This window comes from Dipodomys spectabilis, unplaced genomic scaffold (genome assembly GCF_019054845.1).
Source record: "Dipodomys spectabilis isolate Male_0828 unplaced genomic scaffold, ASM1905484v1 ptg000436l, whole genome shotgun sequence".
NCBI lineage: Eukaryota > Metazoa > Chordata > Mammalia > Rodentia > Heteromyidae > Dipodomys > Dipodomys spectabilis.
In genome coordinates, this window is record NW_024871113.1 from 8,013,148 (window position 1) to 8,085,236 (window position 72,089).

The 72,089-nt window shown below is 38.3% G+C and overlaps 1 protein-coding gene and 1 non-coding gene across 2 annotated transcripts; both read left to right on the top strand.

Moving 5' to 3' along the window:
- The first annotated feature begins 5,223 nt into the window (after window positions 1-5,223).
- Window positions 5,224-45,965, top strand: Tmem144 (transmembrane protein 144). Its single transcript, XM_042668471.1, has 12 exons — window positions 5,224-5,336; window positions 8,822-8,991; window positions 15,172-15,294; window positions 20,496-20,595; window positions 22,947-23,027; window positions 28,570-28,651; window positions 30,322-30,398; window positions 33,032-33,150; window positions 36,346-36,465; window positions 38,259-38,356; window positions 42,068-42,121; window positions 45,413-45,965. Exons 2-12 carry the CDS (start codon window positions 8,883-8,885, stop codon window positions 45,494-45,496), a joined length of 1,047 nt encoding a protein of 348 aa, XP_042524405.1. The 5' UTR covers window positions 5,224-5,336; window positions 8,822-8,882; the 3' UTR covers window positions 45,497-45,965.
- LOC122097877 lies at window positions 37,442-37,545 on the top strand. Its single transcript, XR_006145599.1, has one exon. It is a non-coding gene; the product is annotated as a U6 spliceosomal RNA (small nuclear RNA).
- Window positions 45,966-72,089: the final 26,124 nt, after the last annotated feature.

The following is a 72,089-nucleotide window of genomic DNA, read 5'->3' on the forward strand; positions in this document are numbered from 1 at the left end:
TCTATAGGTAAGAGTTATTCTTCTAGTTTCTTTCAATATCTTCTTGGATTTTCTGAAATTTCTATATGACAAATGTACATGGAAGTTTTGTCTTAGGGTATTCTCTGAACTTCCTGCATCTGTTGTTTGGTATCTGTCATTAATTTTAGAAGATAGCCAACCATTGTCACTTTAAATACTTTCTAATTCTTTCTCTTTTTTTCATGCTAATATCTACCATTATCTTTATTTAATCCCTTTTCTAATTGTCTCACACTTCCTGGTATCTGTGCCTTTTTAAAAGTCTGTTTTCTAGCCAGGCACTGGTGTTTTACACTGGTAATCCTAGTTACTCAAGTAGTTGAGATCTGAAGATCACAGTTTGAAGCCAGCCTGAGCAGGAAAGTCTGTGAGACTCTTATCTCCAAATAATTATGTAAAAAAGGTAGAAGTGAAGCTGTGGCTCAAGTGGTAGAGCACTGGCCTTCAACAAAAAGAGCTTAGGAACAGCACCCAGGCCCCAGAGTATAAGCCACAGGACTGGCAAAATAAAAAAAAGGAGGGAGAGAGAGATAGAGACAGAGACAGACAGACAGACAGAGACTGACAGAGACAGAGATAGAGAGACAGGAAGATCTGTTTTCTATTTATCTTTAAGTTAGAAAAGTTTCTGTTGAATCATTGTCAAGCTCATCAATGTTTTGTCAGCTGTCATGTATTCTCTTTCCTGTTGGAGGGTTTCTTCTTTCCAATACTTCCTTTTACGCTCAGAGTTTGCATTTATCTGCTTGTAATCATGCCTTTGCTTCCATGTTGTCTCATTTTGTCAATATATCTCCCAGTGTATGAGCCATAGAGATTCAATAACAAGACTGACCATCTCAATCATGGCTATGTTTATTTACATTCCTATCAATAGCATATAAGAGCCCCTTTCTTTACATCCCTGCTGGTGTTTGCTAGTCTTTTATTTTTTAGAAGGCATTCTAACTGACATAAAGGTATAATCTCATGGTTGCTTTCATCTGCATTTCTCTGAAGATTAATAATACTGAATATTTTTCATAAAAATTAACTCAAAATAGATCAAGGAGCTAAATGCGATACCTGAAATACTGAAGTTATTAGAAGAAAACATAGGGTAATACTTCAAGACATTGGTATAAAGAAAGAAATTGACAAAGAAGGATTGACAAGAAGGATTACATAACACTAAAACACTTTGGCACAGCAATAAACAAAAACAAAATCCTGACTGCAAAGACAACTTGCAGAGTCTGAGAAAATATTTATCAACTTGTCATTTGACAGAGAATTGATATTCAGACAATATATAAAAACTTATCCAGGCACCAATGACTCACACCTGTAATCATAACTACATAGGTGGCTGAGATCTGAGGATCATGGGTCAAATCCAGCCTGGGCAGGAAAACCTGTGACACTTTTATCCCCAGTTAACCACCAAAACCAACCAGAAGTGGTGCTATAGCCTTGAGCAAAAAAGCTCAGGGACAGCACCTAAGTGCTGAATTCAAGCCCCAGGATGGGCATTTAAAACAACAACAACAACAGCAGCAACAATAACAAAAAACTTCAAAAAACTTCATCACTTCATGATAAAAAAAAAAAATCTACTTGAGGTATAGGTAAATGATCTGGATAGACACTTCTGAACAGAAGCAATGTGAAGGCTGGCCCACTTTTCCATTGAATTTACCAGTTGGTAAGGTGGTTGGCAAGAAAAACCTGACTCCTAACCTGCTTCAGCTTGTAACATGCCTGTCTCACAAAGTGTTACCATTGCTAGCTTTTTATTTATTTTTATAAGAAAATTTTATTGTTAGCTAAATGTTACTCTCCTTAATTTCACTTAATTTACTCACCCTTGGTCCATATGGACATAACATAAATCATTAAATATAAAGATCATGTACACATAAAGAAGATTAATTCTTTATCCTCAATACTAGGTAAAAGGCTGAAGCCTGTTATAAATAATAAAGGAGGGAACCTAATTGAAATAGAAATTAGTCATCCACTGAAAGAAATTTATCAAAAGAGCAAGAACAAAGGAGTTGGAAACAGGGTTGGGAAGGTGGCTCAGTGGTAGAGCGCTTGCCTTGCATGCCTGAGGCCCTGGGTTCGATTTCTCAGCACCACATAAGCAAAAAGAAAAAAGCCAGAAGTGGTGCTGTGGCTCATGCTAGCATTGAGCTGAAGAGCTGAGGGACAGCGCCCAGGCCCAGAGTTCAGGCCCCACGACAGGACTCAAAAAAAAAAAAAAAAAAGGAGTTGGAAGCATGAATTGAACATATGCTCCATAAAGAGTGTAAAAAGCAAGATTTTATGTCTTTGACTTTTATGAATATAAATAGATTTTTTAAATTAATTTTTTTAAATTTTATTGTAAGGATAATACACAGAGGGATTACAGTTACATAAGTAAGGTATGAGTACATTTCTTGACAAACATTGCTACCCCCTCCCTTTTTTCTCCCACTTTCCCTCCTTCCCTTCTCTCCCCTCAAGTTGTAAAGTTCATTTCCAACATAGTGTCTTGTGAATATCACTATTGCATTGGTTTATCCTTTGTCCTTTGTCTCACCATTTTGTTATCCCCCATTCTTTCCCCAGATCAGATAAACATATATACAAGACATAGGATACCAAAATCAAAAGCAGCAACTACAGGGATAACCCAATGGGGGAGCGGAAATAGAAAAATAATGAAGGATAAAAGAAATAACTTCACACAGTACATTAAAAACAAAAAGAAAAAGAAAACAAATCTCATTTCCAAATCCTGGAGTTCATTTTGATTCATATCATTTTGTATGGTCATTATATATATACCACTGAGCTATTCTGATCCTCTGCTAGGACTATCCTAGACATATATTTTCTCTTTATTGCTTTCCCAATCCCCATCAAATCATTTGGAAATGCAAGATGCAATTAAAATTGAAAGGCTACTCTGTATAACACTTATTCTGCACCAGATTCTGGTCCAAATGGCCTGTAGCTAGCTTTTTATTTAAAGTGAGAGATATAACTTCATCCAATGTGACCATTTACCATTGTAGGAGTATTAACTATCCTAGTTCAATATTTTTGTGTGTCAAGGATTAAGGAGACCTTAGAAGAGACCAGGGTATAGCCAGTATAATAGCCTGATTGATTACGTTCCTTGTTTTGGGATACTGGTGACAGAGCACTCACTTAGTGTGTACAAGACTTTGGAGCCAATCCTTGGGTGGGGGTCCAAAAATCCCTGTCTTATGTGGTTGAAGTTCATGGTACCAAAAAGGAATCAGAAAATTACACACTGACCACCATAACAGATATGATGATAATCGAAAAGCTGGAATTTTATGAGAAATATAAGACACAAAATGAACGCATACTGTTAGAAAAATGGTACCAGTAGATTGCCACAAACATTCAGTTTGTAAAATCATCATCACTATCACCAACATCATCCTCATCTCTCCATAAAACACAATAGAGCACAGTAAACCAATATGTCTGTATATACATGTACATGTGGCCAAGGGAACTTATTTCTTCCAATTTTTTCTGGATTGCTTAATTAATCATTTCCCTTAAGTGGAAAGACATTTTTATTTCATTTTTGTTGTTACTATAAAGGTGATGTACAGAGGGGTTACAGTTGCCTAAGTCAGGTAAAGCATAAATCCACCCCTTCCCTTACTCTCTCCCAGTTTTTCCCTCCCATCACACCAACAAATTGTATGGTACATTTTCAACATAGTATCCACGGAGTGCCACTTCTGCATTTGTTCATCCATTGTCCCTCCATCTCTTGCCCTCCCAAAGATAGATAAACAAACAAGACAAAAAACAAAACAAAAACAGGACCAAAGGAAAAAAAAACCTCTTGTTTCCCCTTCCTGGAGTTCATTTTGATAAATATTATTTTATATGATCAGATGCACATAGGCACTGTGCCTTTGTGTTCCTCTAAGAGTATCTTCCTTTGATCTCACTATGTGTGGATGCCTAGAATCCTGTAGAATTTGCCATGTTGAAGAGGAATTTTTCAAAAAATTCTTAAATGAAATGATACTTTGCCTTCCCTCTACTAATGAATGTGACATTGAAATAAAGCAAAACTTCCTTCCAGAAAATCTCACCATTTAACAGTCTTTAGAGTTTTTGTTTTTGTTTCTCCCTTGTGATCTCCACAACCATTAGCAACACTGGATGGCCTTAGTTTAATGTCATTTCTTCAAGAGGCTATTCTGAACCTCATAGTAGAGGAGTACTTATATTTCCTGTTTGGGAATTTAAAGTTAATGTCTGTGTCCTCTGGTGTACTGAAACCTGGAAGGTAGGGTTTCCTCAAGTCTATTACAATGATCTCCTCTAGAGCTCTCTGCAGTGATAAAGAGGCTCTATATTTTTAACAATAGAGATGTTATTATAATAGTTGATGTGCCAGTGTTTAATTACTCTAATCCAGTAGAATTGTTAATTCCATTTTTTTCTAAGATGAATAACCACATGCTGCAAGAATCTACATATTGAAAACTAAATCTACAGTTGAAAACTAAAGAAATGTTCCTCAAACTCTGAACCAAGTAGTCGGGATCTTTTATAACCCATTCCTGAGTGATTCTTACAGGCATGGAAATCAGATGACTCCTGATCTAGAATATGATCCTCAAGCCTATTTTCACACTAGCTCTATCTTCAAGAAATTCAAAAAGAAAATAGTTCCTGAGCACCACCTCCAGATTCCACTTTAGTTGGTCGGGTATGGGTTTAGTACTTAAAAAAGAAAAAAGAAAAAAAAAAGTAGGCAGGAGGAGGGGGAGTATAAAGGAAGAGGAATGCATATTGTCAGGTGCAACCAAACCTGAGTTATATTCCCATATGTCGTTCTTTTTCTGTTAGTTCAATAGATAGATCAATGATCTGGATTTATAAAGTACTGGTGATGAAGTGAAATGGGAAAAAGTCAGTTTCGGTTCTTCGGTTACACTGTGAAATCCCTCAGCCTTCTGTTTTATCCGTAAACATCACAACTCACACTTAAAAAAGGGTTTCTAGCTTGGCTGTGCCCTTTTTGCACACATAAAGCCTGTTTCTCTGGTTGAATGACAGAACTTGATGGCTATCAGCAAGTCACCTGACAGGCCATGTGGCCCAACCTTGGGAGGAGGGCGGCCCCAGCCTGCTGGCCTGGGAGGGCCTCCCAGAGGGTGTGGAGATGACGGACCCAGCAGGAAGTAGAGGCCCGAGGCGGGGTGGATGCATCTGGATAAAGCTCAGCTCCAGCTCTGGGGTCCGGTCGGAGAGCGCGGCACTCGGGCTGCGGCGTGGAGCGCGCTGTGAGTATGACCAGGCAGGACGGTGAATAGATACGGATTCTGCGTAGAGGGTACGGACTCTGCGCAATAAGAACTTTTCGCGGGGGGCGGGAGCACCCACGGACTTTGCGCAACAAGCGAGTACAGACTCTGCGCAATAAGCGTACCCAGACTTCGCGCATTGAGGGTAAGAACTTTGCGCAGTTGACATACTGGGACTCTGCTCAAGGAGCCTGCCCCGACTTGGCGCAGCGCCTTACCAACTCGAGTAAGCTCCGCAGCCTGGAGCTGAGTTGCTTCAGATCATTCACGGAAGTGCAGCCCTGATCTCTGATTGCCACACGTAAACTGGGGCTCATAGTAAAGTGCTGCCCTGCTAACTTTGCCTGGAGTTTTGAGGAAATCAATAAACTAAAAATGCAGTCGTTGAAGTGGCAGTGATAAGTGACACACCCAGTACTAATTAAAAGGGGTGGAGGAGAGGCTTAGAATTGGTAGGAAAACAGTTAAAAGAAAGAAAAGTAGTAAAAATTTAAAAAATAAATACCTAATATCAATGACCATTTAAAAGTAAGCATTAAATAGGAAAACAATGTTCATAGCACCCTGAACGTTTGAGGAAATAGATGGATTTAAACTGATTCAAATGTGACTTAATTTATACATATCCAATATGGGACATGTTACCTGATTGTTATGTGTGTGTTTTATGTTTATATGTAGCAATTAAACTTAATTTAAAATTTTTAAAGAAAAATAATAAAGTAAAAGTTTTAAAAGTACCAGTAGTTTGAGCCTTAGGTTTGTGCTAAAAAGAAATAGGAGTAATATGCTGAAGTGATTGTCTTTCTTTTCTACAAAAATGTCATTAATTCAAAGAGAGTAGATTCTTCCTAAATGATGGTAAGCTATTGACAGTCAAAACTGCCTGCTCTGTGAAATGAAGAGTTGTGCCATAAACTTCATGTGCTTGCAGGTAGTAACCTAAGACAGCTCATTTCATCAGTCACAGTGCAAGTCCTACACTTAACCAGCACTTCAAATTATTTCCAGTCCAGGGCCCTTCTGCCCCATCTGGGACTTGCCTCAAAAAGTAGAGTACCTTCAGGTGGATGAGTTCAAACCCCAGTGGCATTCTCCATCAAGCCCAGCTTTTGCCTGGTTATTTTGGGATAAAATCTAGGTGGCCCAGCCTGGCTTCAAACCTCAGTTCTCCAGATCTCAAACTCCTGAGAAGCTAGGATTACAGATATGAGCCACCAGCTCCCAGCTGACAATCTCTTCTTTTTATTCTTTTTTTTGGGGGGGGGGGGGGGGTCCGGTCGTGGGGCCTGAACTCTGGGCCTGGGCGCTGTCCCTCAGCTCTTCAGCTCAAGGCTAGCACTCTACCCCTTGAGCCACAGCGCCACTTCTGGCTTTTTTCTTTTTGCTTATGTGGTGCTGAGGAATCGAACCCAGGGCCCTCAGGCATGCAAGGCAAGTGCTCTACCACTGAGCCATCTTCCCAGGCCCCAATCTCTTCTTTTTATGTAAAACTTTGGGGCTTTTTTCCTACTTGATCTGAATTAAAATGGAAAGTAATTTCTTAGCCAAGAGCTATTCCTGTTATTTCGTCTGATGCCCTTCCTAAATATTTCCTCCTACTCCTCCTCCTTTTCCTTCTTCTTGCTTTCTCAGTATATTATATTATATTATTGTATACATTATATTTTTCAGCTCTCCTACAATGATGGATTTTGTTTCTTTTTGTTTGCTTGTTTGTTTGAGACAGAGTCTCTGTGTAATCCAGGCAGGGCTCTTCTTATCTCAGTTTCCCCAATTTCTGTTTGGTATCTGCTCCTATCAGTTCTTCCTCTATGGGCCATGTAAGTTTAAACTTCCTTGGAGCCTACCAGAGGACTATTATGGATATTGACACTGGATTAACTTTTCAATGTCTCAGCCTCTTCCTCATCCATATCTCCATGAAAGATACTTTCTTCTCAGCAGTATGTTTTTAAGAAAGTACAGGTAATTTCAAATAGGCATTTTCTTTATGAAAGTTATTGTCCTATTTTGAATATATTCCTGTTTTTAGTTAAATTTTCCATAAAGGTATCAAGATGTTTTGTAGGTAATTGTGTATTAGTATTCCCTGCCAAAACACAACAAAACTTAAGAACAATATATTTAGCATTGCCATAAAAATAAATGATTTCATATAAATTCTAGAAACATCCACACAAACTTATCACTATGACATGAAGGTTGAAAGGGAGAAAGACTGGATTATCCTGAATTCTATTCCAGAACAGTGGTTCCAATTAGTATATAAAACATGAATCTAAAATGATGTGGTAGAAAGACTAACCAAATTATTTTGTGGATATTTTCCTCGTAGCTGATGCAATGAAAAAGGTGAGTTGTGTTTGGTGGCCATTTCCAAATGTTTTCTCATGAAAAAGATCTGACTGTGGGGTGTTGGTAGTTTGGATATTCCTAGCGAAACCAGAACTTCATCAAGTGTATACTTGTACTGGGGTGCAAGAATTTTCTGCAATGATAGACAGTTCTAGAATCTGCATTGTCCAGTACGATGGCTAAAAGACACATGGATACTAGGCATTTGAAGTGTAATTAACATGGCTGGATGTTTTTAACTTGTTTTGATTAATTTTAGTGAAAAGTTAGTTATCTCTACATGAGCCATGGTTTCTAAATTGCACAAGCCAGAGTGCTGACTAGCTCCCTTGCACTGCCCTGCAAATTGCTAGTGTTGCGCAACATACCCACTGCTGATAGTTGATTCGACAAGATTTGTGAAGCATTACTTCTATCTTCATTTGCTTATAAAGGTCAGATAGAAATTCACAAGCTATTGATTGATTGATCTGAGGGTAGAACCCCGGGTTTCACATATGGTAAATACACACTCTACCACTGAATTACACCACCTGTCCAGATGACAAGATTATGCAACTATGTAAGTGGATGTCTACTATGGATATATTCCTGATTGAAAGAAAAATGCCTTCACCTCCAGGGTATTCTTAGTTAACAGCAGTAATGCAACCTAAATGTTCCCTTAAGCTCTTGTCTGAAATTCAACCAAAGCTTTTGCTTATAAAGCACTTAATAATTCTGAAAGTCTTTTTAAGTACCTTTGAATTTGATTGACACCTCAGCCAATTGAACTCCAAACTCAAACACTTTTTCCTAATATCAGTCCAGTTTACAGGGAAATAGTTGTTATAATGTAGTAAAGATTGGATTCGGAACTTGGAAGAAGTTTTCAAGTTTTGAAGGAAACATTGAGTTTCTTTTTATTGTACATTAGTAATAAAGAATATCTGCCAGTAGAATAAATGAAAATACAGTGCAAACATAATATATAATTACATAATGTCCTGACTATTAACAAGAAAGAACTGTAGTGTACTTTTAATGAACAAACATCATATATTGAATATAATTTGTCCAGAGGTTTACAACTTCTCATGGTTTCATTTTTATTTCTTTCATTTCAGAAACTCTTGAAAAGGGCATCGAGTCTGAAGTGCACCAGCTCACTCTGGCTCTCTTAGCACCATGAACAATAATGGAACAGGCCTGGCCATTGGCTACCTCTCCTCTTCTGTGGCAATACTTTTGTTTGGCTCAAACTTTGTGCCACTTAAAAAATATGATACTGGTGATGGTAATTATTTTTACTTCATTGCTAAACTAAAATCATTTTTAAAATTTTAAATTGTTTTGCTTTTTGCTCTTTTTAAAATGATAGTTACCAAAAAAAAAAACCCTGTTTTGTTGATACTAGGAACAAATGAACAGAACTCACATATATTGTATGATAAAACCCTGTTTATCCAAGAGTTAGAAGAGTATAACCCTTCTGGCTGTGATTCATGGAAGACTAGGAAGGGATACTGTCAGGAAAAATTTTCAGCCACATCAGTAAGTTATAGTCAGTTCTACAAGCAACACATGGTTTGAAAGCACTAATTTTAAATTTTCCAACACAACTGATAAATTAGAAACAATATGAGGCTAACATGAATGTCATGCTTTCATATACATAATTTTGTGCTGCAGAAAATGAGACAAATACAGAATATTATTCCCAGTTAAATAAATATATGTAGTAATGTACAATATGTGCGCACACACACACACACACACACACACACACACACACACACAAACATATACTTCAAAACTTTCCCAACTTCCTCAGTTCTCTTTACCCTCACATGCTGTTTATCAGGCTCACCTACAGCTGGTGTCAGATTGTTCATCCAACTTCATAATAATGCAGTTATCAAGCCCCTTCTGATTCCAGTTCCACTAGCAAACTGTGAGTCTTTCTTATGTTGAAGTGCTATATTTATTACAGCATTTGTGTAGTTATAACTATTATTGTTTTTATTATATGACCCATTTTTATTATACTTCTGATGAAGCTGTTCCCCCAACATCCATAGCTTTACATGGTGCACTTTAGATAGGATCGGTAAATGGAGTGACAAGGATATTAAAAATGTTAGTGTCAGACTCAGGAATTAGAAAAGAACCAGGAAGTAAAACTGTAAAGGAAAAATTCAGAGCAGCATATTTTCCTCTGTTCACCCTTCCTTTCTCTTATTAAGCAACCAGAATAGGAGTACATAAAAGATCTGACTCACTTCTCCTTTTAGTAGGAAGCTGCCTATGTTTAAATGGGCATATCTGAAATACTGGCCTAAAAATTATACCTATTGTAGCTGTGCTTGAGTAGACTGAGGCCACTTGTCTCTGATATATTAAGTAACAATAAGATCCATCTTAGTCATATTTTAAGTAATAGGCTCACCCTAACTCTATTGCCTTCCATGCTTGAAAGCATGTGATTAGGGATTGCTAGGGGATGTGACTACAGTTCTAGATGAGAATTCAAGATGTAGTCCTCCAAGATGAATACCATAAAACAAACCACCATTTGGAATCTTTTTCTTCACTTCCATCTCTTGACTATAAAGCAGAAGATAGTTCTCCCTCCCTTCTCTGTTTCTCCCTATTTTGTCCTATTTTACTAATCCTGCTAGAAATTCCACACTGTGAGAGTTTCCTTTTTGTGAGACACTTTAAAATGCCTTTTGTCATGGATTCCATGTTTCTGTGAATTACATGGAAATGGAAAGCCAGAGGACTCCCTCTCCCCCTTATGTTTTCTTTCCTTCCTCCTATAATAGTAATGAGCAAAATTAAGTGTGAGGTAGCTTTTAGATAATGAAAAGCAAAAGGTCACTGTTTTATTCATATGCCCTCCATATGGATAACACAAGAAAGGATTAGAGATATTAAAGTGAATATCTGTTGAGAAATGACTTTCCCAGGAACTTTGTTTTATCTTCCTCATTCCTAATGTCTTCAGATAGCCTATACAATAGGATAGCAAATATTTTTTTGCTAGAACCTATCTTGTCTTTTCTTTGGAATGGAAATAGTAGAAAAACAACAGAAAAAGGCAGACGACTCAGCTTTTAGGTTTTCACAATCTGCTTTATGATCCCACACAAGCTTTTTGGATTGGTTTATTTGGTGTGTGTGTGTGTGTGTGTGTGTATTTCTGTGTGTGTGTGTGTGTGTGTGAGTGTGTGTTTGCTGACTCTTCAGGGTCTTACACATGCCACACTACCACTAAGCTACACCCAGAGCTCTGGGAAAGTCTGGTTGATGATTTTTGTTTTCAATTTTTTACTTGTAAAACAAACCTCCTTTTCATCTATCTGACACTTTTTTTTTTATTGTATAAATATTGTACAGAGGGGTTACAATTACATGAGCAAGGTAATGAGTACATTTCTTTTTTTTTTTAATTTAATTTAATTTTATTTGTGAACATACTGTACAGAGGGGCTACAATTACATGGGCAGGATAATGCATACATTTCTTACCAAGCATTGCAGCCTCCTCCTTTGGTTTACGCTTCACATCCCTTCCCAGCCTCCCCCCTCCCCCCCAATCCCAATCCTTCTCCTTCCCCCCCCCCCCCCCCCCCCCCCCCCGCACCGACGTGGTAAAGCTTGTTTTGGACATGACAACTTGTACTTCTCATTGTTGCAACAGGTCCACCTGTATCCTTAAACAACTGGTTTTTCCCCATCTCCACAAGTTATACTGACATCAAATATAGTGAAAGCAGGAGTTATACTGTGGGGGAGGGACATACAAAGCAACAAAAAGATAATCTTATAAATGCCTTAGAAACACATGCATGAAAGAAAAAAACATTAAAATACTTATCTAAGGGTTCATTTTCCTGACATCACATTATCTGACCTTTTCCGCTTGACTCATACATATACTAGATATTGCAAATAAGGGAAACCATGGGGCCTATGTTTCTTTGGGCCTGGCTTACTTCACTTAATATAATTTTTTCCAAGTTTTTCCATTTCCTAACAAATGGGGCAATGTCATTCTTTCTGATGGAGGCATAGAATTCCATTGTGTATATATACCACATTTTCTTGATCCATTCATCTACTGAGGGGCATCTGGGTTGGTTCCATATCTTAGCTATGGTAAATAATGCTGCAATAAACATTGTTGTGCTGGTAGCTTTAGTGTGGTCTTGTTTGTAAACATTTGGGTAAATGCCCAAAAGTGGGATTGCTGGGTCATAGGGGAGTTCTACGTGAAGTCTTTTGAGGAACCTCCATACTGCTTTCCAAAGTGGTTGAACAAGTTTACATTCCCACCAACAATGAAGTAAGGTTCCTTTCTGTCCACATCCCCTCCAGCATCTGTTGTTGTTAGAGTTCTTGATTTTTGCCATTCTAACTGGGGTGAGGTGATATCTCAATGTTGTTTTGATCTGCATTTCTTTTATGGCTAGGGATGTTGAACATTTCTTCATGTGTCTATTGGCCATCCTTCTTTCTTCTTCAGAGAAGTTTCTCTTTAAGTCTTTCACCCACTTATTTATTGGGCAGTTGTTTCTTTGAGGATTTGTTGTTGGGGGGTTTAATTTTTTGAGTTCCAAGTATATTTTAGATATGAGACCCTTGTCCGTTGTATGGCTAGTAAAGATCTTCTCCCAATCCGTGGGCTTTCTATTGATCTTGCTAGCTATGTCATTTGCCCTGCAGAAGCTCTGGAACTTTATGCAATCCCATTTGTCCAACCTTTCTTTGATTTGTTGTGTTTCCGGGTCTCTATTCAAAAAATTTCGGCCTGAGCCAAGGAGACCTAGGGTTTCTCCTACTCCATCCTGTAATGTTTTCAGAGTGTCTGCTTTGATTTCAAGGTCTTTGATCCATTTGGAGTTGATTCTGGTGCAGGGTGATATATAAGGATCTAGCTTTAGTTTTCTACATGTAGTTAACCAATTTTGCCAGCACCATTTACTGAAGAGGCTGTCTTTCTTCCATTCTATTGTTTTAGCTCCCTTATCGAAGATTAGATGGCTATAGGTCTGTAGGTTCATTTCTGGGTTTTCAATTCTATTCCATTGGTCCTGAGGTCTGTTCTTATGCCAATACCAAGCTGTTTTGATTACTATGGCTTTATAGTAGAGTTTGAAATTTGGTATTGATATTCCTCCAGCAGTGTTCTTTCCGTTGAGGAGCGTTTTTGCTATTCGGAATCTTTTATTGTTCCATATGAATTTTTGGATTGCCTCTTCTATTTCCTTGAAGAATGAGGTTGGAATTTTAATAGGTATTGCGTTGAATTTGTAGATAGCCTTGGGAAGTATTGCCATTTTCACGATGTTAATCTTTCCAATCCAGGAGCATGGGAGGCTTTGCCATTTTTTTAGTTCTGTGTTGATTTCCTTTTTCAAGATTTTAAAGTTTTCATCATAGAGGTCCTTCACTTCTTCAGTTAGATTAATTCCTACGTATTTTATTTTTTGTGTGGCTATTACAAATGGAGTTGCTTTCCTAATTTCAGCCACACTTTTCTCATTGTTGGCATACAGAAAAGCCATTGATTTTGGGGGGTTAATTTTATAACCTGCTACTTTGCCAAAGTTTTGAATCAGCTTGAGTAATTTGGGAGTGGAGTCTATGGGATTCTTTAAATACAAGATCATGTCATCTGCAAAGAGGGAGAGTTTTATTTCTTCTTTCCCTATTTGGATCCCCTTTATGTCTGCATCTTGTCTTATTGCTCTAGCTAGGCATTCTAATACTAGATTGAAGAGAAGTGGAGAGAGTGGGCATCCTTGTCTTGTTCCTGAGTTAAGAGGAAATGGCTTTAGTTTTTCACCATTGAGTATAATGCTGGCTGTAGGTTTGTCATATACAGCCTTTATTGTATTGAGGAATGTTCCATGGATTCCTAATTTTTCCAAAACCTTCATCATAAAGGGGATCTTGTCGAATGCTTTTTCTGCATCTATTGAGATAACCATGTGGTTCTTATTCTTGCTCCTGTTGATGTGATGAATAATATTAATTGATTTGCGTATATTGAACCAGCTTTGCATCCCTGAAATGAATCCTGTTTGATCGTGGTGTATGATTTTTTGGATGAATTGTTGAAGGCAATTGGCCAAAATTTTGTTGAGAAGTTTTGCATCAATATTCATCAAAGAAATGGGTCTATAGTTCTCTTTCTTTGATGAGTCCCTGCCTGGTTTTGGGATGAGGGTTATGATGGCTTCATAGAATGTGTTCGGTAGTGAGCTTTCTCTTTCAATTTCATTGAAGAGTTGGAGGAGTATTGGTGTGAACTCTGCTTTGAAGGCCTTGTAAAATTCGGCTGTAAAACCATCTGGTCCTGGACTTTTCTTAGCTGGGAGGTCTCTTATTGCTGTTTTTCTTTCAGTGATTGATATGGGCCTGTTAAGATAGTTTGCCTCATCTTGGTTTAGTTTTGGCATGTATCTGACACTTTTATATTGTTTTTCTTTTATTTTTGTTTTTTGGGTTTTTTTGTTGGTCATGGGGCTTGAACTCTGGCATGAGCGCTGTCCATCAGCTCTTCAGCTCAAAGATAGCGCTCTACCACTTGAGCCACAGTGCCACTTCCGCTTTTCTGAGTGATTTATTGGAGATAGTCTCACAGACATTCCTACCTGGGCTGGCTTTGACCCGCATAGTCTCACAGACTTTCCTACCCGGGCTGGCTTTGAACCGCCATCCTCAGATCTCAGCCTCCTGAGTAGCTAGGATTAAAAGCATGAGCCACCAGCGCCTGGCTATTATCTTGGTTTTGATGTTAGCAGCTAATATTTTCTCTCCTTAACTGTGAGGAAATAAAAATAAACAAAAATCTCCCAAAGTTAGAGTCAAAGATGATAGCAGAAAGGCTACCTTAATGTTTCTTTCAGTGCTATTAAGCACTGTGAGATCACCAGGTGGTCTTCACATACTGGGACAATAGTAACTAAGAACATAAAAGTGAAGTAGCCTTTACGTAGAAGGCAATAGGTTTATAAAATCTAGCCTATCATAGGCATTGAATTTCAATTCTATGAGGCTTGTAAATGGCTATAAGTGACTTAATTTTTACCCAGAAGGTGACCTAAATGATCTCTGAAGATTTAAATCACTATTGTGCTATTCTAAAGTTCTGACAGCTGAATGTTAAGCAAGAGCTCGCTGAGTGTCGGTCTCTACAAACATCTAGATATTTGGACAGGCAGGTTCATCTCAGATTCACTTTCTCCATCTTTTAGGTAGGTTGATTATATGCTGACTAGTCAGTCATAAAAATGATATGTGCAAGTGCCTGGTATGTACGTTTAACAAATTGTGACCATTTCTATAAATATATATATATATATATATTTATACACACATACATAGGTATACATGTACGTGCTGTGTGCCTAAGTATGAGTTTGTTCAATATTTGAACTATTAATACCATGTTATTTACTTCTAGGCATGTTTCTCCAGTGGGTGCTTTGTGCTGCTGTGTGGCTGGTTGCTGTGGTGGTCAACCTTATACTGCGATGCCCTAAGTTTTGGCCTTTTGCCATGCTTGGGGGCTGCATTTGGGCAACAGGTGATGTATAATATGGCTTATTGTGTAAATATTTAATGTAATGGCCAATGTAAGTTTTGTTCACAAGAGGTAGAAATAGCTCAGCACTTCTGAATAATCCTTAGTCATAGATAATACAAATTAAGTATTTCATTTCTTCCTTTCAGATACTCAATGTTCACTTCCTGATTTGTTTCTTTAAGCAATGAAAATTTCTGATAATAAATTATTAGAGTAAAAATATTTCAGTTATTTATAACATGATTTTTATATTGTTTTATGTGCTTGGGCCTTTTGTCTATTAGAAAATGTGAAATAATAGCCTTTACTACTGTTATTTTTAAGATTTATTCATAAAAATAATCAGAGAACAAAAACATTTATCAACAGAAAAACAAAATAGACAAAAATCTTCTTATTTTGCCTTAGCCACATGGGAAATGGTATAACTAGAATTTGTATCTTTGGTTGGCCAATCAGAAATGGTTCTCCCTTGCTATAAATTCATTCCTGGAGAATGCACACTCTCTTTGTCTTGCTCTGGCTCTCACTTTCGTTCTCACTCTCACTGGCTGCTACCAGGTCTTGGACTCAGGGTCTCTCTTGTTCTGATGGCTGACTCTTTATCTTTGAGTCATGCCTCTAACTTAGAATTTTGCTGGTCAGAATGAGAGTTTTCTGTCTAAACTGGTCTGGAAACCTAATACTTCTGATCTCTTCCTGAATAGCTAGCATAACAAGTTTAACCCTCAATGCTTCCCTGAGCTTTTTCTTTTCAACAAAAAGAACCCCAAATACCAGTGAACTTTAGGGATACTAAAAGCAAATAAATGGGCTGGGAAGGTGGCTTAGTGGTAGACTGCTTGTCTTGTATACATGAGACCCTGGGTTTGATTCCTCAGCACCACATAAGCAGAAAAAGCTGAAAGTGGTGCTGTGGCTCAAATGATAGAGCGCTAACCTTAAGCTGAAGAGCTGAGGGACAACGCACAGGCCCAGAGTTCAGGCCCCATGACTGGCAAAAAAAGACAAAAGAAAAAGAAAAGAAAATACATTTTAAAATGGTACTAACTTACTGATTACTTACTTAATTTGAATCTGAGAGCAATCAAATGACTTATTGAAGTTCATGAGAGATCAAGAGTCATCCTTTAAGTTTCTACCAGAATGTACGTCATGATTCATCACGCTCATTACTATTATTATGTCTAATGAGAAACAACAATTATTCACCCCGAAGATCTTTTTTTAAGACAGAGTCTTGCCATTTAACAGCCCAGGCTGGCCTTGAACTTGAGATCCTCCTTGAACTTGAGTCTCCCAAGTATGGGAATCACAGGCAGAGCGCACCACAGCTGGTTCATCCTGCAGATCATTGTAGCCACCAGAATAGATGTCATCACTCAACAGGTTCCACTGGGGTCAGGGGAAGGGAACTGTTTCAGCTGTGGCTCTTGTAAGATCATAGCAAGTGACAGGACATAGGACAGAAAAGAAAGAGAAGAAATGATGATACAGACACCATCAGAGAAAGTGGTGTTGAGGTTTACTACTGAAGAAACTAGGAAGAAAAAAAAAAGAGCCTTTCAGAAGGGAAATGAAGATTTCATCATGGAACCTTCTGAGACTAAAGTACTGATGTACCACAACAGTTTGGAACATAACAACAAAACTTGGGTATCTTCCAGCAGCAGCTGCAGTGTTGGGAGCAGGTTGACAGCTGAAATAATGAAATTAGGTCAAGTACACAAAGAATAGAGGAAAGGAGTAGTATGTTCAAGAGACATCTAGGAAGCACTTAAATCCAGAGGTATGATGAGAAATAGCAGCCAGAGGAAAGAGCTAGAGTACACCAAGAGGAGAATTAAGAAGTCTAAAGAGGGAATCAACCTTCTAAAAAGAGTTTAAGATGGAAGACAGTCTTCTGAGGGCTTAGTAATTTTGGGAAAAAAAATAATAATCTGGAAATGGTGGTGTATACATGTAGTCCCAGCTACTGGGAAGGCTTGGGCAGAGAAATCACTTGAGCCCATGAATTCAAAGTCGTCTAGGCAGCATAATAAGATCCCATCTCAGTGATAATAATAACAATAACTTTTAAAATGATGATGCATTTTGCCCTGAGTGACCTTCAAAGAGAAGGTAATGAATGTGGAATTCTAGAAGACAAGTAAAATGAGCTTGAAAAGCAAATCCTGGTACCAAAATTAAGCCAAAGACTCCTGCCAGTGGTTAGTCATTAACAGCTTCTGAGAGACATCAAGAATAGAGCTTTACAACTCCATTCGAAATAGCCCCACAAAAAATAAAATACGTAGGAATTAACCAAAGAAGTGAAGGACCTCTATGATGAAAACTTTAAAATCCTGAAAAAGGAAATCAAAACAAAACTTAGAAAGTGGCAAAAACTCCCATGCTCCTGGATTGGAAAGATCAACATCGTGAAAATGGCAACACTTCCCAAGGCTATCTACAAATTCAATGCAACACCTGTCAATAGTCCAACCTCATTCTTCAAGGAAATAGAAGAGGCAATCCAAAAATTCATATGGAACAATAAAAGACCCTGAACAGCAAAAACGATCCTTAACAGAAAGAACAGTGCTGGAGGAATATCAATACCAAATTTCAAACTCTACTGCAAAGCCATAGTAATCAAGACAGCTTCCTACTGGCACAACAAGAACAGACCCCAGGATCAATGGAATAGAATTGAAAACCCAGAAATGAACTTAAAGACCTATAGCCATATAATCTTCGATAAGAGAGCTAAAAAAATAGAATGGAAGACAGACAGCCTGTTCAGTAAATGGTGCTGGCAAAATTGGTTAACTACTTGTAGAAAACTAAAGCTAGATCCTTATACATCACCCTGCACCAGAATCAACTCCAAATGGATCAAAGACCTCGGAGTCAAAATAGACACTGAAAACATTACAGGATGGAATAGGAGAAACCCTAGGTCTCCTTGGCACAGGCCCAAATTTTCTTAATAAAGACCCAGAAACACAAGAAACCAAAGAAAGGTTGGACAAATGGGACTGCATGAAATTGCAGAGCTTCGGGGCTGGGAAGGTGGCTCAGTGGTAGAGTGCTTGCCTTGCAAGCATGAGGCCCTGGGTTCGATTCCTCAGCACCACATAAGCAAAAAGAAAAAAGCCGGAAGTGGCGCTGTGGCTCAAGTGGTAGAGCGCTAGCCTTGAGCTGAAGAGCTGAGGGACAGCACCCAGGCCCAGAGTTCAGGCCCCACAACCGGACCCAAAAAAAAAGAAATTGCAGAGCTTCTGCATGGCAAAGGACATAGCTCACAAGATCAATAGAAAGCCCACGGATTGGGAGATCTTCACAGACAAGGGTCTCATATCTAAAATATACCTGGAACTCAAAAAATTAAATCCCCTTACAACAAATCTTCAAAGAAACAACTGCCCAATAAATAAGTGGGCTAAATACTTAAAGAGAAACTTCTCTGAAGAGGAAAGAAGGATGGCCAATAGACACATGCAGAAATGCTCAACTTCTCTATAGCCATAAAAGAAATGCAAATCAAAACAACATTGAGATACCACCTCACCCCAGTTAGAATGGCTAAAATCAAGAACCCTAATAACAACAGATGCTGGAGGGGATGTGGACAGAAAGGAACCTTACTTCATTGTTGGTGGGAGTGTAAACTTGTTCAATCACTTTGGGAAACAGTATGAAGGTTCCTCAAAAGACTCCACATAGAGCTCCCCTATGACCCAGCAATCCCACTTTTGGGCATTTACCCAAATGATCACAAGCAAGACCACACTAAAGCTACCAGCACGACTATGTTTATTGCAGCCTTATTTACCATAGCTAAGATATGGAACCAACCAGATGCCCCTCAGTAGATGAATAGATCAAGAAAATGTGGTAAACAAAGAGGAGGCTACAATGCTTGATAAGAAATGTACTCATTATCTTGCCCATGTAATTGTAACCCCTGTACAGTATTTTCACAATAAAAAAAAAAGAAAATGTGGTATATATACACAATGGAATTCTATGCTTCCATCAGAAAGAATGACATTGCCCCATTTGTTAGGAAATGGCAAGACTTGGAAAAAATTATATTAAGTGAAGTAAGCCAGGCCCAAAGAAACATAGGTCCCATGGTTTCCCTTATTTGCAATAACTAGTATATGTCTGAGTCAAGCAGAAAAGGTCAGATAAGTTGATGTTATGGAAATGAACTCCAAGATAAGTATTCAAATGTTTTTTTCTTTCATGTGATTGTTTCTAACATATTTATAAGATTATTTCTTTTTATTTTTTTATTGTGAAAAAACTGTACAGAGGGGTTTCAATTACATGGGCAAGATAATGAGTACATTTCTTACCAAGCATTGTAGCCTCCTCCTTTGTTTCCCCTTCCCATCCCTTCCAAGCCTCTCCCCATCTCCCCCCCCCCCCCCCCCCCCCCCCGCCCCCACCGAATCATCCCCCCACCCCCACCCCCACCAATGTTGTAAAGTTCGTTTTCGACATGACAACTTGTACTTCTCATTGTTGCAACGGGTCCACGTGCATCCTTATTTAAACGACTTGTTTTTTCCCTTCCCTTCCACAAATTATACCGACATCAAATAGAGTGAAAGCAGGGGTTATACATGGGGGAGGTTTGATGTCGGTATAATTTGTGGAGGGGAAGGGGAAAAACAAATCGTTTAACTAGGGATATAGGTGGACCCATTGCAACAATGAGATGTACAAGTCATTATGTCGAAAAACAAACTTTACAACTTCGGTGGGGAGTGGGGGGAAGATCGGGTGGGGGTAAGAGGGAAGTATGGGAAGGGATAGGAAGGAGAAACAAAGAGGAGGCAACAATGCTTGATAAGAAATGTACTCATTATCTTGCCCATGTAACTGTAACTCCTCTGTACGGTATTCTCACAATAAAAAAATAATGCTAAATTTTAAAAAACAGAATAGAGCTTTAAGGATGAAGATCATTTGTACAATTAGGCAAGAAGCTAGTATAGCATATTTTATCCAATGGATTTTACCTCCTTAGCTCTAATTCTTTTAGCAATCATTACATTAAAAAAATAGTGCTTAAAAAGTAATTATTGTATTTAATAAATGAGAGCTCTAGTACACTGAACTTGTCAAAACCCCATAAACACTACCTCAGTTCATTTATGTATTTTCTATATTGGAAATAACATTTCTTCTGTGTATTGTATCCACAGGAAACATTGCTGTTGTTCCAATTATCAAAACCATCGGCTTAGGCCTTGGAATCCTTATCTGGGGATCATTTAATGCCTTAACTGGCTGGGCAAGTTCAAGGTAACACAACCCAAACTACTTCAACTAAGAGTTCTTGCACCCATTTCTAGTGGAAGGCAACTGTCAAAGCTTGGTTCTGCTGAGAAAAATAAAGTAGTATTTTTGCAGCTACATTTCATTTAGCTAATAGAACATACACATAAAATAAGCCATGTTTAATGATTTATCCTGAAATCTTAATAAGCTATCTAGATATTTGAACCATATAGCAAAACAGCAATAATAACAACATAACTCCAATCAAAGCAAAACAAAAATTAGTATGAAGAATTACACATAGGAGACAATTTAGGAGCAAGAAAGGGAGCTGATATTTGTTTTCTCTTTGCTGGACATATACCTCATTTTCACAACTACGTGAGCTAAGCACTGTATAGAAGAGCTGACATTCAAAGAGGTTGAGTTGCTGGAAGTTTCAACTACCACAGGTTTTAAACCCAATCCTCTCATTCTGAAACATAGTCTTCCTGAGAGCAGGGTCAGCCATCTATGGCCCAGTCTTCCCACCGCTTGTGAAATGCCGCCCTACCAAACAATTCAAGCATTGTTCATAGATGATTTTACTTGAGAATGAGAGCTGAGAAGTTGCAAGAGAATATACCCACAAAACCTGGAGTATGTATTCTCAGGCTCTTTAAGGAAACACTGGCCAACCTTAGTTCTGGAGTTGCATTTTCCAACAGATTTGCCACAAGTCTCAGGTGATCATATACAGGGACTCTTTTATTTATTTATTTATTTTTTGGTCAGTTATGGGGCCTGAACTCTGGGCCTGGGCACTGTCCTTCAGCTCTTCAGCTCAAGGCTAGCTCTACCATTTGAGCCACAGCTCCACTTCCTGCTTTTTCTGCTTATGTGGTGCTGAGAAATCAAACCCAGGGCCTCATGCATACAAGGCAAGCACTCTACCACTGAGCCACCTTCCCAGCCCCACAGGGACTCTTTTGTCAATTAAAAACTCAGGAAATGAAACAGTCCGCATATTTCAAGTGTTGAATAACTACATATAACAGGAGACTGCCAACTGGTACCACATTGAAGTAGATCAGAGCCCTCCACCAACAGGAGAGTTCTGCTGGACTGGGCTGCCCTTGTCAGTGTTAGGATGGACAGGAAAGTCAAAATGGAGGGCTGAGTAAGATGAAAAAATCTCTCTTGTCTTACTTTTTGAGGTTCTCTTTCCACTCACAAGCATCATCATCACCTCAAAACAAAGCAAGTCACTTACTAGCCTCCCATGTGTGCATTTTTTCATGTTCTTTCCCATTGTATGCCCTGCTTCTTACAATGCTGTACTACTCTCCTTGGATCCATACTTCTTGGGACAGGGATTCTGAATCATTCAGAATCGCTGGATGGTCCTCGGTGATTCTTCTTAATGATCATGACCATGTCACAGCATTAGAAAAGAAAAAAAGAATTTAAATTGATGCCAAAGAACAAGACTTATTAATCAAGAATTTACTTTTAAGTATATTTACATTTTGTAGGCAGAATGAAGTTGGAGTACAATAGTAGAGAAGTTATCCTCAGGACAAAATTTTGACACAAAAATGCTATACAAGCTGATTGCTGGTGGCTTAGCAATGCAGCAGGCTGAGATCTAAGGATCATGATTTGGAGTAAGTACAGGCAGGAGAGTCCAGGTAACTCTTATCTGTAATTAACCACCAAAAGCAGAAAAAAAGCCAGATGCGGAACTATGTGGTAGAGTGCTAGCCTCGAGCAGATAGGTCAGAAATAGTGCCCAACTCCTGAATTCAAGCCCTCAAACCAACCAACACACACACACACACACACACACACACACACACTACTTTACAAAATGAGAGTAACTTAATCACTTGAACTGTTTTTCTTCTCTTAGATTTAATAAGAAAGGGACATTCATAGTAAATACTCTTCTTACATAAGCTAACAAATTTAATGTTTATAACAAACCTGTAAAACAGGTATGATTATTTTCCCACCTGCCCACCACATCCCCTTCTTTAAAAAAAAAAAATTATCTTTAAGTAGTTGTACAAAGGAGTTGCCATTGAACAAATGGCATATCTTGCACATCTTCTTTTGAGACAGGGTTTTGCTATGGAGCCCAGTCTGAACTTGAAGTCAAACTCCTTTTGCCACAGTCTCCTATGTGCTGGGTACCACAACAACTGGCTACTGTTTTCATTATATGAATGTGGAAGTTTGAGACACACTAAAAAGAACTAACATATCCAAAATTAAAGTTAGCAAGTTTAAGAACTAGGATATAAACCCAGAAATCTGCTCCTACATTCTTGCTTTCAAATGTTAGGATAAATCATTTCACATGTCTGATTTAAGGTGACTTTCTGAATTTCCAGGTTTGGCTGGTTTGGAATGGATTCAGAAGAAGTGTCAAAACCTCTCCTCAATTACATTGGAGCTGGGCTTTCCATAGTAAGGTAACATGGGGTGGATTAGCTATTCCTCCAAATATTTACAGTACATTTTGATCCTAATGTGTTTTCATTCTCTCCAAACTATATTTCATAAAATATGCATGAGTTTTATTCAGATTCTTAATTTAGCATGACAGATGTATGTCCGAAGACAAAAAAGTACCAGGTCAGGGGTCAGGAGTCTCAGGGCTAGAAAGCTATAAGACACTGGAAAAATCATTTAAGACATTTCATTATCATCATATGTAGACAATCATAAAATGTATCTCATGAATAAGAATCAATATATAACCAATATATAACTTTGCTAATTAAACATGATTATAGCTGAGTAATGGTGGCTCATATTGTAATCCTAGCTACTCAGGAGGTTTAAATCTGAAGATTAAGGTTCAGAGCTACCCTGAGAAGGAAAATCAGAAAGACCTTTTAATCTCCAATTAACAAGCAGAAAGTCAGAAGTGGTAGAGCACCAATCTTGAGCTAGAGCACAAGACCCTGAGTTCAAGCTCCAGTTCCAGCACAGAAATAAATTACTAATATAGATAAATGAAAATTGCTATACAAATAAATCTTAGAATGGCTTCCTGATAATATTCATTATTGGTTCTCTTTTCTATGTATTAATACAGTTCTCCTTTTCCAAGGGGGATATGCTTCAACTAGGCCGCCTATATGTGTACAAAACCTTAGATAGATAGTAATTGACTACATAAACTTCAGGATAGGGTAACTACTGTGCCATGTCTGTTACCAGCTTTCACTTCCCTGTCTTTTTACTCATTGTTTTTAATTTAGCTATGAGCACTGTTTCACCACTGAATACACACACTCATTTTGCATACCTATTTTTGGAAGTATCTGACTATATGAATGAGGATAGAAATGAATGCATCTCTAAATGGTGACATTTAATCAAAAAAATCCTAATAGTAATTAGGTCACCTTAAATTCAGTTCTTTATCCTTGCTGGTCCTCATTTATATTCCCTCTTATTATTTCACATGATGAATAGCACTGCCCAGAAGGATCTTAATACTTTTTTATTCTTCAGGGAGGAACAGTATATTTCCCTTCCTCCAACAATGATGGTACTCGGCTACACTCAGGAACAACCTCTGTGTCACTAGAGAGTAGTCCCAGGGCAATAGAAGAAGTAATATAGCTTATTCTAAAATAATAAATTCTTGACAGCTTTTGGTTAGAGGCAACTCACACAGAATTCTATCTGTGAATGGGTCTCTCAAAAATAATTTCTTCATGACACAAAATTATAATCTAGCATGTCCAATTTTCACCTTAGTGTCAATTTAAGTTATCCAACATATTTAGTATTATTTCTCCATATTTTCTTCCTTTAATAAGAGTATATGCTCTTTACAGGTGCCAGTGGCTCATGCCTGTAATTCTACCTACCCAGCAGGCTGAGATCTGAACACTGAAGATCTCAGCCAGCCCAGGCAGGAAAGTCTGTAAGACTCTTATCTCAAACATCAAAAAGCCAGAAATTGAGATGTAGCTCAAGTGGTAGAGTGCTAGTCTTGAGCAGAAAAGCTCAGGGACAGCATCAGTTCTGAGTTCAAACCCCAGGACCAACCAGCAAAGAAAAAGGAGTACATACTCTAAAATTACATCTCAAATACTCATGTTCTGTTACTTCTTCCTATATGATATTGGGAAAATTACTTTATTTTTCAAATCCTTTCTTAGATTTTGTATCTGTGGAAAAGGCTTAATAAGCCAGGCACAAGTGACTCGCTCCTGTAATCCTAGCTACTCAAGAGGCTAAGATTTGGAGGATCTGATTTAAAGCCAGTCTAGGCAGAAAACTTTGTGAGACTCCCATCTTCAAATTAACCAGCAAAAAGCAAGGCTGGAGGTAAAGCTCAATAGGTAGAGCATCAGCTGAGCAAGCACAAGGCCCTAAGTTTAAACTTCAATATTGCCAAAATGAAGTAGACTAGTAGCACCAATCTCATAGATCAACTGAGGTTCAAACTTTGTATAGTGCTAGCCACATAGCTAATGCTCCTCACAGTCTAATCTTTAAAGAGTTAGATAATTTCAAGTGTTGCCTTCACTTTTGTCCTACATGTTAAATCCATCCGTAATGTCACTCTAGAATTCAATAGGATTTGAAAAAAACATTGTTGACCCAGTGAAGCAAAATTTAGAACTCAGTGCTGTCAGTCACTTAGAGCCCACACTCCAGTCAAAGTGACAGTATAGTCACTTTTGCCCTGGGATGGAAGTGTCACCAAAACCACTGGAGCTGCCACCGAATCAGTCATAGATGTGTGCCTCCTATAAGCAGAGCCTTACTGCCAATGGAGTTTGGGAAACATGGTATGTATTCTTTTCTGAAATCTAAGAACTGAGTCTTCTCAGAAACTGAGGTCTTCTCCTGAGTTTAAGGAAGAGAATGTTAGGGCATGAGAAGAACAGATGCCAAGAAACAAAACCCAGAACACTGGCTTAAGTGGAGATTGCAGAGGCAGAATGCTTAAAAAGTCAGCTTTCCTTTCTGATTAAAATAATAACAAGGAGCTGCAGATTTTCATAGTCTGCTGTCTGCTTTTCTCACTACTGTACTTGCTCTCCGTGGAGGGCTGGGCATGCTCCCCAGCTTACACTGTTTGGTTACATTCCAAGAAACCCCGCACTCTTGTTTCTAGCCATTATCATTCTGCTGGGCTACCATCCTTGTAGATGTCTGAACACCAAAATGAACTAACTCTACCAATACAGCCAAAAGTAGATTCCTCCTCAGTGTCCTGTAGAAGCCACTGGGAACAAGCCCTGAGGGTCAGCAGGCCACCAGTATAGCACTATGAGGTCCTTCCCCTCTGTCCTCAGCATTCTCCCACCAGAATGTTCTGCACTAGATGCTTGCCTGCATATGATTCCTCATTCCCAGTTCCCTTTCTTGAACAAGATATTAACCACATGCATTCCAATTAAAAAATTTCATGTCTTTGACTTTTTTCTCTTTATACTGTCCCCCTTAATTTAGCTCCAGAAAAATCCATTCTAAAGATTTTCTAGTTGTCTCTCCTCTGCTCCTTGTCCATCATCACTCACCCATATTTTCACTCCCAATTTCCTTGGTTTCCTTCTTTCCTTTGGCTGGAATGCATTGCACATAGCTTCTCCTGTTTAGAGCCTTTGGAAATTCCTTATTGGACTGGCCAGCAGAGTATTCTGATCCAGCCATCCTTCCCAGCTCAGCTTTCACCTTTCTGCCTGCTCCATGCAATCTTCCACCCAGGATTACTTATCACACCATATTTTCCTAAGCTTCCTTGGCCACTCTTGTTTTCTTCTTTCTTTTTTGGGACAGAGTTTTACTATGTAAGCCCAGGGGTCCACAAAGTCATGATCCTCCTGACTCCACCTTCCCAAGTGCTGAGGTTACAGGCCCCATCATACCCAGCCTTGGCCACTCTATTAAATCAAGACTTACCCATCCCATGGGATATTTTCTCATTTCCTTGTTTCTAGTTAAAACAAATCTTCCCTAAACTACCATGGCTTATTGTACTTATATTGTTGAGTTTCTTAAAGAGTCCACTTTGTATTATTTATACAGTTTTCGTTGTCTTCAACATGATACTCACAAAAGTGAGATCCATCATTTTCTATGTACAACATCCCTCTCTCCACCCCCACCAGACTTTCCTCCAATATGTTGACCCATATATGTTGACACAAATATACTGCTTGTTGCATTCAGTTGTTTGTGTAAACTCTTTTTGTCTGTCTGTCTGTCTGTCTCTCATGCATACACACACACACACACACACACACACACACAAGTTTCACTCTAGGGAAACTGCAAAATTTACAAATACAGAAAAATACCCATGGCTAAACTATTGATTCTCCTTTCAGGTTTCACATGCTTTTGATGATGTTCATAAGCTCATGGAATTTTTGTCTTATACATGTTACAAGTTCTTTATAGCTGTAACCCAAAGAACATGATTTTTTCTTCTTTTGTCTGTGTGTCTGTGTCTGTGTCTGTGTATGTGCGTACAATGGTTTAGGGGCTTAAACTCAAGGTCTGAACACTTTCTTGAGCTTTTTTGCTCAAGGCTAACATTCTTCTACTTGAGCCGCAGCTCCACTTCTGGCTTCTTAGTGGTTAATTGGAAAATAACCACTGGGCTTTCCTGCCTGGCTGTCTTTGAACCATGATCCTCAAGTCACATCCTCCTTGAGTAGCTAGGATTACAGGCATGAGCCACTAGTGCTGGGCTTGAATTATCTGGTTTTATAAAAATAAATTGGATACCTTCTCTTAGCTTACTGCTACCCCACTCCTCTTGACCTTTCTTAAGTTAGCATTCTTCTCTCTGACTCACCTGTTCTTGCCACTCGAATTAATCACAGGGACTTGGACCACTGGAATTATCATTTCTTCCTCATGCCAGCTGTCCCTCTCCCATCCATGTGGCAGTTAAGACTCTGGTTGTACTAACATGCTTTGAGACTTTGCTACACAGCAGAAAGTACACAAAAGTTGGCATGGTGATATACACATATGATCCCAAACTTAGGGGGGCTAAGGGAGGAAGATCATGAATTTCAGGCCACGCTGAGCTACATAGTTTCTGTCTTAGAACAAACGAACAAAAACAAAAACCATAAAGAGTACATTGCAAATTTTGTGCACATTGTCATTTAATTTTTTAATCACATCGCTGAAGGACTATTTCCATTTCTTAGATAATGATCAATTTATTTAGATCAATTTATTTAGGAAGAAATTCAAATATTTATCTGTAGTTTTCAAGTGTTTCTAATGTGTCATTCAGTATTAAAATTATTAGAAAACACATCTCTATACAAAGTAGAGGATTTTTCATTATATAATTTATTACAGTATCTAATATTAGCTTTGCTCATTAAAAACATGCAAACACATATACATCCATATGTTCTCAACTCATTTACATATGTGCTTATAATTAGAGTTTGTCATGGGGTTGTTTGCTTGTTTGTTTGAGTCAGGATATCATTGTACAGCCTAGGCTGGCCTAGATCCCATAATCCTCCTGCCTCATTCAGGTGTACTCCACAATATCTCACACCATCATTAGGTTTTATACATGCAGTTTTACTGAGTATGAAGTATTTTGCAGGTTTTAAAGGAGATGGAAAATGTGACCCTATTCTCTGTTGAATTAGAAAATCTTTGGCAAGAAAGGTTAAGTGGAATTGTAGTGCATGGTTTGGACTGTGCAGTGATTCCTCTGAGAACTGTGTAAATTCAGAGAGGACAATTGGATGAAGGTGAGTGAAGTCATCTTCATGGGAAGTGTTTGCTTCCCACGTGCCTCACTCCACAGTTAGGACTGGAGATGAAAGTGTAGGATTGCAGTTTGGATGGAATGGAGGACAACTAGAAAGGCAATTGGGAAGTAATTGTATCATTAGGACTTGATAATTTACATTGTGTTCTCTCTTTAAAAAATCAGGCAGCTTGATATAAAATCTCTTAAGATAGAAATCATTAACAAGTGACATTTTCTTTTCCTTACAGTGCTTTCATATTTTTATTCATCAAAACAGAAGTAGCAACTAGCACGTGTTCTATGGATACCACACCATTAATGACAGAACATGTGAGTAATGTATGAGACACGACTGACATAAATTTGAAAAGAATGAGAAAATGGCATTTGCTTTCCTTTCATGGCTTAAAAAAAGAATCAAAGGATCTCTGAGCATAATTGCTTGATTGGATCAATCCTCCATGAAGCTTCTTAGTAAACTCAGAGGTGTATTGATGTGGTTGACAGTAGATCCACTAGGAGACATGTGTGCTCATTGCTGACTTGGCGAGTATCTTGGGTATTTACACAACAGAGGACCCAGAATTCTACAGAGCATTGTAAAAGTAGCCTTAGAAAGGAGGAGGCTGAGGTTTGAAATGGGCCTAAGGAGAAAAAAGACCAGAAGAAGCAAGGGTGAGTCAATGAAGTTTTGTGAGATTAAGATTATGCTTGACTTCCTAATTCTTTAACGTTTTCTCCCCTATGCCCTACTTCAAGGTAAAGAGCATTGAGATCATGCTCTTTCCATTGTATAACCATCTACATGGCTACATATGAGTATATATGCCTGTACTGGAGTGTTTGGACAGATTTGGATATACCTGTGATTTGAGAATTTTGTGACTTAAAGAATCTAGTTAGACTAGAGTCACAAATATGAGTTAGTGACAGGCTTTAAAGGGAACAAACTCTGTATAGGTGTCTGTGACTGCCTGTGAATCTACCTTACAATGGCCTGCACACTAGCTTTTCCTGTATCATGCATTGTCCACCTGCCCAGGGCCCCATGCTGGCCTCTGCCTCCGAACCCAGAGTCCAGAGTCCACCAAGGCTCTGCCCTTATTTCTGAGGAATCTCTACTTTCTCATAAAATGTTACCAACTAAGATGATGAAAGCTGAGTAAATTGACACTAAAGTTGAATAATAAACTGCTTGAGCCCAAAAGAAAAAAGCTTATTAATCCTTAGGCATCCATACCTGGGGACTGCCAAGGAGAAAGGGGGAGTAGGGTAGTAGGTTGTTCCTTGTGATTTCAGGATCTAGAGGTGCCCTAACCAACCACTTTCAAACAAAGGAACAAATGATTCAATAAAATAAATACAACTTGGCAAAAGATACATCATTTTTTAGGCAAGTGGAAGATTTGAATATGCTATTCTTAAAGATTCACAAAGCACTGACTAGTTAGTGTGATACACATCATGGTCTCCTTCCTGTGTCAAAAGAAACCTGATTTTGCTCCTATAAGTAGCAGGAGTAACTTTGGGAAGACTTTAGAAAAGCACAAAAATGCATTCAATAACAGAAATGTTATAAATTTGCTCATATGTTCTCCTGACTTACAATATTGACCTAATCTTAAAACATGGCTAGGAATGCAAATTCAATATAAAAACTGCTCCATTGATCTTAGGCATTCTATAATAGGAGACTCAAGGGTTTTGTGGGAGGTTTTTATTTTACTCTTAGTTTAGAGTTTATTAAAACATGCTAATAAACCACAAGAGTTCATAGCTTTTGTTAGTTTTAACAGATATATCAAAATAGTCACACATTAAACTTAACATTTTAAATGGAGAACTTGGCAACAGCCAAACCCTTCTGAAAGGAAGGCTGTGAGATATCACAGGTGATCGATGCATATTTTAAGGACTGTGAAGACACTAAGAGAAAACCAGTGAAATCTTTTCATCAGCATGTGTCTCTTGTTGCTCATTTGTGTCAATATTTTCAACAGGCGATCAACACTGCTCCAGACCCCTGTGCCGGCTGCTCCTGGGTGGACAGACTTTCTCCAGCACATCATCGCATAGTGTAAGGAGAGGAAAATTCTTTCTCTAGGGTTCTGTTCTATAGTTGTAACAGAGAGCAGGGGGACCAGAGTTCAAGAAGAAAATGGGAGCCAACATTCATGTTTCAGACCTGTAATCCCAGCATCTCAGGACTGTGGTTCAAAGCCATCCTGGGCAGTAAAGTCCATAAGATTCTTGCCCATTATCCACCAAAAACACCTGAAGTGGATGTGACTCAGGTGGTTGAGCATTAATTTTGAGCAAAAGAATTAAAGAACAGCTCCCTGGCCCTGAGTTTAAGCCCCAGTAATTGGCACACACAAAATAACCAAGCTTTGACTTCTAGCTCCTTGAGGCTATAATACAATAAACTGTATTTGTGCTCAGCTACAATATGTTTTGTGTCTGTGTGATTCCTAACCCCTCTGTCCTCATCATGAGGACTTGGAGAGTTAGGTTCAACATCAACCTTGCTTACTTTAGCATGTTGCACTTTATGTGGAGGGATTTTTTTCTGTACTGCCAAATAAATATAAAAATATGTTCTATAATTTGTATTTTACCATTTCATGGCTATTTTGAACTTTGGCTGGTGATGCCTTTTTTATAGTATATTTCAATGTTTTATTTTTTTGTGATGCCTTCTTTGGATACCTGAATATAAAGTTATTTATCACTTATTTATTGTGTTAATGTGGGGGCTGGGGAGCAAGGGGGATTTAAGGCTTCCCACATGCAAGACAAGCCCCTTACCACTGAGCTATGCCCAGCCTAAAATTTTTTTTAATTGAATATACATTGACTTCACAGTAGGAAAGGAGCAGCACAATTTGATTAAATGAAAGAATAAACAAATAAGAAGGTTCTAGAAGCAATAAATAGTTTGCTATTTTTGCTTTCAGAATGACACAGATTTTTTTTTTTAACCACTAAATTCTTTCCGATATTTTCAAACTTTTATTTTCCCCACAAAGCATCTCCTTTGTTATGGGAACCTTTGTTGAGAAAGCAGCTTCAGTTGTCTATAATAAGCCAGGCCTGATATGTGTCTTGTCTGTTTTGGACAGTTCTCACACAATGCATGGATTTCCAGTGTGGGTAGAACACATCACAGGGAGCCCCGACACTTCCAAGGTCTCATACACATTTAGCTACGCTGGCTTAATTCAGATGGCTTGAGTGAGAACTATTGAAATCAAGTAAGAGTTCAATTTAGGCGTAGGAGGCGTATTTTTAAAGTCATTTTCCAGTGAATTTTTTGTGCTTTTGGATTGTTTGTTGTTGTTGTTTTGAAACACAGTCTCTCTAGGTAGTCCAGGCTGACCTAGAATTTATGATCAACCTGAATCAACCACCCAAGTGCCAGTATTACAGGCATGCACCACTGTGCCTTAAAGAAGGAAGTAAGTTTTGCCCCAAACTGTTTCCTATTTGAAGTCATTATCCATTGAATTAATTTAAAAGATCTGCTCTAGAATAATCATCATCACCTCCCTGCAGAATGACAGGAAGGGTGTTCACCATGCAAATAGGGCCCAACCCTGAGGAAGGCAGCCGGGCTCCAGCACTTATAATGAAATTTGTTAGGAAATGGAAAGACTTGGAAAAAATTATATTAAGTGAAGTAAGCCAGGCCCAAAGAAACATAGGTCCCACGCTTTCCCTTATTTGGAATAACTAGTATATGTCTGAGACAAGCAGAAAAGGTCAGATAAGTTGATGTTAGGTGAAATTAACGCCAAGATAAGAACTCAAATGGTTTTTCTTTCTTGCTATTGTTTCTAACATATTTATAAGATGATTACTATGTTGCTTTGTATGTCCCACCCCCATGGTATAACTCCTGTTTTCACTGATGTTGGTATAATTTGGGGAGGGGAAGCTAAAAAAACAAATTGTTTAAATAGGGATACAGGTGGACACATTGCAACAATGAGATGCACAAAATGCCATGTTGAAAAACGAACTTTACAACTTTGGTGGAGCAGGGTCGGGGCGAGAGAGAGTGTAGTCGTGGAGATGGGAGGGCAGGGATGGTAGAGGAAAAACAAAGGAGGAGGCAACAATGTTTGATAAGGAATGTATTTATTACTTTGCTCATGTAATTGTAAACCCTCTGTATGGTATTTTCACAATAAAAAAAACTATTAAAGCCAGCATTGAAACTCGAATAAAATAAATAAATAAATGAAATTTTCTTCTTATGAGAAAGAAAAGTTTTAGTGGAAATACACAGATTTTTGTTTAAATCAGTATTTTCCCTTGTCCAGGCCTTGGACAGCTCTGCGCTTTGCATAGCTGTTTTTAGCAAAAATGTCTTAGTCTGTCTTGCTTCCATGCTGAATATCACAAGGTGCTGTAAAAAGAAGTCTGAGGAACACAAACAGTCCACACACTGCAATTCTATGGAGTGATGTTCACCTGTTGTGTGTTGTAAAGCCTGCACCATGTGGAGTGCCCAGGCTGCCCTTCCTGGTGCTCCTGGGTACCGCAGGGTGTGTGGGTAGTATCTACCAGTCATGGATATGTGTGACTTCTACCAAGCTACCTGTGATCACATTGGAAGCAAGTATCCAATATGATTCCTTTGGTATGTTTCTCAGAAACATTGCTTTATGCTGAGAGTCATTGTACTATCTGTATTTGTTTCTGAAGGGGCTGCAGCCTTGCAGTGATCTCTGGAATCTTCTATGGATCTACATTTGTGCCCATCATTTACATCAAAGACCATGGCAAAAGGAATGACAGTATATATGCAGGAGCGAGCCAGTATGGTGAGAGTTCAAAGTCTTATTCATTAGCCAATTCACTAATAGCAGTGCATATCTACGTATAAAAAAGAATTTCATAGAGTAAATACTGTGTATGGGTTGGGTATTTACTTTTCATTTGTAAGTAATGAATTAGAAAAACTCTAAAGGCTAAGCCTAATAAAAGACTAACTATTTTCACATGATCTTTGATAGAAGAATGGACTGTGCTCAGAATTTATTTCAGCTTCTCAAAGCTTGACAGTTTCTAGTTTTGCTGTAAGATTTTCAGATAATTTGCCAGTTTGATGATCTCTAGAAAAATATGTATTCTACTTTTTAATAAAAGGGTTATATGTAGAATTTTAAATCAAGTAAAGGTCAACACTAGTGTGCTTAGTCAGTGGATGCTATTTTTCAAGAACAGAGAATGAGATCTTCTGAAAGGGCCTATGTAGTGACTCCTCATGGGTCTGCAGCCACCAGTGATAACATTAATCTTTCAGCTGTAAGCAATGTATACACAGCCGTGGAAGGCTCCCAAGGAGATGAAAGAGGGTCTGCTTTTGGGCCCCATAACTGTGGTGAATCATAATCCTGTGACTATGCCCCTAAAGCGATAAGAGGATGCATAATAGAAATAATGAAGTTTTAAATCACATGGGGCAGAAATCACATGAACTCCATTCAGATAAGGGAAGAAAGAGTTTGAAGAGCAAAAGTCATGAGGGGAAGACTGATAAAGAAGTTGACAAAACAGGTGACAAAGAATGTAACTGTGGAATCACTGGCTTCAGTGACTTCCAGGACAGCATGGGCTATTGGATGATATTCTGTCACAAAATGTAAAGTAAAATAAAATAACCAAATTAATGTAAAATAAAATAATAAAATACAATACAAAAGAAGGGATGAAATTTGAACATGAGTTTAACAGTGAATAGACTTTGAAAAGAAGCATGGTTTCCTTTCTGTCGTATGCTTAGTGTTGATCAAATACCAAACCTTGCATCAATTTGTCTTTCTTTTGTTAAGATTTTATACAAATATTTTTTTATATTTTTCATTCTTAAGGATTAAAAACTAATAAAAAGAGGCTAACATAAGATAAATTTAAAAAGAAGAAAAAACAAGAGGAAGGAAATACATGGAGCCAGAAATGAGTCTAAATCTTTGGACTATATTTGTATCCTTCTAGAAATAAGCCATACACTGGGCACTCAGCTTTCTTGTAGCCACAAGGGAAAACAGACCAGCCTCAGGATTCAGTGAGCACAGATCAAAACAAGTAATTGTTTAGGAGTCAAGTTGTTCTTGGGACTGGGACATAATAAACAATGTCCTTGTCGTTCTTTCTCTAGAACAACAAGTTCTTAGGCACTGTTCTGAAGTAATCTCATGGGAACACACTTTACAACCATGTGTTCAAAAATAATTCTTGGCAGGCATTTTTTTCTATTTTGCTTATTTAATAAACATGCATGCATTTTGAGCTCTGTTATAGGGTCTTTGCAAATTCTAATTGGGTTAATCCTCATAGCCATTGACACTGATATTAATCTTGTTTTAAAATGGAAAAAAACCTGAGTCAGAAAAACTTAAGTTACTTTGCCTAAGTCCCAAGATTAGTAATGGGTGAGGATTTGCATAAGATGAGCTAAGTCTTCTGTTGGATAATGGTGATGGGGTAGTAGTGGTAGTGGCACTGGGCCTCACTCTTGCTAGTCAAATCTTCTACAACTTGAACCATGACTTCATCCCTTTTCTGCAATCATTGTTTTGTTTGCCAGTCCTGCGGCTTGAACTCAGGGCCTGCACACTGACCCTGAGCTTCTTTTGCTCAAGGCTATCAGTCTATCACTTGAGCCACAGTGCCACTTCTGGCTTTTTCTGTTTATGTGATACTGAGGAATCGAACCCAGTACTTCATGCATGTTAGGCAAGCACTCTACCACTCAGCCACATTCCCAGTCCTTACTATGCTTATTTTTCGAACAAGTACTCCAATTTTTGCCTGGGTTGTCCTGAATCATGATTCTATTTATACCTCCCATAAAGCTGGAAGAAGGTATGTGCCACCACACCTGGATTCATCATTGACATGAGGTGTTCTCATGAACACTTGGATCAAGTACTCTTAAACCCAAATCCTTTTGATTTCTTCCTTCTGAGTAGCTGTAATTGTAGGTACAAGCTATGACTTGTGGCATTTGTCTGTGTTTTAAACACTATGTTATACTGTCTTTGTAAAGGTTTTCATATATAGATACATTGCTATTTTGTGATCCAGTAGTATGTTTTAGGATTTTCAAGAACAGGCAGATTCTCCTGTAAGGCTCTTTTCCCTTAAATTTTATTTTTTTAATTTTATTTTTTCAATTCAACATATCAGTTTATAAGTACAATGCATCTTGATCAATATCAGCCCTTCCATTGTTTCCCTCTCATCTTTCCAAACCTCACCCATACCTTCAAGTTACATGGTCCCATTTTACATATGTACATTAAAGATGAATGCATTTGTTAGCCCTTCCTTTCCCCATTCAATCTATCCTCCCTTCCCTTAAGTTATTATCCCTAAACATGGCCACTCACTTGGTCAAAATTTTAGATGACAGAAACATGGAATGCCAAGACCTTGCAGTGCACCATCTGTGTGACAGAGTGCCACCTGCTCAGGCTGGCAGTAGCAGCAGGACTTCTCGAGATGGCCTCCACTGAGCATCTCGCTCCTCTCCCTCTTGCAGCTGGGCTACTGTAAACAATTGGACAGAACCCTCATTGAAACAACTTGCTGAATAGCCCCTTTTACACAGCTGTCACCTGCAACCATGATACTGGCCTGAAGATTCATTGGCAGCTCAGGTTTTCATCCCACATCCCTCACCATAACCTACATCTGCTGCAGTCCTGAGTAAGGTGAGGACTGAACACTGATTCTTAAAAGGGAAGCATTAGCATCGTAGGTACATCCTGTTTGTTTCTTTTTATGTAGCTTTCTAAGGCGGATTCTAAAAACTAGCCTTTTAGATTTAATTATAGTAAATAAAGGTTGTCGATTAAGATTCTATAAAATAGCATGTAGATAATGAAGATGATTGAATAAATATAATGAATGCTTCCTTTAGTGTTAAGGTTTATGTTGGTGAGTTTATTGTATGTTCAGAAATGTAAGTATACTTCAGATGGTTAAAATGATGCCTGATAATCTCTTTTTAGATTTAGACTATGTTTTTGCACACTTCAGTGGCATCTTTCTTACAAGTACAGTCTACTTTCTGGCCTACTGCATGATCATGAAAAATAGTCCTAAGCTCTATCCAAAGGCAGTCTTACCAGGTAAGACGATTCACTGCACAGACTCTTACTACTATAGAAAAAAACTCAACTTGCTGGGTTTCATTAATCACCTCCTGGGAACCCACCTATCTGTTGAGTGTTTGAGTGTGTGTGTGTTTCTGTGTAATTGTGTGTGTGTTGTATGTAGTGTGTTGTATGTGTGTATGAATATATGTGTATAGAAGCATGTGTTATATGTAATACATGTGTGTTGCTTGTATGTATATATATTGTATTGTGTATAATGTTGTGTGTGCATATGTAGGATTGCATGTTACAAACATGTACACATTGTTATTTATCATAATTGCTTTGACCCAGTTTGCAAATACAACATAATTTGTATCCCTATGAAATTAGATATGAAAAGCTGATCTTTCACAGAACTTTAAGCTTAACTAGCAGTCAATCTTAAGATATTTTTCCAGTGCCAAAATATCTGTTTTGATCACCAATCTATAGTTTCTTTTTTTACTATCTAGTGTTTCATATTAAAAGTCAGTGTTCTGGGCTGGGAAGGTGGCTCAGTGGTTAGAGCACTTGCCTTGCATGCCTAAGGCCCTGGGTTCGATTCCTCAGCACCACATAAGCAAAAAGAAAAAAGCTGGAAGTGGCGCTATGGCTCAAGTGGTAGAGCGCTAGCCTTGAGCTGAAGAGCTGAGGGACAGCGCCCAGGCCGAGTTTAGGCCTCACGACCGGACCCAAAAAAAAAAAAAGTCAGTGTTCTAGCTAGGCACTGATGGCTTATGCCTGTAATCCTAGTATTCAGGAGGCTGAGATCTGAGGCTAGCTGGGGCAGGAAAGTTCATGAGACTCATAAATGACTCAGCAAAAGCTGAGAGTGAAGCTGTGGCTTTGGTGGTAGAGCACTAGCTTTGAGCAAAAAGAATCTCAGGAATAACACCCAGGCCATGAGTTCAAACCCCAGGACTAGCACCAAAAAAATCAGAGTTCTGTGACTAAAAAATTAAAATATGTGCCTACTTTGGCAGCACATATGCTATTGGAGCAATACAGAAAATATCAGCATGGCCCCTGCACAAGATTGACACAATTTGTAAAGCTATCTGTATTATTTTGTACAACTACTTGAAGATAATAATAAAAAGTTTATAAATAAAAAATTACATAATATAACCAGCAGGACTATACAATCACTTGAGGAAAGTTTCTCCAATAAATAAGAAGAGCTGGTTATAGAGTTCAAAAAAAGCATATGCTAAGTGCTCTTGCTTTTGATCTTGATTCAATAGGCATTAATGGTTAAAGATAACAATAAAAACTGTTTAACTTAGGAGATAACTCTCTTTCACCTTTATTTGTAATATGGCGTGACTGCTGTTCTGGACTACCTATCAGGAAATGATAGAACGTCTACCCAATATCTAGAAACTGTAGTGTGGAATTTCAGCTGATGTCTGTATATCAGTGATCCGGCATTGCTCTAAATGTCACTTCCTCTTGAATCTGTGGTTTATAGGGAATGCTATTATCATTTGGATCCTGTCCTTCCCTAAGCCGTGGACTACCCAAGCTCTGGCTCAGCCAGACTGAGGGGGCTTTACTAACTGTCAACAAAGGGAAAGGATGGGTAGGTAGTTACAGCATAGCAACCGAAAGCAGAGGAAGCATTTAGTTTCTAAAATGATCCTCCAAAAGCTCAAAAATCCATATTGACAACAGTGTTGACAGAATGCATTTCTCAGTGCACCTTGATGCTCTCCGTTGGATAGAGTGTGACTTTTTGAGACCCAAGCCTATCCTGCAGTGTGTGCTGTCCCTATGTGTTCCAGGCTTCCTGTCAGGAGTACTGTGGGCGATAGCCACCTGCTGTTGGTTCCTAGCTAACCACTCTCTCAGTGCCGTGGTCAGTTTTCCAATCATCACTGCTGTAAGTAGCCACCTTTTTTTCTTCATTTTTCAAATGTAAATCTAATTTTCCCGAAGTGGGCTTAGTGACTCACTAAACACTGCTATAGAGTTTGACTATTTTATAGACAAAATAAGATTCAGGAAAAGAAATTGGTACACTTTAATTTTCATATCCTTGACTGTTATGAACTCATTTTTAGCAGGTTTACCAATATTTATCTTTAAAAGCCTTGTATTATTTTTATTGTTGTTAGGTCATTTTACTTAATGTCATTTTGGAGACATTATAATTTACAATTTGTAGCAACATGAATCTGTTTTATTTAATAATTTATAATTACAGCAAATGGCTGTGCCATTATAGATATCAATACAGATAAAGAGATATAGATACAGATGCAGATATAGACTTAAAAAACTACACTTGAAAGCTCATGGCAGACTTGAGAGACTAAATATACTCAGATTTCAGATTCTTCCTTCTGAAACATTTTTGTTATGTTGTTTTCTTTTGGGGGGGAGGGGTGAACTTGAACTCGGCCTGTTTGCTGTCCGTGAGTTTTGTTTTGCTCAAAGCTAGCATTCTATCCTTGAGCCACAGCTCCACTTCCAGCCTTTTTTGAGGAGTTTATTGGAGATGAGTCTCATGGATTTCCCTGCCCCAGCTGGCTTCAAACTCTGATCCTGAGAATTACAGGCCTGAACCACCAGCACCCAGAGTTTCTGTATTTTTAAGGAAAACTTTCAGAAATGTGGTATCTCTGGATGGTGCCATTTATCAAGCAGACTTAATAGAATTCACTCATCTGATTGTTCAGATATCTGTAGCAAAAAAAAAACCCAAAATGTTCCCCACGACAGCGGTAGTAGATTATCCCATTTCAAAATTGAGAAATTTGAATCAGTTGGCAGAGAAGCAGAGAGCTGATGAAAGTAAGAAACTCTCAGAACACAGGGTGACCTGCTTTCATCAGCATGGAATCTAATGTAGAGCTAGTTTCTCATCCACTGTGTCACTGGCTGATGTCTACTGGCCTAGCTTTCATGAGGGCTCCTTTGCTTTCCTGGACATCCTGAATTGCTGAATGATTCTTCCTCTGCCTCCTGGGTACAAAATTATGATCACAAACAACATTCACCTAAAATATTTTAGTAGCATATCTAAGTAAACCTAGAAAGCTGCTATTGCTAAGCACATTGTATAGCTAAAAGCACAGTGTAAAGATTTGATTGAAACTCATTCAAGCAACTCAGGGCTTGGGTGCTGTCCCTTAACCTTTTTACTCAAGGCTGTCACTTTACAACTTGAGCCACAGCTCCACTTCTGGATTTTTGTTGATTAGTTGGAGATAGGAGCATCACAGACATTTCTGCCTGAGCTGTCTTTGAACCATGATCCTCAGATCTCCACCTCTTAAGTAGCTAGGTTTACAGTTGTGAGCCGCAGAGCCCAGCTCAAATATTACATTTTAATATGTTTTGTGTTTTTCATTTTTGAGACAAGATCTCACTATGTAGCCCAGGCCAGCCTCAAACTTGATATTCTCCTGCCAAAGCCTCACAGATACTGCTTTTGCAGGCATGTATCACCTGGCTCAAGACCCTTGGCTCCAATTACACATTTTAACAGTTCTCTGCTCATAAAATGGCCTTCAGATTAAGCTGAATTCCAATTAAAAAAGAGATTTATCATTGCTTCAAGAACACAGCTTGACATTCTAACTTCTCCTGTGAGAAAATGTCCAAATCTAGCTAATTATAAGGAATTTATTTAGACCCAAAGTCCTCATAAAGAATATAAAAGAAGGGGAAGAGAAGGGAGCGGAGAGGAAGGGAGGGGAGAGGGAAATCACAACCAGAATTTGTTAACCACTGCTCCTCTTCATCCTTGATAATTCTAAATTCTAATCTGGAATGTTCAGCTTCTTAAGCCAGGATCAAGCCTACCTCATTTTCAAAAGCTGATCTACATGTGATTGGCATTTCTTCACAAAAGGAAAGTACACAATTCCAATCATCAAGGCAGTTGCGTCTGCAATAAGATGCGATCTCTACTTGGCTCTCCTCTGCCCAGAGCAGAGAGGCTGCATAGATTTTTGCCTCTGCTTGAATTACTCTCTGCCTAGCACCATGGCACCCACGTACAACCTCATGCACGCACAGGACATGTACAAAACCAATTAGAAACTCTTCAGACAGAAAGTTTTAAATTGCAATGATAACCATGTTCTCTGAAGGGCAGTGAATCTTGAGAGTTTAGTGAAAAAAGTTTCCTGAACAGCTGGCATGACATTAATATTGCGTCTGCACTTTTGTTCCCCAGTGTAGGTTGCCTGAAAGACTCATAATGCCTGTTTGATTTGGACGCTTGAGACTCAGGACTTTATATCACCAATAAAAGGCAGCTCCTTTGACCTATTTCTCTGCCTCCTTGGATGCTGACTTTTCAGATGCTGATAAACACATAGTAAAATATTCTTGCTTCCCTTCCATGCTGGGAGTGCAATCAAATACTGTTGACCAAGCCAGAGAAACGGTTGGTAGTGGCAGAGGAGAGAACATTTTTTCAATTGTTTATTTGAAATGTATCCATAGTTCCTGCAAGGCTCAAAAAGGAATCATAAAAATGTTGATATGACAGCATTTTGCACAGGTTCCACACAAGTACCAGGGTTAACCCAAATACCACATTTTCTCCTTGTTGAAAATACCCACGCCAATTCTAAACAGTTCCAAGTTTTCAAATTGAGGAATCCTAGCTTTTCTTTCTATTTTCTTCTCATTCCCTGCATTCTGTATTATTTGTTCTTGTCTTTGAGTTCAGTAACTCCTGAGTTTTAATCTTATTATTTTTATTTTATTTATCACACTCTTACTTGGTTTACTTGCTCACAGATGGAACGCTACCACTTGAGCCATGCCTCCAGTCCAGTATTTTGCTGATTAAGTGAAGATAGAGTATCTCAAACATTTCTGTGCATGCTGGTTTCAAATTTGGATCTTTCAGGTCTCAGCATTCTCCATAGTTGGGATTATAGGCATGAGGTACTGGCACCTGGTTTATCTAACATCATTTTTAATTTTTCCCTATAGTACTTAGAGCATTCATTTGTGTTTACTATTAGACATAATTAATGGTTTTGCAGTCATAATAATTATTATTGTTTAAATTAGAAGTATATACCATTTTAATATATGCATTATTGTAAGGCCCAAGAACATACTACCAAGACAATAGAAAAACAAGCTACTGTGTGCCAGAGGCTCACAACTATAATACTAGCTACTCAGGAGAGTGAGAGTGGTTTGGAACTAGCTCAGAAAGAAAAGTCCACAAGACTCTATCTCCAAGATAACCAGCAAAAAGCCAGCTTCAAGATGTACCTCAAGTGGTGTACTTCAAGAGCACCAACTATAAAAAACAAGCTAATCAAAAGCTTGAGTTCAAGACCTTCCTCAATACCAGTAACAAAACTAGTTTATTAGAACATACTGCATTAAACAATATTTTATATCACACATTATAATATCAAACTAATAAACCACAAAAAAGAACAAAAATAAAAAATATTTTACTTGATTATACTAGATCTTTTAGCTCAATTTGAGGTTATAGTTGAGATTATAGAAGTTTTACCTGAATATTTTGATATTCTCTCTAACTTCTGCACATACATAGAATATATACATAGAATAGCCAATTTAATTAAAATTCTTATTGTTATTTAAGGGTCCAGGATTTATAGCCGCACTGTGGGGCATCTTCGTTTTCAAGGAAATACAGGTATGTTAAAGAAAATGATTTCCTTTTTCCCCCAAATATAATCACCCATTTTCTCTGAGAGACAGACAATTTGGGCTGATTTTAACATCAAAAGGAAATTCATTTTGACTCCAGGAGAACATTATTCTTCTGCTACATAGATAATAAAGAAGAACTCAGCAAAGTGTTCACACATAATTAGGTTGTAGAGTGCTTATGATTAAATCCCATTTTTTAATTTAAGTAATTATATCAATTTATAATTCACTTTCTAATTCACAGAGTACATTTGGAAATTGCCTGACTATGTTCATTCTTTGAACAGTTTAAATATTCATTGAATACTTTTCTGCACTAGTGCTGGTATCTAAGTTAAAGTAAATTAATTGAAAAGTAGGGAAAGCATGCTGAAACCTTCATATGGGATTCAAATGCAAACATGTATGTCTGTGTATTCGTGTGTACATTTTTGTGTGACCAAGCATATGTGTAAATAAGCTATTACACACTAGGAAGGCTTTACTAGTTACTTGTAGAGGTTTCAGTGAGACTGAGTTTTAATAGAGCTTAAGCTCACAGTAATTTGACTTCATAAAGTCCTACCTCTGATCAGACAAAGTTAAATTAACCTATTCAAACCCTATTTATTCAATTGCTGAAAGAATGCATATATAGATATACCTATACCTATAAATATATTTAGATATATTGGTGTTTTATATGTTGTGTCATTAATCTTAAAGAACTATTCATAGGAAAGAAGCTCTCATTTGTTAGGAAATGGAAAGACTTGGAAAAACTTATGTTAAGTGAAGGCCCAAAGAATCATAGGTCCCATGGTTTCCCTTATTTGTAATAACTAGTATATGACTGAGACAAACAGAAAAGATCAGCTAAGATGATGTTAGGCGAAATGAACCCCAAGATAAGGACACAAGTGGTTTTTTTCTTGCTTGCTATTGTTTCTTTTTTTCTTTCTTTCTTTTCTTTTTTTTTTTTGGTACTAGGGATCAAACCCAGGATGTTGCACTTGCTAGGCAAGCGCTTTACCACTGAGCTACTCCTAGTCCTCTTGCTATTGTTTCTAACCTATTTATAAGGTGATTTTTTTTGTTTTTGCTTTGTATGTCCCTCCCCCATGGTACAACCCCTGTTTTCACTGTATTGGATGTTGGTATAATTTGGGGAGGGGAAGAGAAAAAACAAATCGTTTAAATAGGGATACAGGTGGACCCATTGCAACAATGAGATGTACAAGACGCTATGTACAACTCTGGTGGGGGTAGGGAGGATGTGGTCATGAAGATGGGAGGGGGGATGTTAGGGGAAAAACAAAGGCAGTAACCATGCTTGATAAGAAATGTACTCATTACCTTACTCGTGTAATTGTAACCCCTCTGTATGGTATTTTCACAATAAAAGCTTATTTTAAAAAAAAGAAAAAGAAAGAAGCTCTCCATAAGCAGTGTTCACATCTCCCTCCATCCTGTCTACAGTTTCTGCTCTGGGTTTGTAGCACAAATTTACCTCTAATGTCTGCAGTTTTTTTTTCAACAATTTATAGACCAGAGTCATCTCAGAAAGTATGAGGAAAAGAGGCAGAATGAGAGCAGATGGAAATCACTATGCAGTCAGTGAACACCTGTGCCTATGGGGAAAGTTAGCATCTCCCATCCTGGTATTTTCACCCAGTTAGAGTTTCTGTTCCTGCTCTTCCCTCAAAGCAGAACTGGCAGTGGGGCAGTAAGGACAGAAAGCCCCCAAGCCTTTCATGTTTAATGGGCAAGCAGGTCTCCCCAGGCCATCACCCAACATTGCCTAGCTAAAGAAGCCCAGGGTTTGGTAGATGCAGGCTCCTTGGCAGAGTTACCAAGAGAGGGAAGCTACCACTCCTTCCCTGCAGATGTGAAGCACGCAGGATGCATACTGCTCAAAAAGCCATCTCTCCCTCTTCTCCCTTTTCCTCTCAGAGTCCTTGTGTGTCTACTACATGACCTATAAGTAAGGCATTGCTACTTCTTAGTTTAAAGTACTAATACCAGAAATATCCTTTGATTTGATGATTAGAAGACTTAAATGTAACCTGAGACTAGGTCCCCAAAATAAGGGAGACATGAATCCTACTTTCCTCTGAGCTGTTCAAACTTTGCCTTAAAATATTGGTGTCTATCTGCAAGTGACAGACATTCAGAGGGAGGCAGCCAGGGTGGTGAGTCTGAAATCTTTCCAGGTGAAAAATGGGCAGAGCAGCTAAAATATTGATCAAAAAGAGATGCCTCTGGGAATATAAGATAGTTATTTTTCTATGTTTGAGGGTTTATCTTGTGAGAGAGATTAAAATCGATCTATCTGCACTCCTAGCTATAGATCTTATAGGAAATGAAATGTTTCTGCTTAGTGCTGGAAGATATTTCTTTGTTAATCTGAAGATGGATTGGGATCCATTAGGATGCAGTAACCAGTTTCTCCCATTGTGAGCACCACCATCCTCAGACACAGTGTGGAAAGGCAGGCTGCTGTTCCTCATACCTCTTCTGTATTTCTTTCTCACCCTTTAGATCCATCTTCATCTCTCTACCTGTGCTTTGCCATCTTTCCTCTGGAGGTTTGAGGCTACCGCCTCCTGCTCAGTCTTCTTGAATTCATTCTGCCCCCTCCAATCTATCCTATGGGGAAAGTTAGCCTCTACTGAAAGCCAAGTTGATCTTTTCAGCACATACAGCTGTTGTTTGGACAACTAGAACCCCAAAGCATAGGTAGACCTATAAAACTTCTGAATGCCCAGGCAGGCCCACCGCATTCACCTTCATCTTACCTCTCCTCACTCCAATCATTCTGCCCTGAACCAGGCTTTGTCCTTCAACAGGGCATTACACGTAAAACTTCTATTTGGAACCTCTGCTTGCTGCCCAGTTTCCCTGGGCAATCAATCTATCCATACTTGTTAGAAGCTCAAGTCCCTATGCTCCTAACAAGCTTTATAAGAGTCCTGCATATACTCACCAACCATTGTGACTGGTCATCTCTCTCATATCCCAACACTCCCTTCTACAATTTTTTTGTTAATTGCTGTCTCTCTCATTACTCCATATTTGGACTCCTGTGTGTTCACTGATAGGGTCAATTGGTGAGGCTGTAGATTTGTAAGAGAATATGGATGATTTCCAAGCTGGGGGGCGGGCAGTAAAAGCACACAGGTGGTTAGAGCAGGTAGTTCCGAAGGTCTCCAGACATCTTAAAAGAATTGCTCTTCTTTTTTGTATTTGAATTTAAGTCAGGTTTTTACATTAGTTACTCTTCTTTATTATCCAGGGTCCACGGAACTACTTATTAATGGCACTTGCATTTTGCATTATCCTGACTGGAGCTCTGTGCACCGCTTTTTCTAAACTCTAACGGACACAGCAGTGGTTCAGAGAATTCTGCTGGATCAGGGAAATTCTGCTGGGAGCAGAGTGAGATCACTCAGGGAATGAACCTCAGCCACTCTTGGCATGGGTAAATGACTGCTACCAACAAATGTGATTGGAAACTTATGATGAGCTGTTAATGAAGGCAGGGCTGTGCTGAGTGACTGAAGGAAGGTCTTCATACCTGTGCCATTACCTTTGAGTGGGTTGGGTGTCATACGCTACAAAACTGTGGAGCTGTGCCCAAGGAAGCACCTGTGCAAATTTCTAACATGAATGAAGAGGAGCAAAAATGAGGGTAAACTTATGGAATTAAATTACATAGATGTCTGAATCCTTTGCTAAAAGAAAGTAAGTGTCATGGTTGGTAACATTTATGTTACAAAGATCATTTCATTATGTTTAAGCAAATCTTACTTTATTCAGTCAAATAAAGGTTCCTCAGCTTTACATCATCCATCTGTTTTAACTCAAAATGCTTTTACTGTCTCCAGATAAAATCCATCTTCAGAAAACCAGTTTTCCATCAGTGAGATTATGCATACAGATAATTCACCTGTATACAAGTAAGACACACATAAGTACATACTTGGACATGTGCAAAATTTGGGGGAAATTCTAGTATCACTAAAGTCAGTTTCAGAACTGTTATTTTTATATTCTTCTATTTTTTGTATTTGTGACTGGCTCCCTGGTATTTAAAGATTTAAGTACCAAGATTTTATCTCATCAGGGACAATGTAAAGAAACCAAAATTTTTTAGTGAAATATCTAAAATAATTTTATCTGGAGTTTTCTCTGCCTTTTTCCTATGCTTGAATCTTTGAACAGGATTTCCCTATATTTGTCCAGACTTTCTATCCTCTTGCCTCAGCCTGTAAGTGCTGGAGGTCTCTGCATGCATCCCAAGCCAGGCCTTTGTTCCTGTTTTGGCTGGTGGTTTCTAGTAGACAGAAGAAAATGATAGACCTGCTTGTCCCTTATGAAAACACAAATAGAAGTACTAGTTTAATGTTCAAGACCAACCATGGCTTCTAAACCCTCAACATAATCAGATCTGTTTAAATGTTCATTCACCCATTCCCAACCAATATTGTCCTGTTTTGCTGTGCAGAAGCAGAATGTGGCTTCACTGTGTGGACTCCAGAGCCAACCTGTACAACTATAAACCCCACCTCTGCTTCCTCTTAATTCCATGGCTTTGGGAAGGTCCTGGATCTTCAGTAGTACTACACTCCTCCTTTGGAATGGGGCTCATGATAGTACTTAGTTCATGTGGCTACTGTGTGGTTCAGATTAGTTAAAACTGGTAAATATTTGCACCTAGTACTGCTCAAGCACTATCAAATGGTTAGCTATTATCATTGTTTATAAACTGTGAAATATAAGGACTATCTGCCTTATTCCTCCCACACAGCTACATCTTATTCTTCCATATCACAAATTTCCTGTTTCATCATTGGATTACTAATCCAAATGAATATTTGAATGTAATTAATTTCAACTTGAAATGTCATTAATTTATGCTGATAATTTTTAAATAAATTGACATGATACAAAAGCTATTTTTCTTCTTTAAATATATTTTACGATTTTACATCAGATAGCTTTTAGTTGTGATTGAGAATTTATGTGCAAAATTTAGACATGAAGTAAAGCAATTTCAGAAGGAAAATGAATAAAACAAACTACCAACAACAACAAAGTATCATTCCTTATACACAGTTTCTGTGACCAAACAATGCCTGGAGTAAAAACCAAGTCAAAAAGATTTTCCAAATGATCGTCAAACGAACAATTTACTGTAGTTTGTCTAAAGGTACAAATTTGAATCTCCACCACACTTGCTTTCCTTAGGAAATAAATGCCTACTTCCCTTGAGGTTCTTTGTCTAGTATGGCCAGATTCTTATGTTTCAGTGTTTCTAACTTGGCTTTCCTCTGTCTGACCTTGTGGGAAATGACCACCTCATTGTACCAAAGTGCTCCATCTTGTGTCCAGACAGACATGGCACTACAATAGGTAGAGGTGCAGCCTAACCAGGTCATTCTGATTGTAGGAACTTCCCAGTGCTATAGGAAAAAGAGAATCCAGAAATGTACTCATTACCTTACTCGTGTAACTATAACCCTTCTGTACAGCATCTTTACAACAAGATAATTTTTTTTAAAAATCCTATTAAGTTGTAGCATTAACAGCACAGCATTTCCCCAAAGCTACCAAATCTTTTATTCCTTGTTGTATTGATTTATTTGTATTTGGAGCTGCTAATGACTATACTTATCTACAGTCACACTGAAAGGGCTGAAAAATATTGTGTGATCAGCACAAGGCATATAACACACTTCATGTAGAGGCAGATAACATTCTTTGAAAACAAATGGAAATAACAGTTGTTTACTAAGGGATGGGTAGAGTACCTGCCTAGCAAACAGTCCAAATAAGAGTACCAATAATAATAATAATAATAATAATAATAATTTTCAAGTGGAAAGTAGGTGGAGAAGATGGACTGAAGCAAGACAGCTTACCACATAGGTTTTCTTCCCCCAACACTCCTGAGTTTTTGTTTGTTTTATTTTGTTGTGTTTATGCTGGTTCTGGGGTTTGAACTCAAGCCTCTGTGACACACTTGGATTTTTCACTGAAAGCCGTAGTTCTACCACTTAAGTCACATCTCCACTTATGGCTTTTTGCCGGTTAATTGGAGATAAGAGTCTTACAGCTTTGTCTTTATGGTCTGGGTTTGAAATTTAATCCTCAGATTTCAGCTTTCTGGGTAGCTAGGAATGCAGGTGTGACTCACTGGTGCCCAGCCTCCCCATCTCCTCACAATTCCCTTTCTCACTCTACCAAACTCTAAGATTATAGACATGCTTCACCATACCTGGCTTCACACGAGTTTACATAGACCTATCTAAAATACACAGTGATTTTTCTTTTCCCTTACCAATGATATATTTTAAACAGTGTTGCTAACTCATTTTTACTTTACATAACCAAAAAATAGTAAATATATCTTTCATTTACAAGATTTTGTTTGTTTAAAACTAACTTCACATTGTGTCCCCATTAGGTTTCCAGAATTTGAAGGTTGGTTCCTGTGGGAAGCTGATGAGAAGTGTTAGAATTTGTAAGAGGTGAGGATAGCCACTTGCCATGGCTCATATCTATAATCCCAGCTACTCAGGAGGCTGAGATTCAAAGGATCCCTGTTTGAAGCCAGCTGGGCAGAAAACTCCATCTCCAATTAACCAGCAAAAATCTAGACTGAAGGCATGGTTCAAGTGACAGAACATCAGCCATAAGCAAGAAAGGAGAGAGAGAGAGAGAGACCCTGAGTTTAAGTGTATATACCAGTATACACCCAAAAAAATGAAAGGGAGAAAGGAAAGAAAGAAGGAAGGAAGAAAGGAAGGAAGGAAAGGAGGGAGGGAGGGAGGGAAAGAAAGAAAGAGAGAAAGAAAGAAAGAAAGAAAGAAAGAAAGAAAGAAAGAAAGAAAGAAAGAAAGAAAGAAAGAAAGAAAGAAAGAAAGAAAGAAAGAAGGAAAGAAGGAAAGGAAGGAAAGAAAGAAGGAAAGAAGGAAAGGAAGGAAAGAAAGAAGGAAAGATGGATGCATGTGGGTTTAGGGATAGGAGGACAAGGGAAGAAATGTACTTTTACCAAAAAAGAAATGTACTCTTTATCTGACTTATGTAACTGTAACCTCTCTGTACATCACCTTTATAATAACAAGAAAAAAGAGAAGAAAGGAAAGGAGGAAAGGGAAGGGAAGATGGACCTAGTAGGACTTTAGGTCATGGAGAGTGGGAGGGAGGTCTGGTGAAACCTGTTGGTAGTTCTTGCTCAGCTTCTTGGCTTGAGATGTGACTCCTGTTCAAACATGCATTTCGCCATTGTCATGTCAGAACTGTCACCATCAACCACTCCACCATGCCATCATCATTATTATCTACCATCTACCAAGAGGTGATACAGCCAAATGATATCCCTTCCTCCATAGCCTTTATATACAGCTTAATCTTTGGACACCCATAGTGGTGAGCTACATAAACCTCTTTTCTTAGTATCAGCCTGTATCAGGAATTTTGTCACCATGTCAGAATGGACTAACAGACTTTCCAAAATTTGTTTCTCATTGGAATGTTTTGTTTTGTTTTGTTTTCCTTTGGTGCTGAGGACTGGACTCAGGTCTTCGCACATGGTAAGCATGCATGCTACCACTGACCTACACCCCAAACCCTACCAGCAATTCTTATGAAACAGGTGCTTATTCATTTACTGAATCACAATAAAGATATTTATTAAGTGCTTTTTTGCATCTGAGGCTAACCATTGAGATACATCAACAAATCTGTTGTGGAACTTGATCAGAAAATCCAAAGATATCAAATTAACATCTTAGAAGGTTACAGAACAGAGTATTGTGAGGCACTTAAGAAATCTTGTTTTAAGATAATTCTCAAGATAAGGCTTTAGCCATTAGTTGCTCATGGTAAAACCAAATGGAGTGCAAGAAAGTTTCCTACTCTGATGGCATTTTTTTTAATTGGCACAGATTGTGCTTTGTTAAGTTTAACTTTGTTAAGTTTAACTTTGTTAAACTTAACAGTTACTTCTAACAAGTTTTTGTTGTTATTTTGTTGTGTTGTTTTAGGCAATAATAGGATTGAACTGAGAGCCTTCTTCTTGCTCTGGCTTGTTTGTTCAGCTGGTTTTCTAATGTTTAAACCACATCTCCAGCCCTGCCTTTGCTCGTTATTTTGGGAATGGAGTCTAGAGAAGTTTTCTGACCAGGTTGGCCTCCAACAGTGATCCTCCAGAGCTTAGTCTCCTGAGTAGCTAGAATTAGAGGTATAAGCTACTGACATCCAGCTAATATTTCATTTTCTCCTTTTCACATTTGTTTCTTTATGACCACTTTCTCATTCATAATATTGATAATTTGGAGAATTTTTTTCTTTTTCTAAACATTTTAACTTAATGTTTACCTATTTTGATGAGCTATTTCATGAGTTAGCTTGAGGTCTTCTTAAGTTTCCTCTACTCTGTTTTTCTCTTTCATTTAATTGATTTATGCTTTCTCTTCTAATTCTTCTGTTTCCACTAGGTTTTTACACATGCTTTTATTTTTCTCTTTTTTTTTACTATAAAACTCCGATTACACATAAGTTAGGTCACTTTATTTTTTCGTAACTCACTGATTGTGCTTATTTCTTTTTCAGCTAATCTCTTTCTTTCATTTTGGACAGTGTCTGTGGTTCTGTCTTTAGTATCTAAGTACTATTAATAACACTCAGTGTTTTGCACTTTAGACACACTTCTATTTACCACAAGAAGTTTATCTGGGTTATTTTTACATCTCTAATCTCCTCTTAACAGACTGCTTCCTTGAACATATGGAATATGTGTGTATCAGCTGTTTTAATGTCACTGTCCACTAATTCTATCATATCATTTTTTTGGGTCAGTAGCTAAAACTTTTTTTTTCTTTAATAAAGGAGTTCTATGAAAATGCAACTGCTTCTGTGTATGAGAATTTTGTTTGGATGCCAGTTGATTTTATTGTTGAATGCTGTTTATTTTTCTTTCTGAATTTTTTGAGATTTGTACTGGGTCCCAGTATAGTTACTTAGAAACAGTTTGATGGCTTTAATGCTTGCTCTTAAGCTTTATCAGGTGAAATCAGAAAAGCATCCAGTCTGGGCTGAGTTATGTCTCTAGGATGGATTTCCTTGCTAAGTACCTTGGTGCTCAATACCTTTTACATCATGAGTCTATTTTTTGTTGTTGTTGTTTACTTTGGTTGTAGTGGACTCACACTTTTGCAAGCCCTAGTCCATTTGGAAGAATTTTTCCACATGTTCCTTTTCCAGATAGTGTTTACTCAGTCTCTGGCATTTTTCTCCTAGTCATGGCTGACCATAAATCAACTAAAAAGCTTTCTACACCCTACAACCCCAGTCTCTCTCTCTCACTCTCTCTCTCTCTCTCTCTCTCTTTCTCTCTCTCCACTCTCTCTCTCATCAGAAAAGAATTTGACACTGTACCAAATGAAGGCTTCCTCAATATATACTGGAGTCTTAATTCCCAATGTCTCTGAATGTGGCCTTATTTTGGAATAAAAGTCTTTAGAGATGTAATTAAGGACCTTGAGATGAAATCAGCTAAGATTTAGAGTTGACCATAAACATAATGACTAGTGTCCCTACCAGATAAACAAGAATAAGGTTTGAAACTTAGTGAGGGAGAAGGTTACATGGAGATAGAGGCAGAGGCTGTTGTTTAAGCCCCACTACTGGCACACACAAAAAAATCTATTTTTCATGAAAGTTCTTCTAAGAGCAACTATGATATATTGACATATACTTTGAGTTTTTTCCTACTCAGATAGACACACTTAAGTGGCAGACTATGAATTTTGTTGTATAATTTATTTTGAAATATTTTTGTCATCAAGTTCACTGAAGATATATTTTCACATCCATCAATATATTTCTACTGGATCACTTACAATTGAATAATTATATAGCCTGGCTACTTGGTCCTACCCCCTTATTTGATTTTGGTTTAGCCATGTATTAGGTTACAATGTCTGTTCTTCCCATACAGACACCATTTTCCATGGGCTTTTATCCCCACCTAGTTAGAGCATCTCAGAGGACTCAGCATGTCGTCACCTGCCCTCCATCCTCACCTGTCTTAACCCTTCTTATCCTTCCTAGGAGTTATGAGCATGTGAATATTGTGGTACCTTTCTGATTTACTTCTGTAGTTTATCCTCACTGATTTAAACACCCAACATGCTACTTTTTATTTTTTAACAAAATAGGCATACAGTAAGTGTTTTATGAATGAATAAATTCTAAAGGCTTTATTTGATCTTTTTTATTTCATATCAGAAGAAGCAGCTTGAGAAAGAAAAAGAAAACAAGGTATTACAATTCAAAACCATTTCATGCTGCAATCATCTTTTCATACTACCTCACATCAATTAATAAAGCATAGGAAACTTAGAAAGTATAAAAAGTTTTGATTTATCATTTTATTTATTTACTTATTTATTATCAGTCATAAAAAGGAGTTTCAATTCAATGTGTCATTTTCTGAGTATACTGCATCTTGACTGCATGTTCTCCTTCATCTGACCCAACCCCACCCTAGGACAAGTTTCTCAACCCTCTGTAGCTACCACACAACAAACATTAAACTTGTCATGTACTCCTCAGTTCAAAGAACATTTCATATAAAAAAGAACATTTTATGATTAGCATTTTAAAAAACAGATTAAAGCCGGGCACTGGTGGCTCACGCCTGTAATCCTAGCTACTCAGGAGGCTGAGATATGAGGATCGCGGTTCAAAGCCAGCCCGGACAGGAGGGACCGTGAGACTCCTATCTTCAGAAAACCAGAAGTGGTGCTGTAGCTCAAGCGGTAGAGCGCTCGCCTTGAGCTGAAGAGCTGAGGGACAGCACCCAGGCCCAGAGTTCAAGCCCCATGACCGACAAAAAAAAAAAAAAAAAAAAGGATTAAATTGCCTATATATTTTATTTTATCTTAAGTCTCAAAGAGTACATTAGTAAAATCAACTTCTATTGGTTTTTTTATGAAATTATCTGAGACCATGTGAAAACTAAATAACTAGGGAAAATATATCTCCGTGTAGAATATAATTTTATCCACATAAGTAAAGTCAATATTTTAAGAAAACTTAAACTTAAAAATCCCAAATCTCTTAAGGCCATAATGAATTATACAATGTGTATGTGAATAAAAATTAAAAGTACAGTAACATGGCTATATATAATAACCACAAAAAATGGGCCATGGATCTTAGATTAAGCTTCTAAATCTTTTAATGTGCTGATTACATACACTTCTGTGTTTCTAAAGCTTCACATTTTAATAAGTATGACAAAAATGGCATTGAAAAATGTGTTGTCTACTTTCTTAAAATTTAAGTAATATAATAAATCCAGGAAAATATTCTTTTCCTATTTTATTTGTATAATTGAATACCAAAATCCAGAATACATATATAAATATCACCCAATGCAGTGTGAGGCTTAGGGATACCTTCATTGTTTAGAAAATTACTTTTATTCCTTCAGTTTTATTATTCACATCCCTGATATAATAACACTTACTGAGCTTTTTTCCTTAAGAATTAGGATTTAAAAATCAGGAATTAGTCTTAAAAATTAGGACTTTTCCAAAGGAGAATCACTAAGCTTTAATAACTAGAGAAAATAGCATCAGATAAATTGGTTAACATAAGATGTCTGATTGTTTGCCTATAGTTTTTAGTGTGTCTACATACTCATTTAATTCATTTGTGAAAATATTTTTTCAAACTGGCCATCTGAGGGCAGTATAGGCTTAATTCTGAGAGTGATAGTCTCAAAATGGAAACTCGTGTTTAGATCTCTATTCTTGAGTCTCTCTTTTGCCCTCCCTCTTTCTCTTCTTCCTTCCCTCTCTCTCTTCCTCCTCTTTTTCCTTCTCTCCATCTTCCTCCTCTTCTTATTCTTCTACTCCTCTGTCTCTCACTCTCTTTCAATTTTCCTGTGAATCTACATACCATGATCATTTTCTTTTCATTTTATTTTATTTTATTCTATTTGCAGATATTTACAACTAAATTGGGGAAGGGAGTAAATGCCTTATTTTTCAAACATTATCAATATAACTAAGTTACGGTTTTCATTACCTATTGCTTGGATTTTATCATTTAAGTTCCTAGAAGTTAGAGACATCACAAACTAAATTCATTTTTAGAGTTATTTAAGCAGAAGAAGATGTTCTTATCCCAGAATAATCAGGACATGATGGACTTCTCAGAGTTCAGGCCACAACATAAGTGAGTGTTGCTTAAAAAATGTGGAGCTAGAAGCCACATTCTTCTCCCACCCCGTGACAAAGACATCATTACTAAATCACTACGGGGGATTGAAGTCAGGTTTCTCTAAGATCTAGTAATAATTCTTTGGCTTAATTGGCTTTTAAGGTCACAGAGACCTGGGACTATTTGCCCTGTCATTTTTGAAGACCTCTTTGCAAACAAGAGGCTGCAATGTTTCCCCAGCAGCCTTATTAAGTCAATCACATGCTGTAATTCAAGAAATATGGAATTTGGGGAATGTTACTATCACTGGCTGAATGGATTGCAGGAGATATGTCCTCAGTCCCCTTTTCCTGAGTACAGAATCATGTTTGGTGACAGTCAAAGCTTGACATCAATGGGTAGCAAATAAGCCTGAATAATGTTTATTTCAGCTTTGAACACCAAGTGGAAAATTACCAAGATGTAAGTCCTACTAAAATAAGAAGATTGGATTTGTCAATGCTTAATTCATAAGCTGAGACATTTCCCAGAATTACCTGCATTTACATACCAACAGTCATTTAGGACCTGTTGTTTCTATTTGAAGATCTCATATCTGAAACTGTAAATTATGCCACATACATATTATCTTGGCAACAAAGCCATTGACTTTAATATGATAATGGAACATATTTCTTTCATGGGTTAAAAAAGAAAATTAATCTCGCAATGTATTTCTGTAGATCTATATGTGTTGAATGGGGGAAAGAAATGGATGTGAGGTGACTTGTTATGGCCATTGCAACAACTCAAAATGCCTAATCATTTAGAATTAACTTCACCTCATGCATTATGAGGTGCCTGAAAAAAATATGTTTCAAGATCAAAGGTGAAATCAAATCAAAAGAAGAAATCAAGGGAAGACAATATACTTTTCATAGGCTTTGTGTAGTTTCCAGGGTTCCATGGCCCCATCTGTCTGGCTCAATACTTATTCAGGCAAGCATTCCACAAAAGGCTCAGCATAACACACCATGACCCAAATGGCTTATTAGGCAATTGCTTGCCCATGAAACAGAGACACACATCCACTAAAGCTGCTTTTGCACAGTGGTTAGTATTCAGAACTTCAATAACTAAATGTTAGTGGCTCACATCTGCAATCCTAGCTACTCAAGAGGCTGCGACTTGAGGATTGAGGAATGGCCCGGCCGCGGGGTCGGTCAACAAGGGCTCGAAGAGGAACTGACCTGAATGAGAGACAAACCAGACACAAGGAAGGAGACCAAGACAGGGTTCTGATCAAGGTCTCAAACTTTATTTTTTACAAGGCAGTATATATAGCTCACTGAGCAGGGTAATTAACATCAGCAGGTCCATAGGGTTGCTAGGCACCAAAACCTCAAAATATATCTTGCAAATGGTCATAGGTAGGGAATCTCCAGAAGACGCCATCAATGTTGTCAAACAGGATTTCGGTAGGCCCCAAGGCTTAACGGCTCTTATCGAAAGTAGTGGTGCCAAGCAATGTTGCCAAACAGGATATCGATGGGTTCCAAGGCTTAACAGCTCTTATCAAAGATAGTAGCTGTATTTTTCTTAGCAAACAGCACTTGGTTCCTAGCAGAGGAAGAGCAGAAAAGTTTCTAAGACTTTTCTTTTTTTTGTCCCTGAGCTCTTCAGCTCAAGGCAAGCATTCTACTACTTGAGCCACAGCACCACTTCTGGTTTTCTGGTGGTTTATTGGAGGTAAGAGTCTCATGGACTTTCCTACCTGGGCTGGCTTTGAACTGTGATTCTCAAATCTCAGCCTCCTGAGTAACTAGGATTACAGACCTAAGCCACTGGCACCCGGCTTTTCTTTTCTTTACTCTTGCTGGTCCAGGGGCTTGAACTTAGGGCTTTAGTGCTGTCCATGAACTTCTTTGTGCTCCAGGCTACTGCTCTATCACTTGAGCCACAGAACCACTTATGGCATTTTCTGAACAGTTTTTATTAGAGATCAGAGTCTCACAGAATTTCCTCTAGGAGCTGGCTTGTAATTTTCAGATGTCAGTCTCCTGACTAGTTAGGATTATAAGTGTGAGCAATCAGTGCCCAATTTATGGGACTTTTATCACTAGTGAGCCAGCAAAAAGCCAGAAATGCAGGTGTGACTCAAGTGGTAGAGTACCAACCTTGAGCAAAAAAGCCAAGAACACAAGGTCCTAGCTGGGATTTTTCATGTTTCCTATGGTATCTATAATGTAAAATTAGGTTTCTATGTTAAAATAATGACAGAACTATAATAAAATATAAACAAAAACAGCACTCTTAATCTCTCAAGCTCCATCTGTCTTACACACACACACACACACACACACACACACACACACATCTGGAGATAGTTTACAGTACTCTGTTACTAAAGTAAAAGCAGAATATAACACTAATGTCTTTGCAATTATTTTATGCACTTATACAGATCTGTTTACAAGGCATATTCCTTGAAGTAGTATTGTAACATCAGATATATTTGAATTTGAAGTTTTGATCATTGTTACCATAATGCTCTACAAAAAGCTAAAACTAAATTTTACCCCGAGTGATGTGATCTTTTTTGCAGCATTATTTACTATAGCTAAGATCTGGAACCAACCCAGATGCCCCTCAGTAGATGAATGGATCAAGAAAATGTGGTATATATACACAATGGAATTCTTTTTTTTTAATTTATTTTTTATTGTGAAAATACTGTCCAGAGGGGTTACAATTACATGGGCAAGATAATGAGTACATTTCTTATCAAGCATTGTAGCCTCCTCCTTTGTTTCCCCTTCCCATCCCTTCTCAGCCTCCCCCCAGCCCACCACCCAATCCTCCCCCCCCAAAGTTGTAAAGTTCGTTTTTTTTTTGTTTTATTCTATTTTATTTTATTTTTGTGAACATACTGTACAGAGGGGTTACAATTACATGGGCAAGATAATGAGTACATTTCTTATCAAGCATTGCAGCCTCCTCCTTTGTTTACCCTTCACATCCCTTCCCAGCCTCTCCCCGCCCCCCAATCCTCTCCCCCCCCCCCACCAAAGTTGTAAAGTTCGTTTTCGACATGACAACTTGTACTTCTCATTGTTGCAACGGGTCCACCTGTATCCTTAAACGACTTACACAATGGAATTCTATGCCTCCATCAGAAAGAATGACATTGCCCCATTTGTTAGAAAATGGAAAGACTTGGAAAAAAATATATCAAGTGAAGTAAGCCAGGCCCAAAGAAACATAGGTCCCATGGTTTCCTTTATTTGCAATATCTAGTATATGTCTGAGTTAAGCAGAAAAGGTCAGATAAGGTGATGTTAGGAAATGATCCCTAAGATATGTATTCAAATGGTTTTTTTTTTCTTTCATGTGATTGTTTCTAACACATTTATGATTATTTCTTTGTTGCTTTGTATGTCCCTCCCCCACAGTATAATCCCTGCTTTCACTGTATTTGATATCGGTATAATTTGTGGAGGGGAAGGGGAAAAACAAATCGTTTAAATAGGGATACAGATGGACCCATTGCAACAATGAGATGTAGAAGTCGTTATGTCGAAAACGAACTTTACAACTTTGGTGGGGGGAGGGGGGAGCAGGGAGGATTGGGGGGGGGGGCGGGGGAAGATGGGAAGGGGAAACAAAGGAGGAGGCTACAATGCTTGATAAGAAATGTACTCATTATCTTGCCCATGTAATTTTAACCCCTCTGGACAGTATTTTCACAATAAAAAAAAATAAGAAATAGAAATGCAAAAAAAAAGAAGAGCAGAGGGTGAGAAGAAGCTAAGAGAGGAAAAACCAGGAAACACTGAGGTCCCTGGAGAGAAGACACACTGCATCTCAATCAATACAGGGGATGCCATGAAAACTGAGATGACAGCTCCATTTTCTTACAGAACAAGTAGGTATTTGTGGGAAGAGAGAGCTCTCATCGGGTGCTAAATCTACAAACAGCACCTTCTATTAATGTTATTAAAATCTAGGAAGGTGCCAAAAATCAGATAGTTATGAGATTACCAAAAACTTGAAAATTCCTTAGAAAAACCACAGGATGGAAAAATTAAAATGTTTCAGAAGTGCCTGCTGTCCTGAGGACTGATATAATGTCCAATTCACAGTGGCATTCACCTGCTTTCTAAGAGCAGAGAACATAAAAAGGAATTGAAGGTGTTTCATGGAGGCAAAGACGCTCCCACTCTAGCCCAGTTTGGGATACTTGTAACTTAAGTTCTATCTCATCTCAAATCTGCTATGGCTTTAGTTATGTAATAGAATTTTTTTAATTAAAAGAAAATAAGATTCTTGCAATAACAATCCCCTCTCCCACACAGTCCACAAAATTCTAATGTTAGCACATCCTTTGCCAATACTTGACAATATGTTTTATGAAAGCCAAGATCAAAAAGACTGAAACTGAATCCCAACCACTAAAGAAAAGCCAAATGAGAAACTTGGAATAGATGAATGTAGCTTGGAGAAAGGGAAAGAGGAAGCAGCAGCACAGGGGTGGGACAATGCTCTGCTCCTTTCCTGTAGTGAAGCAGCAAGGAAGGCTCAGAAGTCATTCCTGTGCAAGGACGTGGAGGGCCCACATCCCCCCAGGGTGGATTCAAGATCCAAAAGTCAAGGGAGGAGACCATGCTCTTATTCTACTTGGAGGAAGAGTACCCTGTGATAGCCTGATGCTAGCGTTGGTGACAGTCTTGGAAGACAGGGTGGCTCTCAGACCCAGTCCATACTCAGGTGATTCAACCCTTCTTCTCAGCCTCTGACCATCTCCTGCTTGCCTCGCTTAATCTCCAAGGGTTCTACCTGGAACCAAATGCAACATCCTGTGTGATGCAAATGCCACACAGGGATGGCCAGGCACTTGGAAGGCACATCTGTCCCCTGGGAATCCAAGTCTCCTCCAGCTGTGCTCCCAAGATTTGGGCCACAGTGGCAGGAGGTACTACACAAAGATCTGGCAACTCTTGAAATACTTCGTTTTGTCTGTGGTGCAGGGATGGTACCCAGGGTCTCTCACATGCTAAACAAGTGTTCTACTGAGGAGCTGCACGGATAGACTTTGAAATATTTGTTTGCTGTTGTTTTGCTTGGGGCTTTTAGTTATTTGTTTTATCCTTTTTGCTTGGGGTTTTTGTAGTTTGGATCTATCTACCCATCTAATATTTCTTTCTTTCTCTATCTATCTATCTATTTATCTATCTAAATTTTTTCTTGTATTATGCCCACCTTTGGTCCTCAGCTCCACCCAAACCTGCTAGCCCCTCCCTCTCTCCACCCAGACCCACCTACCTCACTTCCTACTCCCCAGACCTTGCTGCTACCTAAATAGTGGAGGCTGCCATGTGCTCTCTCCAGGGGAAATATGGCTCCTCTAACAAACCTTGTAATAATCTTTCTCCTGTGCCTGCATGCCTCCGCGTGGTCCCCTGAGATGGATATGTTGAACCCTATTTATTCGTTTACTGAAACAGAGCTTTGTTTGTAGTCCAGACTGAGCTGTGAATCCACCTATCTCTTGCGTTCTGGAATTAAACCGAAGTATTGTTGATGTATGTCAAATTTAGAATCACTTTCTAGTTGAAGTAAGTGTGTGTGTGTGTGTGTGTGTGTGTGTGTGTGTGTGTGTACTATAGTAGTATAGTACTATAGTAGTAAATATTCTCTTAATGATATATATTTAAAGTTGTTTAATTTGTTCATAGTCATTATGCTTCTCTTTCAGGTTATTACAGCTATTCTCATTTTCCCAGGTAATCTTAGAATAAATCTATCAAGGTCCAGAACAACATAAAAATAACATCAAAAATCAAGGATGTCCAAATACCTACTGATTGACATTAAAATAGGGGATCAGTTCTTACCAGTGCCATCTTGGCCATATGGTGAATGGTAAGGTCTGGCATCTTGTCTTCCTTGGGGAAAGGAGGGGAGGTGAAGCCCCCACCTCCTAAGTGATGAGCATGCCTAAATCCCTGGAGACAGGGGCAGGCACTTGGCTGGTAGGTTACTAAACCTGTTAGTCCAGTGCCTGGGACTAGGAGTTTCCTATGACACTTTCCCCTGACCTGACACTATTTAGGCCCAGACCAGCTCAGTCGCCATTATGCCATGTCATGAGTCTCTTTGTGTCCTGTGTCCTGTCTCCTAGCTCTTCTCTGGTCACCAGGGTATCCCAATTCAGCTCTCCATTGGAGCTGAATTGGTTTGTTGGTATTGTTTTTGTTCTTTCTTTCCTCTCTGGCCTTCAATTTTCAAACAGTATTAAGTGTATTTGCTAGCTGCTGGTCTTTGAGACAGGAGTCCATCATGTAGTTGCAGGCCTTTTAATAAAGACTCCAAGATTCAATCCTTCAAAATGTGGCTTCTCTGTTTTCTCACCTTACAACAACATAGTTTTCAATTTTTTTGTCATGTGACTACCAAGTTTTCTGTTACTATTGTAATTTTTTTCAGTTTTAGACTTTGAGCAAAACTGAGGAGAAAGTACAGAGCTGTCTCCTATATCCTCTGCCTCCCCCTACATAGGTCCCTTCCTTTACAAACATCCCTCACAAGAGTGGAATGTTTGAGACATTTGATGGAGCTTCATTGATACCCAAAGTCTATAGTTTACATTAGAATGTATTCTTGGTGTTGCACATGCTATGAGTATGGACAAAGGGATTATAATACGTTTCCACAATTATGAGATCTGCTGGTGATTTCTGCTGACACCTCTCCTTTCTCCCTTCCCCTGGCAATGGCTGGTCTTTTCACTGTCTTTTGGCTTGGTTACAGACCATAGATGGCTGGGGTCTTTTCAGATTGGCTTCTATTACTTGATAATATACATTTTAGAATATAGCTTTTGTGTTAGGGTATTAATTCACTCACAAATATTTATCTGGGAAGGGCCAAAACTAGTGATGTCCAGCTCTAATTCTGGTAATCTCCTCCAGAGCCTTTTCCATCTCAGACTGTCTTCTAGTCTTGGTAGGTTGTTCCTCTGCATCCTTTGATATTTCTTCAGAAAGAGATAAGACCTTCCCCCACCCCAGCCAAGGATGGGAAAGGCTGGAGGAGAATACATGTAATTCAAGACTACCTCATTTGATTATTATTCTCTCTTTTTCTGGCTTTGCTCAGCAGCCTGCTTCTCTGGACCAACTCTAAATCTGATGAAAACAAGACACATCCATACTTTTCCATCCTCTTCTATGTCTTTCCTGCCCCATGTCTCATTCTTCCTAATAAAGCACTGTTGGTTAAAGCTGGTAAAAAAAAAACAATAGGAGGGACCCCTCTTAGAGAAGGTGTTGTAAGGTGAATCATCCCAGAAGCCACATTTTGGAAATTGAATATTGAAGTCTTTATTATACAGTTAGAAGACTGAAGGTAACCAGTTGTTACAAAGTCCTTCAGCCACCCCAAAACACATAACACAGCTAGGAAACAGGCTAAAAAGGAAAGAAAGAACAAAACCAATACCAGCAATCCAACTCAACTTCAGTGGAGAGCTGGACTGGGATGCCATGAGAGATGAGACAGGATACAGGACCCAGGACATGATCACGGAGACACACGTGGCATGGCATCCTGGCAGCTGGTCTGGTCTGGGCTTAAATAGAGTTGGTGCAGGGGACAAGAAATTTCCAGTCGCAGGCACTGGACTGATAGATTTAGTAACCTATCAGCCAAGGGTCCACCCCTGCCTTCTGAGATCCAGGCACACCCATCACCTGGGAAGTAGGTGATGGGTGGGGTTGTTACCTTCCCCCAGCATGAAGACAAGATGCCAGACCCTACCATCCACCAGGTAGCCAATATGGTGACAGCCAGACCTGACCTTCTTACTTCAAAGGAAGACTATGAAATCACAAATATAAACCTTCTATTCAAAGGAGAATTTGCTACAATTTTAGAAGTTTTTAAAAACCCCTAATATGAATAAATAATGTTGGCATCTGTGATTAGTTACTGCATGGAGCTTGTCCCTTTGGTCATCCTCTGGCCCAGTTACCTCAGTTGTAGTTTGAGCCTAAAAATTAGACAAGGCCAAAGAAGAACTAGAGGTCTTCAGGTCAAAATGTCAACCAACTCTGGAGTAGTAGGGCTTCCTGGATCTTGCATGACACAAAGTTAAGTGAAACAAGACCATCCTCAGATTTTCTAGAGGATGAATTGCAGGGTCCCCAGCATTTGTGCAGTCAAGGTATTGGCAGTATGCATCAGCACTATCATGTCTGCATGCCTTACTTAGCACAGTCAATGTATTAGCTAGATTTCCTGATTTAAAGGGGAAAAAATAACAAACTTCCAGTGCATAGATATGGCTTAATTTATATAAATATGGAAGAGTAAGTGACATAGTGTTAAGGCATGACTCAGTTCAGAGTTAGTGGCTTCTCTCTGTCTCTGTCTCTCTTGGTCTCTCTCTTTCTTTGCCTCTGTTTCTGTCTCTCTCTGTCTCTCTGTCTCTGTCTCTGTCTGACTCTCTCTTTCTCTCTCTCTCTCTCTCTCTCTCTCTCTCTCTCTCTCTCTCTCTCTCTCTCTCTTGCTATCTTCATCCTCTGCACTCTGCTCTTCCACCTGATTTTGTATGGCTCTTTTTTTCAGTAGTTGTCTTTGCTTTCATTCTCTCTGCTGAGATAGTTCCACATGGTAGAAGAACATCCCAAGTACCTCAAACTACCTATTGCTCTAACTCAATATCCTGTATGAAAATCCCCTTGTACATCAGGTAGAAATCTTTGGGCATAGGAGATGCAGTATTGTGAGTGATGGACTTAGGTGACCTGCTGACTCATTGTGAGGAAGCAGGAACCCATAATTGTCACCTACATGAGCAACATGATTAAAGAAAGAGAAGATCACTTCAAAGAAAGATGGAATATACATCAAAACACAACCAGTATTATCCTCCAGGGTTGACTGTTACAATAGAAAGAAGGGATGAGGTAAGAGACTTTGGTGTTTCTATAGCAATTACACATAACCCAACAACTGCTATGCCAACAAACCAATAATTGTATGGCAGGGGCTTTACATGCATTTTCACTGAGTGTGGTAGTGTGGCCATGTAATTGCAGCTACTTGGTGGCTGAGATAAGAGGATCTCAAACTCATGGCACACTGGACTACCTCATACAATACTGTCAAAATTAAGGGGCTACAGTTTAGTGATAGAGTGCTTGCCTAGTATATGTAAGGCCTTGGTGTCCACCTCTAGTGCTACTTAATACCATGGTACCATGCCCTCAGAGATAACAAAAACAGAAAGCTAAAACAGAAGAAAAATGAAGATTCTGGAAATCTTATCATTCAATTTGACCTAACTTTTACCACATTTTATTAACACTAATACCTGTTCAGGGTCTTTCATTGTGAAATGTCTATCTATGCATACAATATGCTTTGATCAGAAGTTATATTCTCTGTCACTCTCTCTCCTCCTTACTTTCCCCTTCCTAAACCAATCTCAACATGCCTCATTGCTTCATTTTCATTTATGTACATAAAAAAAAATTTTTTGGGGGGGGGGGTCCGGTAGTGGGGCCTGAACTCTGGGCCTGGGCGTTGTCTCTCAGCTCTTCAGCTCAAGGCTAGCACTCTACCACTTGAGCCACAACACCACTTCTGGCTTTTTTTTCTTTTTGCTTATGTGGTGCTGAGGAATCAGACCCAGGGTCTCATGCATGCAAGGCAAGCGTTCTACCACTGAGCTACCTTCCCAGCCCATACATAAAATATTTTGACCACATTTATTTCACCCTCTCTGTCTACCCTCTTCTCTCCCACTAGTACCCACAACCCAGATAGAACCTGTTTTATAGTCCTGCCATTTATTTTTTAAGGATTAATTAATTGTTCAAAGAAGTTTCACCAATGTATTTTAGGCATGCATATACAGTAATTTAATTAGATGTCCTAAAATATGATGGGTTTTGTAGAAAGCTCCATAAGGCATGGGCTGCTGAGAAGAATGTGTACTATGCACCTGTTAGACATATTTTGAAGATGGCTATCAAACATATTTAGTCTGTAATGTTAATTCTGAGGTTTCTTTGCTGAATTCTGTCTGGTTGACCTATTTATTGATAAGAGTAAGATATTCTTTTACTATTATCATATTGGGGTCTATCCAGTATCTTTTTCTTAATAAAGTTTGGTGTACTCACATTTGGTATAGATAAATTGTTCCCTTTATTAATATAAAATGGCTTTTGTCTCTTTTCACTGACTTTTGTTCGATGTCTACTTTATCAGATGTGAATATAGCTACTCATGATTGCTGTCATGGTCTATTAAATTGAAACATCATTTTCCATGCTTTCAATTTAGCCAGTGTTTGTTTTTGTCAGTACATGTGTTTAATGTAAGCAACAAATGGTCAGGTCGTGCTTTTTAATTGAATTCATCACTCTATAACTTTTGATGGGAGAATTTAGAGCATTAATAATCAGTGGTATTATTGAAAGGTATATAGTAATTCTCACAATTTTTTTGAGTTTATGGTGCATGATTCTTTCCTCTTCTTCAGTTGCATATCTGCTCAACTAGTGGGATTTATTTCCTCTCCTATTTTCATGGTTACATTTATCTACTTCTTCTGTGAGAGGACTCCTTTGAGTGTTTTTTTTTTTTTTGCAATCGTGGTTTAATGATCATAAATTGCTTTAGTTTTTGTTTATCATGGATAGTTTTCATTTCCCCTTAGTTTTGAATGATAGTTTTTCTGGCTATTAGTCTAAGTTGGCAGATTTTTACTTTTGGCACTTGAAATACATCTTTGCTCCATTATCAGACAATCCTTGAATCACTATGATCTCTTTTAAAAATGTCTACATCCTCTTTAGGCTACAAGTGTGTTCATGTTTGCTTGTAGCTTCATTCCACATACTTCTCACTGTTGGAAGAGGGCTAAAGAAGCAGCTTCTATCTGGAATATTCTACTCTGGTGGTAGAAGAGAAATCATGGAGGAAAACCATACAACAATTACTTGAACCCTCAGTAGCGACACTCTAACTTCCTGTCCATCACCTTTTACTGGCCAGTGCACATGTTGTGGCCAATCCTGACATATGTGGGTGGAAGTATACTTACTCTGCAGGGATAGTTGCATAGAGACACCTAGAAAGAAATAGTCCAGAAGAAAGAAGCAGCAATTATTTTAACAATAACACCACTATTGACAAATAAACTGATATTGTCTCTTTCTGAGCAAATGCAACCTGTCCCCAAAGAGTTCTAGGAATAATTTGTCAGTGAATTTTCAGGGAAGATGAGGACTAGTATTTATCTGAGATATTGTCCATCTGACTCAAGTCAATGCTATTTGTGTTGTTGGTCTAAGGAATTAGTCAATATGTTTAGCTATTACTATGAAGACTAAAACCTTATATTTTCCCTATGTCAATAAAGAATGATTTGTTCTGACTCAAATAATGTAATAATGGGTAACATGAGAATATGATTGTTACTTTGACAATTTGCATTGGGCCAACTAGTAATATTTAGCAAATTAGAAAGAATGTTGCTTTCCTTGAATATTAGAATTGCTACCACTTTCAATACTTGTGTGTGTGTGTGTGTGTGTGAGAGAGAGAGAGAGAGAGAGAGAGAGAGAGAGAGCAGGAAAGAATGAGTGTCCTGGGACTTGAACTCAGGACTGGGTATGTCTTCGAGCTTTTTGCTGAAGGCCAGCTACTATTTGAGCCACAGCTGCACTTCTGGCTTTTTTTGGTGCTTAATTGGAGATAAATCTCATGGACATTCCTGCCTGGTCTAGTTTCAAATTGCAACCCTCATATCTCATCTTCCTATTCAGGAAGATGAGATTACAGGTGTGAGCCACGAGTGCTTAGCCAACACTTTTTATATAATAATTTATTGCAGTTTTTTGTTGTTGTTGTTTAATGTGAGCTTAATGCAGTAGATGACTGTAAAAGTACAAGTTTCTAAGGCTTAACCTATACAATTAAAATCCCAGGGCTAGGGGTAGCAGAATGTACTAACACTGAAATATCCAGGACTCCTCCATAACAATCACCTCTGGCTCTGCCTGTCTTGCAGAAATACTGTACTCCTGTCCTGCAGGCATAAAGTTCAACCATATGACTTGCTTTCACCAATAAAATCTAATGGAGCTTCTGTCAGAAGATCCATAATAGGCTTCATTATGCCTCTTTCCCCAACACAAGTAAGCTCATCAAGGCTCCCAGGGAAACCAATGGTTTAGCTTTAGTTCCCAAATGGAAAGGACATAGATCACATTCATGTAGATCTCCAAAGTCACCAGTATATTTTGTGTCTATAGCAAAACCTGATAGGACCTGGATACTTGGGATTAAGAAGATTATGATAGCCGGGCACCAGTGGCTCAAGTCTGTAATCCTAGCTATTCAGCAGGCTGAGATCTGAGGATTGCAGTTCAAAGCCAGCCCAGGAAGGAAAGTCCATGAGACTCTTATCTCCAATTACTTACCAGAAAACAGGAAGTGGCATTGTGGCTCAAGTGGTAGAACACTAGCCTTGAGCTGAAGAGCTCAGGGACAGCACCTAGGCTCAGAGTTCAAGCCCACGACCAACAACAACAACAAAAAAAAAAAAAAAGGAAAAAAGAAGGTTATGATAGAGGCCAACCTGGGGGACAAAATGTTCAGGACACTCCACCTAAACCAATAGCTGGGCACAGTGTTATAAGTCTGCCATCCCACCTATGGAGGAAGAGTAAATAGTAGGATCATAGCACAGGTGGGCATGGACAAAAATGCAAAAGTAATTTGTATTTTTATAGTGCTCTCTGATGTGATATAGTCACATAAAATGAACAATATTTAGGAATAAGATTGTCATTTTTATTGAATTATGAAAGCGTTTCCAGTTATTTTTGTAACAGAGTATGGGAACATAAATTACAAAGGCAAATATAAAAAATTAATTTTAATATGTAATGACAGATTGTTTTATGGATAAGTTTTACCAATATGCCCACCTGGTACAGGCACAAGCTTCACTGTATACTCACCAGACTGACACCTGGCCATTATTTCAATCCTTCCAGTCAAATAAGCAAAATTAATCTCATTTTTTGTAAATTTCAATTTTTTTTCTGGAACTGGAGATTGAACTCAGGGCCTCACACTTGCTAATCCTGTGTTCTGCCACTTGAACCTCTCCTTCAGCACATTTTTATATTGGCTATTTTCAAGATAGGCTCTTGATTTTATGCCCAGGTCAGCCTGTCACTGACTATGAAGGTGTGTGCTACTACACCTAGCCATTGTACTTTCCCTGTCACTGGGATCATACACATGTGCCACTGTACCCTGCCATTGCTTGAGATGAAGTCTTGCAAGCTTTTATGACAATGCTCTTTTCCATCTCCCAAGTAGCTAGGATTGCGGGCTTAACCAGTTCTACAGCTGAAAATTTTATTTCTCATGAACTTATATCTTTTGTCTTAATATGTTTTGTGTTATTATAATTTGGTCCATAAAGAATTTTACTCAAAGGTCCTACGAAGTTACAAATACAAATACCTGTTCAGAATGTGTCTTATGTGTTAAGTTTGTATCAAGCATTAGCAATGTGATCAGTATAATTTATTTTATTTTAATTAATGTAAATTAATTTTAATCACTTACAAGTGGAAATTACCATATTTGTTGACACAGTTCTAATAACTTAACTCAGTTTGGGAAATGGTCCAACCTAGGCTTCAACAATGAGCAAGAAGAATGCCTGGGCATGACTGCACATGCTTGTAAACCTAGCGCTCTGAGAGATATAAATAAGAGGATTGTTAGTTTGAGGCCAGTGTAAGCTCCACAGTGAGTTTCAAGCAGCCTGGGCTACATAGATTCTCCCTTAAAACAAATGAAAATAGCTGCAATAGATTATAACATAACAAATATACTGAAACTCAGTAAATGTTGATTTGATTGGCAAAGTGACTTGTAATGTTTCTCTTTAAGGTGCTTGTTATGCTGTCTATAATCATTATAGTACTTTGTAACTTACAAAATTCTTTTTACATTCTTCACCTTAAAGTGTTAAAATAAAAAATTTAAAAACCAAAACAATAAAAGAAATTTATTGATGGTCAAACTACAAAATGTAACATAAGTGTACATTTTGCATATGGTCAACATAAAATTTATTTTATTTATTATTTCCTACTTTAGATGTTGGTTTATTATGTCTGTATGTTTAATATAGATTATGTGTTCAATAAATAAATAATGAATACTTTCTTTCGTCTGATTAGATTGTAATATTATTAGATTCATTATTTTACTAATAATTGCACTAAATCCATTTAGGCCACTCGCAGTTTTTTTGTTTGTAGATAATAGTAGAGGGAGAAGATGCATTGTATAAAATTTGAAAGTATAAAAATATATATAATGAAAAACAATTGTATACCATCCTGCAAATATTAGCTATCATTGTTAAAATTTTATCTTTATTTAGCTTCTAGTATTTCTTAAGAATATTTCAGTTATTTAAATAACTTACTGAGTATAAATATTATTTCTTCATTTATTTTTACATGTGTATTTCTACATTGTGAAACATGCCACAAAAACATTTGTATGGATATTCAGCATTCTAATACATCAAAGTCATTTTGTTATTTGTTCACTATTTAGTTAATTTTTAAATCAACATCATCATGTAACACAACATAGTCATCTATAAGAGTAAATACTTTTTTGAATGGTTACCATGCACAAGGTTATTTACTGAATGTCTTTTTTTTTTCTTGTTAATACATATAGGGCACAAGCAGGTGAATTTTTTTTTAATTGAAAAGGTAATGAGCTGGGGGGTTACAATTACATGGGTAAGACAATAAGTACATTTGTGGGGGGTTTTTGGTTTTGTTTTGTGTTTTATTTTTTTTTTATCTGTCGTGGGGTGTGAACTCTGGGCCTGGGTGCTGTCCCTGAGCTCTTCAACTCAAGGCTAGCGCTCTACCACTTGAGCCACAGCGCCACTTTTGGCTTTTTCTGCTTATGTGTTGCCTCATGCATGCAAAGCACTATACCACTGAGCCACCTTCCAAACCCCCAGCACATTTGTTTTTAATCATCATTACCCCATTCCTCTTTATTTCTCACTTACCCCTCCCTATCCCCTCATGGTGTCAAGTAAGTATCAATGTTGCTGTGGTTCCTCTGTTGTTCTGCTATTTCTGTGATTTCCTTTCCTTTTTACATATTGCATTTTCTATTATGCAAAACATGCTGTAGAAAAAGCTAAGAGTCGTTTAAATAAGGATACAGGTGGATCTGTTGCAACAATGAGAAGTACAAGTTGTCATGTCAAAAACGAACTTTACAACTTGGGGGGGGGAGGATTGGGGGGAGGGAGGATGGGAAGGGATGGGAGGTAAACAAAGGAGGAGGCTACAATGCTTGATAAGAAATGTACTCACTATCTTGCCCATGTAATTGTAACCCCTCTGTACAGTATTTTCACAATAAAAAATAAATAAAAATTAAAAGAAAAAAAAGAAAAAGCTAAGAGAAATGAAGAAAAATAAAAAACAATTGAGAGGAAAAGAACGAACTATATACAGGGTCTAATGAGAGCTTCTTGTTTCCATAAGTTGGAGTTCATGTTAATATGCTTCATTATTGTAAAGTATATTAAATAGGTAGGTTTCATTAGGTAGCCGATGAAAAGAACACCACGCACTATTCAGGCAGGAAAAGAAGTTTATTAACTGAACTGCTGCCTCCCCCACCCCCATGCATGGTGGAGAAGCATGGCTGTAAAGGAACAGGGGGGGAGGGAGGAAAAGGGGTGACCCATCTCTGGGCCAGGACTTATCTAGGCCAAGGACAGGAAGAGGTGTGGCCTGGTGGGGGAAAGTTGTGGCCACACTGGATCTGGATGTGACCTCAGGGTCTGAGACCCTCCTAGGGTCAGAGGGGAGGCATGTACCAGGAGGTGGCCCAGGATGTGACCTAGCAGGAGGGGAAGGTGACTGCTTCCAGGTCTGCCAGTTACCTAGGTAACAGATATTGGGGAAAACTTAGCTAAAAGGGAGGGAGGTGTCCCTGTGCAGACCTTACAATTATATATAGTCTTTTGCACTAAGCATTTGGGTTCTTGAGACCCCTGTTTAAAGTATCTTCTACATATTCTAGTTCTTACAAATGAGGGAGATCATGTGACCTACTTTTCTTTGATTCTGGCTTGCTTCGCTTAAGCAAGTTACTTTTAAGGGACACATTGCTACCCTCCAGAGCCATCTATATGGATCCAAACATCCATGCTTTAATCTACTTCCTTGTATCAATTCTTCATATATAATCATTATGCGTGTTTAAATAATATCAGTTAGTCTTTTTTTTTTTTTTGAGTCTGGTCGTGGGGCCTGAACTCTGGGCCTGGGTGCTGTCCCTCGGCTCTTCAACTCAAGGTTAGCACTCTACCACTTGAGCCACAGCGCCACTTCCGGCTTTTTTCTTTTTGCTTATGTGGTGCTGAGGAATTGAACGCAGGGCCTCAGGCATGCAAGGCAAGCCCTCTACCACTGAGCCACCTTCCCAGCCCCCAGTTAGTCTTTAAAAAACAAACAATTTTTGGAAGTACTTAGGTTTGAATCCAGGCGCTAGCTAGTCAAGTACTCTATCACTGAAGTCCAGTCCTCAACCCATATCTATTATTAATGAAATCAAACATGGTATTGTTTTTAACAAAAAGTGAACTTTTAATTTCACAGCTTAGGGGTTAACAAGCTTATTATCAAATGTCCAGATAAAAACAAGAATTGGTTGTAAGTTTAAAAACAAAAACCTTCCTCAAAAGAAGGCAGTCAATCCATATATGTGCAGAACTAGCTATAAAATTTTCAGTAAGTATCTATCTTCTCAGCAAATCTAAAAGCTGACTTGGACAAACAATAGCCTTGCTCAGCTTCCATGGGGTTTAGTGAAGGAAGCAGGACTAGGGTCTGCCCCACCCAAACAGTTTACTTCCCATGATTTTTGAAAGTTTGTTTGTTAAACGTTTCCAAATTTTTCAATACTTGTTACCAGGGGATTGTTTTTAGTCCATGTAGCTCTTGTGCTGAATGTGAAAGTGACTACAATAATAAACTGACTCTTGTTCTCTATAGTCACTAATCAATCTCTTTTAAATTCACTCAACACAAATTTAATCACAAAAGGAATCAAAGTTCTCCTTGGAAAGGGCGTTGTCAAATTTATTTTGAGTAGTATAGGTATTTGGAGAGATACCTGGTTTTTTTTCTTTAATATAAAATTCTAAAAGTGGTATTATACCGCTGACACTACAAATCTGAAAGATTTACACACAAAAAAGCCATAAACTTGGTAGTGGAAATTTATTAACAGAGTTGGTTTGCTTAACACATTCGTGGACACCCCGTGTTGTGTTTTTGAAACCTGTGTTAGGCAAAACTTAAATGAGGATATGCGCTAAGGTTGTTTCAAAAGTCACAAGGAACAACTAACAAGCCACCCAAATGATCTTGAGAGGTCATTTAAAATGTTGCTTTGACAATTTACTAAACCCTACTTTTATGACAGAAAGTTATAGTTCAGGATTTGCATGATGCTTGGAAAAATCATTATTAGAATTAATACAAAAGCCATGTTCACAGCATGGAACATGGCTATTATTTGTACCTAAGTTAATGAAGGAATGTATGGTTTGATATCAAAGAGAAAAAAGTTAAAATCCCAACCCTGCCACCTACTAG

Excerpts from the sequence above, each read along its gene's own strand:
- Tmem144 (XM_042668471.1), top strand. The coding sequence starts at position 8,883 with ATGAACAATAATGGAACAGGCCTGGCCATTGGCTACCTCTCCTCTTCT. Across the intron at positions 15,295-20,495 it reads GGGCTGCATTTGGGCAACAG|GAAACATTGCTGTTGTTCCA; the intron begins GTGATGTATAAT and ends TTGTATCCACAG. Across the intron at positions 36,466-38,258 it reads TCCAAAGGCAGTCTTACCAG|GCTTCCTGTCAGGAGTACTG; the intron begins GTAAGACGATTC and ends TATGTGTTCCAG.